Raw genomic sequence first — 71,926 nt, 5'->3', positions numbered from 1 at the left:
GAACAAAACACAAAAACTGCAGGTTTGTTACAAAAGGATTAGCATTACTAAACTCTGTATGCAAAAAGTGTAAGATGATTTTTTTTTTTGTTCTTAACCCTTTGATTGGTCAGGAATTCAGCTTTTGATTGAATCCCATTTTGGATGATTAACAAAGGTGCTGAACTCCCTTTAAAAACCTTCAAAAACCTTTTAGCCTTAAAAATCAAAAGACAGACACTGAGCTCATCTCTATAAGAAACAAATAGCTGATTGATAATCCTGTAATGTAGCTCTTTCTACTACATATCTGAGTAGTTGCATATTGTAGTTTGGGGTCTATAAACAATATATAACCATTTCTTGGCTGAGAAAATTTGGAGGAGTCTATTGCTATGACATTTTAATGAAATAAAGAAGTTGCAGTGGTGTCTGAGTTCAAAGTCAGTAATAAGGTTTTACACAGATCCTATAGAGTAAAGACTCCTAAGCACAGGTGTGTAGAGTCAGATTTCATTGCCTATTTTATTTATACAGTTTTCAATCTGTATAGAGAATTAGTCTCTTTTTTTGTGTTGTGTGATTTAGTTTGAAAATAAACGATCATTCCAGTATAAAGTGAAATGCTTGGTACTGGTCACCTGATTGTAGATGATGTAATAATTCAGTTTGAACTGACAGGTAGAGAGGTGATTAAATAAAATCAGTTTTTGTCTAATCCAAGTTACATAGTACTTATGATAGTGGACATATTGCTTGGTTTTTCAGTCTAAATTGACGTGTAATGGGGTTGTGAGAAGACTAGATGAAAGATGCTAAAAATAATTAATAATATCAAAGAAGCTTTGCAATCCGTCCATCGTGCATTACAGACAAGGCCTTCGTGCCCACGATTCTGTGGTGTAAATGAGATTTTCTACGAAATACAGAATCGAAATCCTGAAAACGCTGGAAACGAAACAGCGTCTTTAATTTCCATAATGATAAACTTAACCAGGTTCACTCGGTGAGGCAGCGCTGACGTCAACAACCTATCTTGATCCAGGAAAAAAAAAAGTGTAATGGTGTAAGAGAGCGGTTGATTGACAGCGGCGTGGGCCAATGGGAGCGTGCGTAGTAGCGGCTCTTTAAAGAGCCTGCTAATAGGCTTCGCCGGAGGGCGGGGCGAGGTGTTGGGCGTCGAGGAGAAGTTTGGTTGACAAACCGTAACCAGCAGAAGGTGACGAGTTTAAAAAATTGGATTATTTGCTTGTGTGTTTGGGCTTTACGTCGCGGGAATGCTCGCAGGGCTTGTTGGACGGGCGGGACCGCGTTTAGATTCCCGTCACTTTTAAAAGTCTTCCTCTTCCGTTTGGCTGGAGGACTCGGAGGTCGTTGGACTCCCGATGCTGGGCGACGGAGAGCCGCAGCGTGTTGCTACAGAGTTCAAGAAACCACAAGTTAACACGAGACGGGAAGAGGCTCTGTGCTGTGCTTCACTGTGCTGTGCTAGCTGGCTACATGTGCTGTGTATGAATTTATAACTGGAGCTGACAGGGACAGAGATACACCAGCCCCTGCTGTTTTTATGTTATTTATTTATTTTTAAAGCGCAGTTGTTATTATTATTATTATTATTATTATTATTATTATTATTATTATAAGTGCAAGTTGTCAGAAGAAATACAGGGCTCACTCTAGTGCGCCTGGAAAACTGTAATTTTATTTAATAAGCCATTTCAGATGTTAGATATTAATATTCATACTTATGTGGAATATCAGAGGACACACACTCACACACACACACACACACACACACACAGAGTTGTGGTTGTAATTTTACTGGGTTGCAGCAGAGTGTCAGACAGACGCGCGTGAAGTTGTAGGGAAACTTTAATCAGGTCAGTGTGGTGATGAGTGCTGATGTCTGGACTCCTTACAGTGTGATGATGGAGTTGTGTTGCTCATCTTAACACACACACGCGCACACACACGCACACACACAGCGGATGGATTTCCCTGTTGCACCCTGCGCCTGCTCACAGCCTGTGGATTAACTCCTATACCTAACTCTTATCGTATTGCCCTTATCATTACGCTGTGATCCACAGATAGTAGCTTTTAGGCTTTTACCATTTTTATTTAACACATAATGAAAAGTTTGTGAAGTGACCTTTTGGAGCATCCCTAATTTATAGGGGCTGGTCAGTTTGTTGATCGTACCCATGTTGTCTTGCTTGTATGCGCACAGACTGTATAAACACGTCTAGCACTAGTTTGGGTTAGAAAAAGAAAAGCGAGCTGAAGCAGGAAGCCGGCGGAAATGGCCGGAGAGTGCACGTACAGCGCGCGCGCCGCCGCCGCCGCTGATGACACTTTGTGTCCTAGGGAGCGACAGGAGCAGTTCCGCGGCTACCTCAGTGGCGCCTCCTCCTCATCCTCCTCTTCCTCAACCGCCTCTTCATCGACCTTGTTCGAGACCATCGGCGGTTTTCTGTACCGTAAAAAGTTGGAGAAAGGCTTTGTGCACTACCGCGAGGTGCTGGCTGAAGACAAGCGGCTCCACTCCATCCAGGCTTTCCACGCGAGGACGCCCGGGAGCCCTCACCACACCCTGGAGGACACGTACCGGCTAGTGGCAGAGCACTACTGGTGGGAAGGTATATTATTCCGGATTATTCACTCCTAATCTTTTTGATCATGACCTTCCTGGAATGCATGTGATAAATTAGGGCGTAGAAAAAGCGCACATATTTATAGCAGTGGTGGCTCAACCCTTAAGACTCTGGGTTACTGATCAGGAGGTCGGGGTTCAAGACTCAGCAACACCAAGCTGCCACTGTTGGGCCCTTGAGCAAGGCCCTTAACCCTCTCTGCTCCAGGGGCACCATATCATGGCTGACCCTGCGCTCTGACCCCAGCTTCCTAACAAGCTGGGATATGCGAAGAAAAGAATTTCACTGTGCTGTAATGTATATGGAACGAAAAAAAGCTACTTCTTCTTCTTCACATTAGCAGTGCTCTTTATGGATCTTCACTCAGCCTCATGCATCCTGCGTGTCGCTGGACTGATGTGTTTATCTTACTAAACGCTTCACACTCCAACGAAAACATCCATGAGTTCACCGTGCCGGTGACGTGTGAAAGTCTGATTTCTGTCCGAGTTATCTTGGTCGACAGATGCGCACGCCTTAAAGGCTGGGCTATGACCTATTTGTCTCTGAAGAAACAAGCTGGTCCACCCTGAAAACCCCATATACACATACCCCAACTGTTAACTGTTCAAACCTGTTAACTGTGAAGAAATAGCTAAGATAGGCTTTCCACTTCCTTGTAACTTTTAAATGTTGTTTCAGCTCCTTTCAATCCAAAAGCTACCGCCTCTGCTCTCTCGCTCCTTTGCAGCAATACTGAGGAGAAAAAAAAAGGAGGTATCAGGGCATCGTCAGAGTCAGAACAACCTTCATATTAGTGTGCTACAAAGATTCATTTTAATAAGACCTTCTCCAGTTAAGCAATGTATACCTGCTTGATGTAGTTTTTATGTAGTTTTTGTTTGTTTGTTTGTTTGTTTTTTGTTTAATGAGTTCCTGTGTTTACGGTTGATGGGAAGTAAATATCCACAAGTAACAGTTGTGATTACTCAGCAACAGTATGGAAAAACTGCTTTATTGTGAATGCAGCCAAGTGCAAAAGTTTGCATAGTCCTAGGATAGAACAAGGAAGACAAACAAATATAATTTCTACCAACACATTTAGTCAGGTTTGATGTATCTTCCTGCATTATCACAAGAAATGCTCAAATAAAGATGATTAATATAATAATAGTAATTAACTGTTTAAAATTATTTAAAATTAATAATAATATAATCAAAATTATATCAAATAAAAAGTTTATAACTTTTTAAGCCTTTATAACTATCTGAAACTTTTTTGTTAGATAATTTGTAACAAAGGGGAACAAATTTTTGCACTTAGTTCTGTTGCTACATATTACCACTGTGATATGGCTTGCAGTATTTCATGTGACAAGGTTTAATAATTGTTCCATATCATTTTATGATGTGAATTATGTGAATGAGAATAAAAAAATGTATTAGATAAATGAAGCTCCAGTATGGCTGACATGGCAAACATTTGACAGGTTTAATTCTGTCACAAAAAACTAAGTATAAATGTTGAAATCAGTGTCCTACCTTTAACATTTATTGGTACTTTGGTAAAGTTCTGTTGAGATATGTGCTGCCATGTTTTGTGATTTGTTTGTTAATCCACCATGTGTGCCCTTTTCAGGAATGTACTTTCAGGTCAGAGACTTTGTTCTGGGTTGTGAGGAATGTCGTCTAAGGCAGGCTGAAAAAGCAAAGGTAAGATATTGTTTTTATTGTTTTTTTTTTTTTTTTTTTTTTTTTTTGACGTGATATTGTTTTTGATATCGGTTTTGATATTCATTTGTCTGCCTTCCTCTTTTCTGTGCCTTTAGTGCTCAAACATGGGGAACCTGTCTAAGATAGTGAAATCACATAGTCAAGAAGTTCTGAGCAAGCTGAATAGCCAACGAGAGGCTGGGCTGTTCTGTGACATTACACTGAAAACTGGTAGTGGCCACTCGTTTGTTGCCCACAAGGCAGTGTTGGCAGCTGTGAGCGAGTATTTCCAAGAACTATTTACTGAAATGGACTTCACCACTGAACCTCAGCCACATATTGACCTCACGGGTAAGCTGTTTTAAACAATTTTTTAAAATTTCATCCTATGGTGTGTCCCATCTTAATAAGTAGAACCATGGTTAGTTCCCCAAGATGTATGATTCTAGCAAAATTTTGACCTGGAATTGAGTGTAGAAAGCCTGATTTTGTGCAACACATGTGAAGGAAGAATGCAGTGTTCCTAAGTTTTGCTAATTGCCAATCATGTTTGTGTATGCTGTTTAGGTTTCAGTGAGGAGAGCTTGCTTGCTTTGCTTGAGTTTTCCTATACATCCACCCTGACTCTGAACTTGGGCACACTGACAGAGGTAGCAGCAATGGCTCGCCACCTCCGCATGTGGCCTGCTCTGGAGGCTTGTTCTGCTCTACAGAGTGAGCAAGAGGCTGGCCAGCAATCCTCCAAACTGCTAAATCCCACAGGAATGCCCTCTGTAATGCCTGGGTTTTCCTCTATGAACACCTTGAGAAACCAAAGCTCCCCCTCAGGAAGGACAGCAGGGTTTAAAAGAAAAAGGGAGAAGGAACAAGAGGGAGCCTCAGGGCCTTCCTGGAACAGCACATTGCAGAGCAGAGTACACATAGTAGATGGGACTGATGAATCTGACAGAGAAGACAATGATCAAACATTATCTGCCCAGTGCCAAAGCCAGGCTCTTTCCAGTCTCCAGACCGAGGATAATGGCTTTCCTTGCAGCCCAACTCGCAGAATGAAACTTATGGACTTCAAATCTCCATCCAGCAAGAGGAAATTGTCCCCTCACCCCTTATCATCAGTCATCCAAACATCTCCCTCTACTTCCACTCGATCCTCCTCTCCTTCCCGCCGGCTGCTTCGTTCCACACCAGGAGCTGCACTAGCCCTGCGTAGGCTCCTACCCAAAATTGACCTCTCTTCCAAGAGGAAGAGGAAGTCCTCCTCTTATCAGCGGATATATCAGGTAAAGAGTGATTTCTCTGTGGAACCGTCTCGATCTCAGCCAAATCCAGTAATCCCAGTGAAAGTGAAGCAGGAGGCAGAGGAGAAAGAAGTGTGCAGTGCAATCCCACAGGATGAAGTGCACAGTCCTCGTGCTCAGGAGAAATATCGACTACTTAGTTTCCTTGGCTTGCAGAGGAAGTCCCTCATGCCTGGCCCAGAAGAGCTCTCTGGCTGGGGACAAAAAAAGAGACTTAGGAAGTTGAAAGTGAGTGACTACTCTCTTACAGCACGACGCAAACCCCGTACACAAAGTCTAGGGGGAATTGCTTCTGGCCTGGGAGGTTTAGTGGGAGTCAACTCCTCGATGTCCCTCTGTGACATGACCAGAATGGATCTTCTGAAGAAAGTGATAAAAGTAGAACCCCATGTTACCGTGGACAAGAAATTCAAAAGGAAAAACAACACAGCTGGTCAAATGGAGCATTTGAGTGTTAGGACCACACGCAGCCAATCAATGAAGGTAGACTCAAGGGGGACTCATAATGATCGTCCGTTAAGAAACCGTTCTAGCAGCCCAAACAAACCATTACCTCGACCTCCAGGTAGAGAAAGGGTCACAGTGCAAGGAGCCCATGTCCCTCCAAAGAAGGTTACAACAAGGACAAAACAGGAACCCCGAGAGTATGCCATCTCACAGACAGCCCCCTCCCACATTGGTACTCGGCGCAGTCAGGGACCCACAGTAACTCCTCCTAAAGCCAGAGTATCAGCCCCTAAGAGCGGACCACCAGTAGATCGCTCACTAAGAATCACTACCACAGAATCAAAGCGTATGTTGCGCTACAACATTGGACGATCGACCACAGACAAGCGCAAAGGTACAAGACAAAACAAGTCAGGCCAAGAAAAGACCAAACAGAGAAGAGGAGTGTGTAAAGCAAACAATGTCAGAGAGGACAAAAAGAACATGGCACCTAGAAAGAGAACAGAAGATGAGGTGGCAGATCTTAAGGGTACAAGAGGTTGGGATTTTTCCAATACCAACCACCAGCACTACAATAATCCTCTGTATAGGGTTATAAAAGAAGAGCCAGCAGACCCTCTACCCCTGACCCAGCCCTTCCTAAATAGTGATGCTTCTGACCTGGGTAAACGTCAGAGCAAACCACCTGTGAAACTCTTAGACCAAGGTTTTCTCTTTGGGCTTTGCCGATCAGGTGGAATCAAGAGGGAGGAGGAGAGTGTGGACATCTGCTTGACTCGCTCTGTCTCTCACAGTAGTGCTTCCCATAGCAACACATCACCTGGCATTGTCAGAAGAGATCGGATTAGAGCAAGGATCACGTCAGAGGGATCTGGGCTAAATGGACCTCACTGGGCTGGGCTTGGCAACAGGTCAACTTCCTCTTCTCAACGGGTGCTTGTCCGAGTGAAGAAGGAAGAGGAAAAGATAGATGTATCCCAGCAGTCAAAAGCTAACAGAAGTTTTATACACCTCAAAGACAACAAAGGGAGCTGTAAGGTTAAAAGAGAGCCACCAAAGACAAAGGTAAAGCTGATACTGTCTACATTCAAACTTCTCTTATAACTAACATATTCATTTATTCACAGCTTTGCTTAACCTTTTTTTTTTTCCAAGACTTTGCAAAGCTGCAAATTTGGATAGAAAGCCTTGCTGAGTGAATAAATCTCATCAATAAAAAGTGCATCATATCTTTTTCTTTTCAAAGAATGTAAACAAGTTGTATCCTGTGAGCAGTCGGCGCACTGTTATGCTGGAGTCCATCCGACGTGCTCGCTTTAACCAGCAAAAGGGTCCCCGTGGTCAGTCCTCTGGTGGAGCTCATGCGTGCCTGCAGTGTAGAGCATCTTACAGAGACTGTGATGGCCTCATCATGCACCGAATCAGGCACATTGAAGGCAAACACTGGCCATGTCCTGTAAGTTCTTTAAGACAATATTGCTGTCATCTCTCTGTTAGCAGTTCTCTATATAATGCAATACCTTACTCAGCCTTTTAGCATTACTGCACTATACAATGCGGTACTGATTTGTTAATAGCTAGTTCTCACCTCAGGAGTTTACTATCAAAGGGATGTTGAGAGATCAAGACAGTTTTAATGAAAAGTAACAAGACAAATTGCATGCAGTATCAACCTGATACCAAGTTAATGCTCTCCCTTCGGCTTTGTTTTCTCTTCTTCTCTGCCCTCATGCCCCTGTTTTTTGATTATCAAGTTTCTTTCCATTCTTTTCTTGCAGTTGTGCAGTAAGACATTCTTCAGACAGAAAAATGTGAGAAACCACATAAGGACACATAATCCCAAACTCTACAAATGCCGTCAGTGCATTGCTTCTTCTTAAGGTAACATGCATACGTATAAATAACCAATATCCCTTTGGTACATTTTCCTATAAGTACTGATGCTGTAATTATATATATATAAAATCTAAAGTTTATGCTGTCTTAAATTCCTTAGGTGGAGAACACTGGGACAAAAAAGAATAAGGCTGGCTTTTTTTTTTTGTTTTTTTTAATTATTTAATTTTTTTGGAAATATGAAACTGTAAATACCTGAATGTCATGTAATGTGTTACATGAGATGAAGTTCAGTCTATAGATGTAATTATGGTTATTGGTATTCTGTGATTTTTTTTTTTTTTTTTTTTTTCCCCGTACAATAATAGTAATTGTTATTTAAATAATCAAACTGAAGATGTTCTGCAGTTTAGATAGATGGGGAACTTGAACCATTGATGTTTCTCTCAGGGGATGGAGCCTGGTGGTAATGGCGATATTTGTAAATGAGGATTGTGTAGAATGCTTTAAGAAGATTACTACTATTGTAATTACTGCAATTATAATATTATTGTTATTACAGTTATTTTTATAAATAGTATAATCTTGAGTGCACTTAAAAAGGTAGCTTTGTTTTGAAACCTAAGAATACTTGTCAAGTGGTCAGGTGAGAGTTCTGGGATCTACTTGAATGGTGGCTGAGGTGGAGCTTTTGATCTGCCTGTTGTTCATGGTAATTTGATGATAAATTAGAAATTAAACAAGACAGAGGTTATCGTCACTGAATCATTTTCTAAAGGGATGGTTGGAGGAATTAAAATTTATTGCCTTTGACTGTAGATGGAAATGCCTGTCTTTGCTTATATTTGCCATTTTGATCTTTGTTGACGGGCAGATTTCGTATCTCTGTTTTAAAATAAGGGAATCCCAACAGGTCTAAATGTGACTTTTTACAATATGTTTTCCGTATATTGCTGTTTTGGAAATTTGTTTTTAATGAGGCAATTGAATACCTTCTCAGATTGAGAGCTTTTTTTTTAAGATCCAAAGCTTCCACAGGATTTAATGCAGTGAAGTTGTATGAAGTTTTAAATGTAGTGACTTTAGTCTGAAACCACATCTGTTTCCAAACTGTAAAAAGACCAATATCAATATAAATAAATTTCGAATTTTACTCTGCAATTGTGTGGCAATATTGTCATACCACAGAATATAGTGATGATGTCTTTGGAATAATTAAGATACAAAGAGCATAAGAAAATTGGGTCTCGCTATTTTTTGTGATTATTGAAATATTTTGTATTTCTACTAGTCTGTGGCATCTTAAATATTTGTAACCTTTAAAACTTTTGCATTGATGGCATAATTTCAGGATGTTACAGTAAGCTGTAAGCCCTGAGGAAGTGTATCAGCACAGCCCACTGTCAGCATTTCTTTAACAATTCTGTTTTTTTAAATATGCATGACAGGCTTATTGTGGCAAGCATGAAATACATGAAAGTCCACTGTAGTTCTTTGTGTACTATCGTGCATTTAAAAAAATTCTGATGTGGGCTGCAAAATAGTCAATCCTTTTATCTTCTGCAATAAAATGGCTACAGAAATATCACTTGTTCCGTGTAAGCCCAAATTTAAATGATATTTAAAGAGGGATGCTTGGTATATTACAGGTTTCTAGGTGCATTTAACTAATAAGCACTTTTATGCTTATTTTTTACTTTGAACTTCATGTATATTAAATGGACATTGACCTTTTTTTATTTGCACTATAGCAGGTTAATTGTAATTGATTAAAATTATCTGATGTGAGACTGCAGAATGTTAGCATTAATTAGAACTTCTAGGTTTTTTTTTTTTTTGCAGCCACTTTAGTAGTGAGATGCCACTCTTGGCTGTTGTCATCTTTCAGATATTTTCTTCTTTCATGTTTATAAACATAAAAATTAAATATCTCAAGATAATAGGGAAAAACAAATGATATCTCACTAATATCAAAATAATAACGCTTGCATTTCCCTTTTTAAGTGTAACATAATTATACTTTAATTTCATGTAGATCAACACTTTGCATTTTTTACCTGTGCCCAACCTCTTTCATGCCATCTGAAGGAAAAAAAAAAAAAAAACATTTAAAACATGAAGACAAGCTGTACCAGTGTGAACATTTATGTGATGTACTGAAAAGGGCTGTATCAGTTAGAAATGTAATTTAAAAAAAAAAAAAAAAGAAAAGAAAGAAAATTAAGTATTTTAGTATTTTACAGTGTTTTGTATGTCTAGAACAGTTTCCATTTGCCTCTGAGATGAGGGTGACAGTGTAGTTAAAGTAATGACTATACACTCAAGTAAAACATTTTAAAAGTATAATAATTAATATCCAGACCTGTTCACGTAATGAAAAAACAGCATGTAAAACTGTAATTTAAACAGGATTCTGACAGGAGTGTAATGTCCTGCAGGTCTTTGCCTTTAGCAGTCCTAGAAGTGCTAAACTATGAACACATGCAGGTTAAAAAACAAGAATTTTGAATTTTGGTGTTTCTTTTGGAATTTCTGCAGTACAGTAATCCCTAAACTTCCTGCAGGTTATGTTAGCTTTAGGGCCTAAACCATCATCCTACTGGATGAATGGCCAGTAAATTCCTGCAGGATACAAGACTTTTCCTAAAGGACACTGCATTTAATTGTCATGGACCAAATATACTACAAGATACTTTTAATTTGTAATTTCTTTTTTCTTTTTTTTTTTTTAAACTCTTTTCATGCATATACATAACTACTTTAATGTCATTAAAAAGAAATACTAATTCCTGCTCAGTTTCAAATCCAAACAATTCATGACCTGATATTACCATATTACCACATACACAAATTATGTAACATATAACTATTTATTAGTCTTCATTATAGACAATCCCTGATATGACGTTTGACAACAGACATTCTGCCTTATCAGACTAAGCAAAAATTTTAGCGATAGCTATAAAGGCAAAACAGCAAAATAACCACAATATTGGAAATAACTACCTTTTAACAAGGGAAATTACCTCCATACACAATGTGCCAAATACAGAGTGCTTTCTTATATCCCTCCCATTAAAAGTAAATTAAAATAGCTGTTGTTGAACTCCCCACTTTCTCAAATATCTAGTGGTTATTATTCACAAAGGCTGATACAAAACATACAAAATATATATTTCTGTATATATGGTATATTGTTTTTGCCTGTGTGTCTGTATTACAATATAATCAACAAAGTTACACAAGAACCATAACTGGAACAGACAACCCATCCAGAACAGTTATTATTATACATTGCATTAATCATGCTATGCACAGAATCATTAAACCCATCAAAGCACACAGCATACAGTGCATTCACATTTCCCTCATTTGATTGTTACAGGCTTTCTATAAAACTGATTGAATTATTTCTGAATAAAAATTTCTCATCAATCTCAAAAAATTTAAATTAATTTTAATTGTGATGTAGTTTTCGCATATTGATGAAAAACATTAATTGAATCTATTTTAAGGCTGTAATGTAATCTATGGGATTTAGATTTCTGATGACCATTTAAAAATGTTGAAGACTGAAGTCAAATAAAACTGAAGCACCTGATTACTCTGAAACTACAGTACAACTACATAACTGTTTAATCTACTGCCTATTGGTTGAGCTGAAGGAAAAATAATCCATCAACATTTGGGCTGGGTTTCAAATATACACATTGTTTTAATGATGAGCACTTAATGATTTGCACATTGTGGAAAAATGGCATCCTTAAGCAAACCAGATGCAGTCATTCCTGCTTCTCCATCCTTTACAGTGTGACAAGCACCACAGTTCATTCACAGGATCAGTAAAAGCATAGCCCAATCTATGGTTTTGTCGTTCTTTTGACAAATGCACAAGCGTTAAATGCACATTCCTGCTTAGATCTTCTACATTTTCCAGGATTTTCCAGTGTGAGCAATCTAACCACATTGTAACCAAGAAAAATAAATGTTACACGTCTTTGCAAATGTGTAACGTATGAGAATGTAGTGAACAAAACTTTAACTTAGAGGGCAGTAATCACTATTGTAGAACTTAACAATACACATTTGGGTAAAGGCAGAACAATCTAATGTCCAGCAGCTTGGGTATGAAGATAAAACGTTTGTAGCTTCATATTGTGCATCAACATGCAAACACTTTCCTTACAGAGACTGCAGAATGAAACAACATGAATACTTGACATCAGCACTTCTGTTGTGTTTACATCGTACACTGTGTGACTACCATTACACTACAGCAGGAGGTGTGTGGCTTATCTAAAAGCAACATATTCAAGGTAGATGTGTGCATTAGGACTGGTTTTTACATTATTGCAGGCAAACTGACCTGGAGTTTGCTGGAAAAAGAACATAGGAGCGTATTGCTCATAGGGTGTTGCATGGGATGTTTATCATGTTAATTCGAATTAAATGAATTAAATTAAATTTAAATTAAATGTGTTACTTTTTTGGAGAAATACAACTAAGTTCATTAGAAGATAAGTTCCTGTGCTATCCAGTAGTAGTCCTGTGTACACCTCTAGTTAAAAGTACAGTTGTGATAAACACCACTTAAGCACTGAAGACTTTAAAAAAGTGAATGAGGCTTTCCAATACTTTTGAATGCTGATGGAGCATGATGATCTTTTTATAATGACTTGAATAACAAAAGAAAGTTTACTTAAGTTCTCTCCACAAACACCAGGACTCTTGGTTTTTGAGTTTAACCATAGTATCAGAAGTTGTCACATAACGTCCTGTAGAGTACCGTGCATAATCATAAGCAAATGAAGCAATTATGTTAAATAAAGTCAATGGGGATGGTCCTTTGAATCAGGTACCTAGTAACCAAGTTCAAAGTGCTTTGCATGATCACGTGGTTCTGCATTCGGTGTTGACGTATGCACACCTGTTGCCCTTCACAACATCTTCTATTTTTGCATAACAATTGGGTCCATACTCCCCATTGAAACGTTCTGAACATCCCCCACACTGGACTTAGATGCCTTTGCTCTCAAGGTCAAAATATTCATCAACAAATAGCTTCATTAATCAATTCATTGCAGGCCCTTTTTGTGCTCTGCATACCCCCAGGCTTTACGTCAGCAGCCAGCACGCTGCTGCAATGCCACATACACTACAAAATGATTACAGCAAGCAAAGGCAATCATCATTCAGAACTATGGACAATAGCTGCAGGTGTTTTTCCCGCCTTTGCTCTAATGTGATATGTGGAAGGTAGGGCAATACAACCAGCACTACTATTCCAACACTGAAATGTTGAAACGTCTTCTTGTGTATAAAAAATGAAAAAGTGTGCAATTTCTACAGCGAAAATTTATATCAACATTGATAAGAATTGATAACAAGAATTATATATAAGGAAAATACACTATGTCCAAAAGTATGTGGACAGCTGACCACCGCACCCATATGTGGTACTTCCCCAAACTTTTCCCACAAAGTTGGAAGCACACAATTTTACAGAATGTCTTTGTATACTGTAGTTTTACAATTTCCCTTCACTGGAACTAAAGGGCAACATGCAAACATGTTCCAGCATGACAATGCTTCTGTGCACAATGCGAGCTCCATGAAGACATGGTTTGCCAAGGTTGGTTTGGAAGAATTCGAGTGCTCTGCACAGAGCCCTGACCTCAACCCCACTGAACACCTTTGGGATGAACTGGAATGCTGACTGTGCACCAGACCTCCTCACCCGACATCAATACCCAACTTCGCTAATAGTCTTGTAACAAAAACGGCAAAAATCCCCACAACCATGTTCCAAAATATAGCACAAAGCCTTCCCAGAAGACTGAAGTGTTATAACAGCAATGAGGGAACAAACTCTGGAACAGGATGTTCAATAAGCAGATATGATTGTGATGTTCAGGTGTCCAAAAACATTTGGCCATAGGACTGTCTGAATTTGGGTCCTATACCTTTATTATTACCTATACTAATACCTATATTATTGGTGCCACACAGGAGGGTTTGAGTATTTTAGAAACTGCTGATCATCTGCAATTTTCACATGCAACAGCCTAAACAGAGTTTACATAGAATGGTGCAAATATATATATATATATCCAGTGAGGTTGCAGTTCTGCAGGTGGAAATGCTTTGTTGAGAGAGGTCTGAGGAGAATGCCCTGATTGTTCTGTTTCAAGCTTACAGGAAGGCTATGGTGACTCAAATAACTACTCTTTACAGCTGTGATCATCAGAAAAGCATCTCAGAATGCATAGCTTGTCAAAGCTTGCCAGATGGGAAGAAGACCACATAGAGTTCCAATCCTGTCAGCCAAGAACTGGAATCTGAGGCTAAAGAGGGCACAGACAAAACAAACAAAAAAACAAAAAAACATTGCCTATTCTTTCCTCCTCAACCATATAGAGGCAAAACTACAAAACTCTCTATATTCTTATGGACTATAGCTTGTGCATGTTTTAAGTGTATTAAGAATCTTTTTCTTTTTTTCCTATTTTAATGTTTTTTTCATAACGCCTACCTTTTCAGATCTGAAAAGAACAGTTTAACTTATTTGAGTGAGCTCTATGTTTTGTTGTTATGTTCAAAAAGTGCCATGATCTGAGGCCTTTTCTGTGCATGCTTTGAGTAAAATATTTAGACAAAAATATTTGACTACTCATTAATTTATTAAAAAATTTAACACCATGACTGTATATACTTTTTATATTTACTAAAAGAACACATAATTATGACAGAAGTAAAGCTGAATTAAATCCACAAAAACTGATATTTACTTAAGGTGAAACCACCTACGTTATCTTTCACATCGCAGATATGCTAACAGTGCAGTAAAACACCCCACAGAGGGGGGAATAAGCACACACATGAAGAACGTAAATCCACAAATGCAAAGTGGCCCCTAAGTGGCAAATCGTTGATTACTTTATAACAAATAAATAAGTTCACTTTTCAGGGCTATTTCTCTTTCTGTCTTGTAAGGAGTACCTCACTTTAATAAAGCCTCATTTTGAATTTGATTTTACTATGCTTACATAATATCTTACATACTGCATTTTGTGTGTTATGGTGACTGATGATACGATTAGAACCAAGTCTTCTTCGACATAACTTCATAAATTATGTCTAGGATATAAACAAAGATATAAATAAATAAGTACAGGCTGCAATTTTTATTTGTTGACCATGCGATGTGTAAATGCTGAGCTTCATGATCAAGACTGTCCTAAACTAAAATGTAAATCTGCTGATACTACTCAAAAAAACTAAAAAACAATTTAAAACAATTAATCAATAGCAGACTAAAATTCTTCCACCAGTGTGTGTAAACTTGAACTGAGCAGAACTGGCTTGTGTTGAGCCTTAGAAGACTTGTGTGCGTGTTTTCAAAGGCGTGAGGTAGTGTGAGCTCAGTGGGTGGGGATGTCTGCTCTGCGGTTGCAAAGGGTGTGGTAGCTCTCCTCAGGCAGGGCGTACATGGACATAGCCTGCTGAAACTCTGTGAGAGGACAGTAGACATCGCTACAGCCGGGGATCTTCTGATCCTTCGAGGCACAGAAGAACAGATTTAGAATTATAAGCAATGCATTATATCACTGAGGGCCTATAGTGTGTGTCGCAGGTCGTACCTGATCGATGTAGGATATTTTAACGTAGTGCTGCTTGTTGTGCCGGTGTTGGTACAGCTCAAGCGTGATGTCAGCAGCATATGGAGGCCATCTCATATCAAACACACCCAGTGCCATCAAGCACGGCATCAGAGTAGTGTCGTGCACCGAGTACAGAAACAGCTTCCTTGTACCACAAACACAGATACACATTCTCATAAAAACAATTTAGGTCTCAACGCTAGGGGGCTAAAGCATCTCACAGAATGTTTATGAGTAAGTAGAAAAAGGACTAGGAAGGATTTACTGCAAACCCACTTTTATAATCTTGCTTTTAAATACATCTTAGCAGTAGTTTTAGTGTTTAAGATAACTGTACCTGTTCTACATATACACATTTGTTTCATGTATTGTATTTTTCATAAATCTGAAGGACTTATGAAGGACTGTTGTTTATTAAGTACTGTGAAGCACTTAAAAATCTGCTAAACAAATAAAGATTACTTACTAAGTAGTGTGCTCCTAGGATTCATAAATCCAAATAGCTAGGTCCCCCTGTCTCTCATTTTGGTGTCAGATTATTGAGAAATAATTGTTGGTGTAGATGTGACTACTTTTTATAAATCCTACAATGTGTATGCTTTCAAGTATTCAAACCACTCACCTGTCTGAATCTGAGGTATTACCCTGAACTTTGGTCTGCATATTAGTGAGAAGATTGTGAAGGACAGGACCCACACACAGCTGTAGATTCTCCCTGAATACAAACAAAACCACACAACTGTAGTCCATAATGCTTTCATTTTCTCAATATGTAGCTCCCTGCTAACTCCTGCTATTTAGCAGCAATGACTTATAGTGTACATATACAGGGAGTCCAAAAAGTCAGGTACCAATGAGAGTACCAAGTAGAAATACGGTATCTCAACCCTTTCATTGAATGCCATTTTTACCTATAAGGGAAAAAAATAAATAAGCAAATAAATAATAAATACAAAATCACATTTATGCAGTTTAACTCCCATTGGTTCCTGACTTTTCAGACACCCTGTACTGTATATACAGAATATAGAGGAACAGGTTCATTTTTTAACACTATGGTCAGAGCTCAAAAAGCCTTTTTAAATCTACTTTTATAGTGTTAAACCTGCAAAATGTGCAAAAAGCCATAAGCCACATGCTAAAGTTTCTTGGCTGAAAGATGCCCTCTAGAGTGGCTCACCTGTTACTAGGCTCATAGATGTGCCAGATCATATCCACAGCTCTCTGCTCTACTTTAGCTCTCCAGCTATCCAGTGCTGCAGGGGACGGCAGCCTGTGAGTCTAAAAGGAGAAACAAATTAAAATTTCTGGTCTGATACTGATAGTAATTCTAAGCTTAGTCATGCCAGGAAAGCTTTGATATGGGCAAAACTATCAAATACTGGCTCTGTTACATGTACACAAACAATAAGTGCAGATGAGAACAGATTTAGAGTGTGTTTGCTGTGTTACCATATTAGCACTAGATACAAATATTGGAATGACACTGTTACGATGATTTTAAGAAACAACATCTGCCAGTGCTACTATGATATGGCTATGTGGCTCCTGGAGTGTGCAAGTGTACAAAACGTTGCTCCAACCTCTCTGGCCACCATGTCATCTCTAATGAGGATGAAGTCGAGATGCTGATGAGGCCTGACACCCAACACGCTCTGAATGCTCTGTAGATCAGAAGCAATGTCGGGCAGTGTGGATGATTCTGCCCAACGAGAACTGCAGGCCAGAAAACACCGCAAACAATCACATCATTACAAAATAGCATACTGCAACTAATTTCAGTTTGATATATACCTTATATATATATATATATATATATATATATATATATATATATATATATATATATATATATAATACACCATATCCAGGACAAAAATAACCTCATTTTGATTTGGCTTGTACAACCCCTGGCAAAAATTATGGAATCACCACACTAAGTGTGGTGATTCCATAATTTTTGCCAGGGGTTGTAGACTTAATTTGATACACCTACAGTATTCTGAGCTCACAGTCATTCAGACTCTGCTGAGGCACAGATTGGAATACGTAACTATTTAATGGAACCATTGTGCTTGTGGATGAACATCTGTAGATGTGTGTATTGCAGCATGTAGCAATGCTGGCATCAAAGTTGGTATGTTTGTGTTTGTAGCGTCAGTGTCTGGTTTTGTATGTACTTGATGCATGACAAATAGATCCTATGGATTATTATTTATTTTAATGGTATTCGATTCTCAGGTTGATATCTTTAATAAAAAAAATTACAGAGCTCTTTTAATGATAAAAGCAGGTTCAGAACCTGGATGTTTGTTTCCCACATGCCGATATAATCAATGGATTATTATTATTTATTATTAGTTTTATTTATTTATTTATTTATTTTTTTTTACAAAACTACTATCAAAAACTACCGTGACATTATGGCATATGCAAATATTAAACGAGGTTCTATATCAGCTGTCAACATAACCAATTTAATCAGCCTGTGGGGATTGCTCTGTATTGTGACTGACTTTCTTTTTCCTTCTAATGGGCTCACAGTGGTGACAGTATTCTGATGTGTTGCATAGCAACTTTGTCAAAATCAGTAATTAAAACAGGAAATCAAAATTACTTGTAAGGGAATAACATTACAACAGTTAATGGCCTCTGAATAATAATTGTAATAATCTTCCACAAAGATTTCAGTGACTATCTTAGTTCACCGACTGGGTCCCTGGAGGACTAGTGGTTAGGCCACAGCGATCTCACCGCTGCGGCCTGGGTTCGATTCCTGGCCAGGGAACCGACCCCAGCCACTGGGATTGCGTACAACAGTGTGCTCTCAGTGCTGGTCCCAAGCCCGGATAAAATTGGGGAGGGTTGCATGAGGAAGGGCATCCGGCGTACAAACTGTGCCAAATCAAATACGTGGATCAATGATCTGCTGTGGCGACCCCCCTAACAGGAGCAGCTGAAAAAGGAACAGCAACATCTTATCTCACCCACTGAGCAGCTTGAGAAGTCTGCATCCATGGTAGTTTGGGTAGAGGATCTCTTTTTCTGCTTCTTCTGTGAGGATGGGCACAGTGTCTGAAAAAAGAACATAAGAGGGGTATAATACACTCTCTGATTTATCCCCAACACGTCCACACACATACAGTTGTGCTCATAAGTTTACATACCCTAGCAGAATTTCCTGGCCATTTTTCAGAGAATATGAATAATAACACAAAAACTTTACTTTCACTCATGGTTAGTGGTTGGCTGAAGCCATTTCATGTCAATCAACTGTGTTTACTCTTTTTAAATCATGATGACAACAGAAACTACCCAAATGACCCTGATCAAAGGTTTACATACCCTGGTGATTTTGTCCTGATAACATGCAAACAAGTTGCCACAAATGGGTTTGAATGGCTATTAAAGGTAGCCATCCTCACATGTGACCTGTTTGCTTGTAATTAGTGTGTGTGTATAAAAGGTCAGTGAGTTTCTGGACTCCTGACAGACCCTTGCATCTTTCATCCAATGCTGCACTGATGTTTCTGAATTCTGAGTCATGGGGAAAGCAAAAGAATTGTCAAAGGATCTGCGGGAAAAGGTAGTTGAACTGTATAAAACAGGAAAGGGATATAAAAAGATATCCAAGGAATTGAGAATGCCAATCAGCAGTGTTCAAACTCTAATTGAGAAGTGGAAAATTAGGGGTTCTGTTGAAACCAAACCACGGTCAGGTAGACCAACTAAAATTTCGGCCACAACTGCCAGGAAAATTGTTCGGGATGCAAAGAAAAACCCACAAATTACTTCAGGTGAAATACAGGACTCTATCAAAAAATGTGGTGTGGCTGTTTCAAGGTGCACAATAAGGAGGCACTTGAAGAAAGATGGGCTGCCTGGTCGAGTCGCCAGAAGAAAGCCATTACTACGCAAATGCCACAAAGTATCCCGCTTACAATACGCCAAACAGCACAGAGACAAGCCTCAAACCTTCTGGCACAAAGTCATTTGGAGTGATGAGACCAAAATTGAACTTTTTGGCCACAACCATAAACGCTACATTTGGAGAGGAGTCAACAAGGCCTATGACGAAAGGTACACCATTCCTACTGTGAAACACGGAGGTGGATCACTGATGTTTTGGGGATGTGTGAGCTACAAAGGCACAGGAAATTTGGACAAAATTGATGGCAAGATGAATGCAGTATGTTATCAAAAAATACTGGAGGAAAATTTGCACCCATCAGCCCGGAAGCTGCGCATGGGACGTACTTGGACATTCCAACATGACAATGAACCGAAACACAAGGCCAATTCGACCTGTCATTGGCTACAGCAGAATAAAGTGAAGGTTCTGGAGCGGCCATCTCAGTCTCCTGACCTCAATATCATTGAGCCACTCTGGGGAGATCTCAAACGTGCAGTTCATGCAAGACAGCCCAAGAATTTACAGGAACTGGAGGCTTTTTGCCAAGAAGAATGGGCAGCTTTACCATCGGAGAAGATAAAGAGCTTCATCCACAACTACCACAAAAGACTTCAAGCTGTCATTGATGTTAAAGGGGGCAATACACGATATTAAGAACTGGGGTATGTAAACTTTTGAGGGTCATTTGGGTAGTTTCTGTGGTCATTATGATTTAAAAAGAGTAAACACAGTTGATTGATAATAAATGGCTTCAGCCAAACACTAACCATGAGTGAAAGAAAAGTTTTTGTGTTATCATTCATATTCTCTGAAAAATGGCCAAGAAACCATAAATTCTGCCAGGGTATGTAAACTTATGAGCACAATTGTAGATGGTGCGTTTGTCTTTACCTGCCTGCTGCTGCTGGAACAACCCTGCTACCAGACATTTGGCTGATTCGATGGTGCGGACGATGTTGGTTGAACGAATACTGCAGATGAACAGACTCAAGCTCAAAACTCATAACAGCAGCGAGCAGTGCTGATCATACAGAATGGTTGTATACCAGTGGAAGGGAATTAAAGATTAACTCACTAAACTTCTTTATTGTTGAAGTATGGGCTAAGGAAGGCCATGTCCTGAATGTACCTCCTCCTCAGCCTTAGTCCTAGATCATACAGCTGTTGCATGCCCAGTGTGGTCAGCTGACCCGGATATGTGCCACCCTAAGGAACAGGAAATCTGAAGTCAATGTCATGGACTGACTGGATGACATGAATAACACACCCAAAACTCTGGGTCAGAGTACACAGTGTAAGAGGATAAATGAAGACATGTGGACAGTACTTTGGGAGTGATATATTCAGTTTCATTTTAAATCCCACAATCTTGCTTGTCGTTGTCAGTGGAAAAGCCCTTACCATGCTTGGGTATAAATAAGAAAGTAATGGAACAACACTAACTTCACTTTTTAATCTCTCTTAATATAAGCATGATTAAAAAAAAATTATGTAGAGTAATGCACTCAAGCAACTGAGAAAAAAAAAAGAACATGTCCACACAGGATCTTAGCTGGAACATTATCTGTAAATCTTTGTCCTTCAAATATTCTCTGCTTTGTTGACTGTGGCATACATGTTAGCAAAATTGCTCTCTTCTCTGCATGTGCAAATCATGAAAAAGACCACATGTTAGCTGCCATATTCGACACCCCTGTTCTTTTCTGCCTTGCATACACACAACATGCACACATGCACTGACCGCCAGTGGTCTGGCTCTGTAGCTGTCCTCCACAGGAGAGGGGGGTCTTGGGCCTCCCTGTAGGTCTGTAACTACATAGTCGATCTTGGTATGATCTGGAACCTCCAGGAGGTCAGGAATCCAGTGCGCCTGGAAAGACCAACAAGCTAACATATATGCAGACTACAAAGCGTCAATGCGCAGCACTTTTGGGTAATGCTTTAAACAGACTCTATATCTTCTATCTATCTAGATCTATATCTTCGCTCCAGTAATTCAGTAAGATTTTATTTTTTTTTTTCTTCTTTACAGTGAAGCTCACCTCCAAAACATCCGGTATAGACTTCAGTGGAGTTCTCGCCCCATGTCTAAACAGTACCTGAACAAGTCTCAGCTCATATTCAGATGAGGGCTGGTCAGAACTAGGAGTATTGGTCAAATCCAAGTTTGCCTGTACAGGCTCAGTGTTTTTCTGCTGTGCCCAGAACACTGCAGAGCCGAGAACTGCTGTAGTTATAGCACCCACGCGGGCCAACATGGTGTCGTCCCTGGAGAGAGAGAGAGAGAGAGTGTAAAAGAGAGAGACAGGGAGAGGGAGAGAGAGAGGATCTCTGTCACTCTGTCTTTCCGTAGGATCCGGTCCACTGTAACACATTTAGAAATTCAATGAGATGTACTATTAATAAAACAGATGATACACGAAAAGCAGAGAAATATGAAAAGTGAATTGCAGGAAACTTTTCCCTTCAGAAATGGAAATTAGCCATCAGAACTTTGATCACACCTGACATCAGATCAGTCTCTATCATACGCTCCCAGAATTCTTCAAAGTGATTTTCAGTTCCAGGGTTTTTGTGTGAGGAGAGAAATATTAACAGACAGGATACAGATACAAATAGTGTGTGATAATCCAACTATTATATCTAATACTACCTCACTGACTTTACCAATTATTTAAAATTATTAGAAACATTACAGAACATTTTGTTGTGCTGTAGGATTAATGCTAACAATATTGGAAAGTTAAACTAGTCAGAATAATGTGCGTACAAGCTGGCAGAAAAGGGTCACTTTAAATAAAGCAAAACATGGATATTCATATAATCTTGATGGATAATTTTAATCTCTTTAACAAATCCCTTTTTTCTGTATTGTAAAAAAATGTAGTGATATGATATATTGGTCATATCACCCAGTCCAAAGATGGATAGGTTAACATACACTCACTGAGCACTTTGCTCTCAAAACAGCCTCAATTCTTCGTGGCATGAATTCCACAAGATGTTGGAAAATTCCTTCGAAATTCGGGCCCATGTTGACATGATTGCATCACGCAATTCCCGCAGACTTTTAAGGTGCTGCAAATCATGCTGCAAATCTCCAGCTCATGCTGTGAATCTCCTGCTGTACCACATCCCAAAGGTGTTCCACTGGATTCAGATCCCGTGACTGGGAAGGCCACTGAAGAACACTGAACTCATTTTCATGCTCATGAAACTATTTTGAGACGACTTTTGTTTTGTGACATGGTGCATTATCATGCTGGAATTAGCCACTAGAAGATGGGTAAATTTTGGGCAAGAAGGGATGCAGATGGTCAGCAACAAGACTTAAATAGGTTGTGGTATTCAAGCACTTGATTGATTGATTGATTGATTGGTTGATTGGTATTAACAGGCCCAAAGTGTGCCAAGAAAACATTCCCCACACCATTACACCACCTCCACTAGCCTGGACTGTTGACTTCAGGCAGGTTGGGTCCATGGATTCATGCTGCTGGTGCCAAATTCTGACCCTAACATCTGTGTGCCTCAGCAGAAATTGAGATTCATCAGACCAAGCTACATTTTTCCTGTCTACAACTGTCCAGTTTTGGTGAGCCTGTGCCCACTGCAGCCTCAGCTTTCTGTTCTTGGCTGACAGAAGTGGAACCTGACGTGGTCTTCTGCTGTTGTGGCCCATCTGCCTCAAGGTTTCACGTGTTGTGCATTCTGAGATGCTTTTCTGATCACCACAATTGTACAGAGTGGTTATCTGAGCTACTGTAGCCTTTCTGTCAGCTTGAACCAGACTGGCCATTCTCCATTGACCTCTCTCATCAACAAGGTGTTTCTGTCCACAGAACTGCCACTCACTGGATGTTTTATTGCCCCGTTCCGACAAAACTCTAAAGACTGTTTTGACTGTGTGTGAAAATCCCAGGAGGTCAGTACTTAATCAAATACTCAGACCAGCCTGTCTGGCACCAACAATCATGCCATGGTCAAAATCACTGAGATCACATTTTTCACCATTCTGATGGTTAATGAACATTACCCAAAGGTTCTGGCCCCCGTATCGGCATGATTTTATGCATTGCACTGCTGCCACACAATTGTACAGGTGTTCCTAATAAAGTGCATTTGTTGAGATGCAGAAGCTGACTGATGGGCCAGAATTATTCAAGATGCCAAAACAAGGTGAAACATCACCTAAGATATACTGCGGTATCTGTATGCAATAAGCCAGTAGGTACTGCTCTGGCCAACCTGAATACTGATACTGATACCTTCTAAGATACATAGATGTCAGGAAAAAGAATATTATCTTCAAAATAATCCTACCTAGATGACTTGCGAGTCACCCATACAATTTGGTAGGCACAGTGATTTTAACATTCAATTCATAGAAAACAATAATGCAGAACAATATTTGTAACTGTTGTGTGTGTTAAGCGTGAAACTGATTAAGAAGCCACAACTCCAGATTCAATGCATTCAAATCCATCTGGGCGTTGCTGCAGCCAATATTCAAACCTCTGAAGTCCAGCAATACAAACTACATCAAGAATGCTGAGGGACGCCTCACATTACGATTGGGTTTCCCTAAGGCAGTCAGACACAGACACCACACACAGTATTAGGGGTGCTCCGATCAGGATTTTTGGGGCCGATCTCCGATCGCTGAAAGCTGAATCGTCCGATAGCGATACCGATACCAATCACCGATTACAGGGTCTATTAGAAGCCTTCTATTTATCAAGTAGCATTATTTATTAAACTATATTTAACAATAATGTGTATTAAGTGTTAAAATTAAGAGAAGAGATAGTATCATGATTTGACAACTGTGTATTTATTGGCCTACAACATGTGCAACATATCAACAAAACATTGCAGCCTGTGCTTGGTTAGTAACTGGGAACAGCTTAGAGCTTGACAAATACAATATATAAAAAATAAATAAAATTAGATCACATCTCTCGGGATGTCAAGAAGAAATGCAGTTGACACTAACAGAACCACAGCTGCATTATCACGATGGCTTTTGCATCATGAATCAATGATAAATTCTGGAGTAGTTGTTTTTTCTTCTGGGAAGCTCAGTCAGATTTTGTGGGCTTTTAGAGAGGTAGAGAGAGGGAGAGTGAGGTAGAGAAAGAGAGAGGGTGGGTACAAAGTAGTAGACTAATATCGCCCAAAGCTTACTTCTTAAGCATCAATGGCAGATTTTTCTTTATAAATATAAGCATCTCCGCATTTTTGGCTGACAGCTTGTTCCTCTTCTCATCTATAATATTTCCTGCTGTGCTAAAAAGTCGCTCGCTATCAACACTTGTGCACGGGGCACAGAGGTAGGTTTGTGCTGCTTGTACAAGAGCTAGAAAGCGGCTTTTATTGCTCTGCCAAAAAACAAGTGGCTGTCCACTTCGTGGGATAACTGGCTCTGATAGGTAGAGGTACAACTGCAACGATACTGAGCTGCTGATGTCACTGCCACCATGTTCCCGATCTCCATCCAACAACTCAGCATACATAGCATGCAAGGAGCCAGTTCGTGGTACTTTGTCTGGGGGTTCGGACTCACTTGCAGCCAAACTCTCCTCACCATCCTGCTGCTCCAGTCCAGTGGCCAGGACATCACAAAGCAGCCCATGTATCTGGGGCTTGAGTGCGTCAGGGAAATATCTGTCTTTATACCTTTTTATTAACAAGAAAACAAAACATTGATTAATTTATTTGCACTGAATATGAATTTATCAAAAATCATAATCAGAAATACTTTAGTGATTGGGTTACAGTTGCTCCATTTTAGACAAGAAATATGTGACAACACAGAGAAATAAGAAAAAAAAGAAAATATAAAATAAGAAATGTTCTATCATTTAATGCATTTTGAGGTTATGCTTGGCTCTTGTTTTGATTTGTCAGCCTAGCATACTCCAAAAAATATGCTTTTTATCTGTAGTCTTATTATTAATTCTTCCAAGTGCTTATTTTTACAGCAAATTTAGCCAAATTTGAAGGAAATGCCAGCCTACACAAAGGAATAACACAATAACACAGTGTTCATTTCAGTAATAGCTCCTTCTATTAATTTTTTCGAGCAAAGATGAATTCTTGCAAGATTCTTGCAATATGAATTAAGGAGCCTACTAGAATGGTCAAAAATATATATGTTCCAGTTTATATAAATTCTGAATTGAAACATTTTCAATACATTTTCAAATTTGCCTGCTCGTTAATTCGCTTTGACAGCGACACGGCTACACACACGAATGTGAAGAATTTGTAAATGAAGTTCTCTCACCTCGGATCGAGGATTGTAGCGATGCTATACAGGCGCTCATATTCAATGTCACAGAATCTTTTATGGATCGCTTCCAACAACGTGGCTTTCGAAGTTTTTACACCATGGTCAGTCTCTGCAGTCTTCTCAAGAAGACGAGTTAAAGCTCTGATGGATGGTATAACATCTGCAGCCGATGCAGTTGATGAGCTGATCTGTTGCATGAGCTCTTCAAATGGGGCGAGTAACGAAATCATATTTTCCACTAATTTCCACTGGCTTTCGGTGAACATGGAGGGTAAGTCATAGTCAGCTCCATAAGCACATAGGGCACGTTTCTGTTCCAGCAGACTCTGCAGCATGTATACAGTACTGTTCCACCTGGTAGGTACATCTTGCTGTAGTCTCTTGATAGGCTGACCCAGCTGTTTCTGAATACTTTGAAGTCGGGAGTTGGCAAGGAGGGAATGTTTGAAATGACCGATGATGCGTCTTTCCGAGGCAATTATATCAGCGATGCTGCGTTGTGACATAACTCCCATAACTCAGCACGGCAGGCTGGGTAGATTGGCGTCCCTCATGGCCTTTTCCATGTTCTTTGCATTATCCCTTAGAATAACATGCACTTTTTCTTTTGGGATTCCCCATGCACGAAACATGTCGCTGAATGCAGCAGCAAGCGCCTCCGCGGTGTGTGACGCTGAAAACTCTTGAGAATGAAGAACAACTTTTTGTAGTTCGAAGTTTTGATTAATAAACTGTGCAGTGAGGCTCAACATGGACATGGGACATACACTCGCACTCCAAATGTCACTCGTGAAACTAATTGATGTTATGTTGTCCTTCATAAGGCTGTCGACATGTGTAAACACTGTTTGGTATAACTGCGGCAGGCACACATCAGTGAAATATTTACGCCCTGGCATAGTGTAACGTGAATCCAAGTAGGACATGAGTCGCCGGAACCCTTCGTCTTCCACAATAGACAGTGGCTGATGATCAAGGCATATGAATTCCATTATTTTGTGTGATATTTCTTTATGCTTCTTACTGTCCTTGCAGTAGGGTTTCTGTCATTGAAATGTCTCTGTTACCGACAGCTGAGTGAGTGGCGCCTGAGTTGCTGAACTGTCCCGCTCTCTCTTAGCGCTAGTCAACTTTGAAAACTGCTCATATTCTTTTACGTGAATAACCTTCAAATGTGTGATAAGGTTGGTGGTGTTGAAATGTTTTGGGTGCTTCCCGCCTCGTGGGATTTGCACGTTACAGATCGCTAATGTATTGTCTTTTTTACACACCTTGTAGAATTGCCAGGCCAGTGAAGCCATATTAGCAGCGCGTAAAAATTTGTCTCGCGAGTTTTGCGTCATCTGATCGGCCATTCTGGATCGGCTTTTATAGAGACCGCCGATCAAACTTCCCAAAGCGATTATCGGAGCACCCTTACACAGTATGTTCACTGGCACTTGTGACTGCAGTTGATATGTACCACAGATTTAAAGCAATGTGAATAAAAGCATCTGCTGTATAAGTGACTGCAACAGTCATTCAGTCATAGCCATCAACATCATCAACATTATGATGGAAATTTCTTGACTGCCCTCAAAACCTGTGGAACCTTCTTCCTCTCCAATCCCATGCTTCCATATTGTAAAAAATAACAATAAACCCACATTTTCCACCATCCCAATGACTCATTTGCATCCTGTCTCATTGCGCCTTCTACATTTTAGTTTGCTGTGTGTTTTGTCTCATAGAAAAGCATGCGTTTACTTTGTATTCTTTTCTCTTTTAGTTTTATTATTGCTTTATTCATTTAGCCTTTTCCTTTATTTAATTTTAAATATAAATATGGTGTGCATGGTTTTATATCCTTGATGTAACAACACAGTGTCCTGGGAACCCTGATAACTGCTTCTAAATAAAATGATATGAATGTTATTATGCAGTGGGTAGTGCTGCTGCCTCACAGCTCCAGGGTCCCGGGTTCAATCCTGAGCTCAGGGCTGTGACTGTCTGTGCAGCGTTTCTGAACACGTTCTGTCCGCATGGGATTCCTCCCAGCTCCTAAAAAAACATGCCAGTGGGTGGATTGCTTAAGATCAATTGCCTCTAGGTGTGAATGAGTGTAAGAATGTGTGTGTGCATGGTGTCCAGGAATAGACTGGTATGCCATACAGGGTGTATTTCCGCCTCACGCCCAATGTTCCTGGATCCACCGCAACCCAAGATCAGGATGAAGCAGTTAATGAAAGTGAGCGAATGATTGTTATTATTATGAAGTAAGTCAGAGGAATCGGCTCAGCTCACCAACAGGAGCCGACTCTTTCGACTCCCAAGTGACTCCTTGCCAGGTTTATCAAACTTGATAAAGCTCTTTGCCTATCTATAGCTTAAACTGCTCAGTAATATATTACTCTACACTTTGACAAAAGAACAATATAAAAAAAAATCTAAATAAACAAAAACAATTTTGTGAGTCATCTCAAAGAGTCGACTCGTTTACGAACGAGTCATCACATAGCCCAGCACTGTGCGGTTTGCGACACCGGATGTCAGTAAATGATACGAAATCCGGCAGGTTGTTAGCTAACTAGCATTAGACTCTTCATAGTAAAGACTCAAAAAAAAAAAAAAAAAAAAAAAGATACAGCATTACAGTTATTGTGAATTGTTTCACTTGTCTGTAAATTTGTTAGAGAGAGAGATACAAAACTTTACTGGCATTATATTTAATTTAGAAGCTAAAAAGCTATAAATAAGCGGTCAACCGAGCTGCAGTTATTCCCCAGAGAGTTATCATATCCCTGCATTATTGTGGTCATGACAGCACACACTACGTAACCGTGGTCAAACAAATACATGTTTGCTAACACAAGGTTGATTAAAACGATCAGATTAGTCATTTTTACTCACTAGTTCACTGGTCTCCAGTTAGCCAACTAACGTTGCATTCATTCCTGTTGCCAAACTTTGGGTATTTTGAAAACGCGAGAGCCGGCAGAGAGAGAGAGAGAAGTGTCTGCTGGACCTTGTAGTTTCATGTGCCATGGTATTCTCGTGTGGCGCGAGTAAAAGACTACAATTCCCAATATAACAGTATATAAAAGCCCCACCGTGTATTTATTGAATTATTTTTTATGTTACCGTATAGATCACCGTATGGGAGCAACAAAATACAGGTGCATGGTTTAACACTAAAATCCCAGCATGCACTAGCGGCCAGGTGAGGTGGTCTCCTCTCCCATCCCCTGAGTGAAACAACTGTTTAGAAAAAGTGTGTTTATAATGACTTACTACTTAATTAAATTTTACTGTATGATTCTACTTTTAAATGTTGCAATAACGGTCATGATGTTGCAATAACAATCTTGCTAAGCTTAGTATTTGGTATTACACACACACACACACACAGGGGCAGTATGGTGGCACAGTCCTGGGTTTCATCATGAGATTGGGCTACTTCCTGTGTGGAGTTTTGCACATTCTCCCCATGTTTGCATGGGTTTCCTCTGCATGCATTTTATGTATTTTATGCAAAATACATATGTATAATACATTTATGTCAAGGGGTGGGATATATCAGGCAGCAAGTGAACAGTCAGTTCTCGAAGTTGATGTGTTTGAATCAGGAAAAATGGACAAGTGAAAGGATCTGAGCGACTTGGACAAGGGCCAAATTTACCTGGCTAGATGACTGGGTCAGAGCATCTCCAAAATGGCAGATCTCGTGGGGTGTTCTCTATTTTGTAACACAGACATGGCAACCCTGACTGTAGCCCACACAGGCACGCCCTGCTGAGTCGACCTGAGCTGAACAGTACATCTCCAATTAGTTAATGAACGGTTAACTCCAAAAATCTTTAGCTTTTTTTTGGAAATGATTGCTTATTTCTAGAGTTTTATTCATACCACAGGACATCAACACATAAAAGAATTCTGTATTTAGAAATCATCTTTGAATAAAAATTGCACTGTGTGTTTTATTATAGTGCATTTTAATTATTTTAAGTGTAGGACACTTAAAATAATTAGTAAAGTCTCTTATATTCCAATGCAGTAAAGGCAAAACTTGTCAAAGTGCATTCTTTAATGTGAATAACTGATACTTTAAGTGACTTAATATATGAAATTGAGAAAAGGATATCATACATAAATGTTGCTAGAACTATAACAATAAGTAAGAAATAACAATGGGGTGGTGTGAAGGGTTAACTATTTTCTTCTAAAGTCCTAAAGTGTTTTATTCCTCTTATACCACAGCTATATACTAACAATTACTATTTATTTATAAAAGAACAACACATACTTTTTGTCCATTTATAGTTACATCTAATCCTGTGTAATATCTGTGAAAAACAAGTTAGTGATGTTATCACTTAAGTTTTAACAACTATAAACAGTCATTTATTCACCAGCCTCTCTGTTTTATTTCTCTTGAAGTTGTTAAGTTGTTTTAAAAAAAAAAAACCCTCTAGGCTGTTGTTGAAAAACTGCAAAGTGCAACGCCCTCTCTCCTGAAGACTTTCCCTTGTTGGAAAACTTAAAGGAACAGCTAAACCTCTGATTCCTACACAGCTCTGACATTTTTCCTACACATTTTCCTACACAGCTCTGACATAAAGACATAAATGTCTCCTTAGAGAAAACGTATTTCTTACCGTATCAACAATTACATGTTTTTTTAATCACACTGTAATCATTTTAATATTAATACAAGTCTTGGGGGTTTGGGGGGGGGGGGGGGGGTCTCCCCCGTGACTCTGTGTAGGGTAAGTTGTACAGAAAATGGGTGGATGGATAGACAAGTCTTTGTAACTTGTTACTATAGAAATGATAATGTATTTGATCCAGTGCATTAATATAACCCTGTGAATTGCAGTGGCACTAAGATGAATCAACACCTTCTCATCAATCAGAAAAAAATTCAACAGCACTGTGGTATAAAGAAAAGTATGCAATAACAAGCAAGAACAATGTAAGCTGAACTCATTGCTTGGTCCTGGGGTTAAATTACATCATAAATTTGTATTTTACTCATATTTACAAATCTATACTGTCTATATTATTCTTTTTGGTCTTCTATGCTAACAAGGCATCTAGATATTTGTAATTTTAGTTGTAATTGCCACCATGTTTACCTTTCTGTAAAAACAAATCCACATGACAAAGAATCCAAGTGACAGAATTGTTTTATTGTAGATTGAAACACAACCTTTATTTAAGTAGCATTTATTTAAAGAGAATAGAAGAAGATCACAGTGAGTGAGGAAATGTGTTAAATGACTAAATAATTTGAAATATTGTGCCATCTGAAAAGCAAAGTAATGAAGATATAGATTTATGTACATAATATGCCAGTAAGCTGCCACTCACACCATATTTCAAATGAATTAACATAAAAAAAACACAATAACAACAATGTTATCTTCTGGATTACATTACAATAGTGTTCACTGCGGCATATTACATGGTCATTCCCAATCTGGGTTTACATAAGGCTGTTGAAATCCTCTCATTTTATGTACACAGTCACATTTGTGTATGCATAAATTTAGCCTTTTACACATGTATATGAAATGTGTTTAAAATGATCTTGAACCCTGGTTTCCGATAGCATTTCTAATCAACTAAAATGCAGAGAGAAGCTGTAGCCTTTTTCAATTGAGCCTTGGATGTAATGCTTCCAGAATTAGTATAAAGTGTAGAAACTGATTAACTATTTGTCAGACTGATGAACATGTTATTATTTTTGATCTGTAATTGTCACTTGGTCAATCACAATGAAAGCTATTTAGTAAGACAGGCTTGAGTATAGCATTTCATCTGTCAAACCTCTTGTGATGCATATGAAGCTTGATTCAAATGTGCTTTCTTTAACATCTTGAATATTGCACACTTTGGATCTAATATCTAATATTTGCCCTAGATTATTAATTGTTTGATTGTACTGTTCAGTTCAGGCACAAGTATTCTTCCAGGAAATTAATGGTTGAGAGTTGAAGGAGCAAAAACCTGTGACCAAGCATGTGTCCTTGATATGGTATGAGTTGCTTGTTGCACCTGTCAGCTTGCCCAAGTTTGTCATGCCAAACACACTGTGTGCATCTCCACAGGTAGTGTAACCTTCACCTGAGCTAGGCAAACATCATCTCCTTGAAAAGTGCATTCTTAATCGTGTGTCTCTTTGACATTCACAGTAACACAGCACTTCATTACCCTATATGAGTACTTGAGACTCATACACAAGGTTTTGAGGTCCTTTTTCACAGTCTTGACCTGATTGAACTGTTGTTTTGGCTTATTGGGTTCATAAATTTGCACATTGCTTAACTTATGTGCAATATAAAACAGTGGTTTTAGCTTCGTGATAAGAATGATAACGATGCAGTTATTCTCTTGGTTTACATTTTCACAGAAGATGATGTATTCTGAAAAAAATTTCATCTACTGTATTTTAAAATAATTATTTTCATTCTTAATCTCAGTGCTATTTCACCCATGTGCAAATTACAAATCCAAATCCCCTACAAATCGTCTGTAACTTAAATTATTCTGTCATATTCCCACTTCTAATACTATACAGCAGTTTCAGTGAAACCAAATAAGGTGCTCTGATACAGATTCTCTCTCTTTCCTGATTTCTATCTTTCTTATTATTGTCTACTCCTAATGGCCTTTTATGGCACTCCCTATATAAAGAACTATCTAAAAATCTCAAGTCATTGCTAGTACTAACAAAGAATCTCAAACACATACACTCTAAAAAATGCTGGGTTATTTTTCCATTTTTTTTTGGGTCAGGTAGTTGGGTTGACAGTGGATTGATGATGGGCAAACTAGCATAGTAGGTTGAGGATGAGGACCTGAAAGAGAACAGGTGCATGCATCAAGATTCATTTTCTAGAATTTTCAGTTGCGCCTGTTGAGAACAGCAACCAGAAAATTTTTAAAGTAAAAGAAATCAGTCGCAGCTGCAAGAAATGTAAGCTTTTTTTCACATTTAACATCAGTTCTAATTTAGTTGGACCTTTTAAAATGATTATTTGTATAATTTGTATATAATTTGATGTTCATCACTCAGGATTTCAAAATGACCATGGACATGAGTTGACAGTTCTTTATTTCAGTTAAATATGAATTTTTCATTTGAAATTAATATTTAACTGAAATAAAATTTACCCAAAGACATCAAATGTCCCAGAAATCTGGTTTCAATGTTTAAGCAACTACATTGTCTACAGCACAGCAATGTAGTTATTTTTACCCTAATTTCCCACCAGGATGAATAAAAGCTTATCTTATCTTAAGTATCATTAAATAGACATGCTGGGTCAACATCCTAACCCATCCTTGCTGGGTTAGGCCATATTGCATCCAGCACTGGGTTTTCAAATTGACCCAAATTGGGGTTATTTTTAGCCCAGCAATTTTTAGAATGTACACTCACTTACGCTATATGGCCAAAAGTATGTGGACACCTGACTGTCACACCTATATGTGCTTGTTGAACATTCCATTCCAGATGTAGTTCCTCTTTGCTGTTATAATAACCTCTACTCTTCTGGAAAGACTTTCCACTAGATTTTAGAAAGTGGCTGTGGGGATTTGTGCTCATTCAGCCACAAGAACATCAGTGAGTTCAGGAACTGATGCTGGGCGAGGAGGCCTGTGGTGCAGTCAGCATTCCAACTCGTCTAAAAGGTGTTCAGTGGAGTTGAGGTCAGGGCTCTGTGCAGGTCACTTGAGATCTTACATTCCAACATTGGCAAACCATATCTTCATGGACCTCACTTTGTGCACAGGAGCTTTGTCATGCTGGAACTGGTTTAGGCTGTAGTTCCAGTGAATGTAAATCGTACAACGTCATACAAAGGCATTCTAGACAAATGTGTGCATCCAAGTTAGCAGCAATTTAGGGAGGGCCCACGTATGGGTCTGATGATCAGGTGTACACATACTTTTGGCCATATAGTGTACATATACCCAGACTGTTCATTGCCACTATATACAGGGATTTGATCACACTGCTAGATCAGGCCGTGTTTTGCTGCTACTGGAGCCGCTGGTCTTACTGAAGCGGCGTTTGTCTCTGATGAAGCTGCCATTGGATGTTGGTGTGGAAGGAGCACTGGGTAGCACTTCAGCAGGGCTGTTTCCACAAGCCACAATGGCTGGTTGGTGGTCATAGCTCATCCTCAAGAAATCCTCCCCTGCCTCCAGGTCATCCTGGCTGCGCCTGCAGTGCCGCTCAGTGGCAAGGTTGGCCGAGTTCTGCTGGTGGGCCAAGTGGTTGGTGAAGGGCTGGTAGCCTGAGTGGATGGAATGAACATGGTGATGAACATGTCCAGGTGAGGGTGGTCCTCTTCCTGATGCTAAGCACTGGTTAAAATCTGGAGGTGGGGTGCAGTTCTTGGCAGGATGTGACTGGGAGCTGTCTGAAAAGTTAGGTTGCAGGGCCTCAGAAACAGCTTTGCCGCTTTTGCTGTTGGTTTTGCTGTTGCTGTTAGTGGCACGGCTCTCAACATACTTACGGAAGCAGCTCTTACACTGCTTCCAGCCAAGGTGATAAAGCTCCAAAACACTGAGGAATAGGGACACAGCTGCCACCACCAGCATGAACACAATGAAGACGTTCTTCTCTGTAGGCCGTGACATGTAGCAGTTGACTGGGTTGGGACATGGTAAAGTATTGCAGTGGTACAACGCCTTCAAAAAGATACCATATATCATATACTGGATCACAATGAAGACCACTTCCATGACCAAGCGGATCAGGATGCTCAATACGTAAGTCTGCAGCAGCGCACCTTTTAGGCGAATCTTGGCTGGTGTTTCAGAAGCCTTCTCCTTCTGCTCCAGGTACTCCTTCTCACCACTTCCTGGTTCCCCTCTTCCCTCATCTGCCTCACGCTGCTCCTGCTCTTGCCGCCGGCGTTTCTCCTCCATGCGCACAGTGTGCATGGCATGGCCCATGTAGATAAGTGAGGGTGTCGAGACAAAGACGATTTGCAGCACCCAATAGCGGATGTGGGCAATGGGGAAGGCGCGGTCATAGCAGACATTGGTGCAACCGGGTTGCTGGGTGTCACACATGAAGTCGGACTGCTCATCACCCCAAGAGGACTCAGCTGCTGTACCCAGGACCAGGATGCGGAAGATGAAAAGGATGGTGAGCCACACCTTCCCCACTGAGGTGGAGTGCTCCTGCACCTCCTCCAGGAAGTTTCCAAGGAGACTCCAGTCTCCCATGGTTCCTCACTGTCAACACTTCTGCTCCCTCAGACTGCCTCTGGGAGAAAATGAGAAAAGCATAGCTCTGTTTAGTATCTTTAATGAACATTTACTTTATGGAGACAGGGAAGCAGTACTAGAGCTAGATGTGACTTGGCAAGTGTTATTTGTTCAATTCTTCTTATTATATTTAATTCATTCTGCAGGTGGCACTAATACTCCATGGTTCTGCTATTTATCTTTGGATTCTGTACACTGTCAGAAAAAAAGATACATTTGTACAGATAACATCTGTACAGATATTGTACAGATACATTTTTTTGTTTTGCAAGGTACAGATAATGAAAATGGAAGCTCAAAGGTACAACAAAGGCCCTTAAGGTCTAACACCTTGTTATTTATGCTTGTAGTGCACATATACATATCGATATATGCATATATCACTAAACCTAATCATTATGGACAATAAACTTTGGCCAACTTTTTTCTCACACATAGCACATTTCCAAGATTTTTTCTCACACATCAACAATCCCAGATCCTTTGCATTAGCTTTTTAATCCCCTGCAACATTTGTATAACTTCACCTGGCTCCGTTTGTCAGATCCTGTAAGACCATACTGTAGATATGTTGTGCATGTATGTTAAGTGTGTGTTGGTAAGAGTGTGGACAGCCCACAGTAAAGGCACAGTGGGATGAATGTTTCTAATCCTGGCATGCCTCTCCCTAGTTTCATGGTCAACTGGGGTAGGGGCTGGCTTCTGTGGCCTTGGTAGGACAGGGCACCCTAGGATGATGCCAAAGGCATGGGAATTGGCCCTCTGCATAAGTGATCCACCCCCAGAGAGGATGACCCTTTTAGACAACAGTGCAGCTGTCCCCTTACCATCTGACCTTTTGGTATTTTTCTTTTTCATTGTGTATATATAAGAGTGAGCTGCAATTGAGATAGCACGGACCAGATCTATAATTAGTAGTTTACCACAAAAATGAAAAAAGTGTTCCATGGTTCCGTGGAAATATTCATGTCAACTGAATGAGCACATGAAAACAAAATCTTTCTCTAAATCTTTCTATCTGTAATACCTGGGAAACTGGGTAGAATCACACATCTGTTGAGACAGATATGTGGCGTATAAATTCTTTAGGTCATTGTTTTTTCTTGTAATTACATTTATTGAGACGTCAAATAAAAATTAAACAAAAAAACTACTAAATAATGACTACTTTAAAGATTTTACACAAAGATTGCCATTAAGAGAGCAATTAAAGTAATTTTGGGCCCTTCAGCAAGGCCCTTAACTGCTCCAGGAAAGCCGTATCAGGGCTGACCATGCACTCTGACTCCAGCCATCTCAACAGGGCTCACGTGAAGAAACGAATTTCACTATATAATGAGCACATGTAAAATTTATATGTAACATTATAGGATTTTTTCTCTCTCTCTCTTCTGCCTGTGAGACAAATCACAATTACAATCAAAACACTGGCAAGCCCTTTGGTCTCCTTAAACTGACCTCACCCCTGAAATGCATTTTGAGTTGCCTTTTAAGATAAAAGGGCAGAGTTCCTCAACTCTGTTTTTCCTCGAGGCAGAAAAATGTTAATTGAAATGAGGGAAAAAGTAAGATCCATTGAACGGCCATGCTGTGTTGTATTGTCTTTCTGTGGTATCTTTGAAATTCTATGATTATTATGGACTTATAATAATCTCAAATATTTTACTGTCCCATTTGGAAATACAAGTGCTCATGCTGCATACTGTATGTGCATGCATTCCTATCTGCATATGTGTGTTTCAGTGTCCATGCATGCTTTAAACTGGCACCTCACATACATCCTATACTAAACCTTTACCTTGCTTTAGCTAAGCCCAAATATGGAGTCAGCTTTCAGAAGCACTTTCTTACATTTGTACTGCAGTCATATCTCAAAACAGTCCGATTCATTAAGATGCTTAACCTGATCAATGACCAACATAAAGCGCAGCTGAGTAATCTTACAAGTATGTTGTTTGTACTTACACAAGATTTCTTATCTTGAACCTGATAACAATGACCTAAGAAGACTGTGAAAGTGTGGTTGAAGGTGTTTCTGAAAATCTGATAAATGTTTAGTTAAAATTAAATGTTTAGATGTGCAAAGCACCCCAAATCACAAATAAAATATAATTATTGAATAAGAAATTACAGTTGTATGTGTCTTATATGCCCTCTGTAATAGGGCAGTATGCATAATTGGGACTGAAATTTACCACATACACAGATCTAGCTGGCTCTATGAGATCAATCCTTCAACCTCAATTAAGTTGTTGTGGCAATGCCATATAAAACAGAGGGTGCAAAACAGAAGGATCTGTAGAACAATCGTATCTGATATGTTTCTGAGGCATAAATCACCAATTTATGACAGAAGGAATTTCCTTAATACCAGAACTAATGTCCAATGTTGACGTACTTAAACAGGTTTTAATGGCACAGGGCCCAGCAGTAAAATAATGGCAGATGGCACACTAAAATACTACTAAAAGCACACTACATTTTAAAATGCATCACTTTATGGCAAGTCAGGTTTAATGATTGAAACTATATGTGAAAAAAGGCCTTTTCAACTACACAGGGTTAATTCATCTTAAGCATAGTTTCCTTATCATTAATAATAGAAACAATGCCAGGGGACTTTAACAATTACTCTTGATCATGTTATTTCACTACTAGATGGACAAAAGCAGGTTAAAATGTTTAAGAGTTGGATACATCATTAAATCAGCACAGGTTATTTAGCATTATTTAATTATTCATAATCACTATTTATTGTTTAAAGTCATTAAAGTGATAGCTCTGTTAAAGATGAAAATTTTCCATTTACCTCACATAATATTGATCAGCCATGGTATGTTTATTGTGTTAGTTTTTTTTTTCCTTTTTTCTTCAGTAGATTTGCGCTGGATCTTTGAAACGTATAGCTTCCTATTTCAAACTGAAATCGTAAATAGACTTCGGATACTGATTTCTGAGACTGTATGATACATTGCTATCTTTAAAAATAGAATACTGGACAAAAGTTCACTGCAGAGCTAAAAACAGTAGCAGCCATCTTGAAGCCTAAATCACACATTTTTTGTTTCTCAGAGCATAGTTTGCCATCACTTCTTGTAAACAAAATCTGTCAGGCCTAGAATTTGCAGGTGGGTATCATAATATAGTTTCAATATATGTACATATATATATATATATATATATATATATATATATATATATATATATATATATATATATATATATATAGTGCAAAACTAAAGATGCCGTATTCCGATGAATGGTTGCTTTGATTTTATCCATATCAAGGCATTCTTTTTTTTTGTACTGGAGTTCTCTCTAAAACTCTCTATGTGAAACTCAGTAGGACAAACTCTGATTGATTACCCAAGAGTCTCTAACAACAAACTAGTGGACTTCCTCTTAATGCACCTCCAACTGAATGAATCATGAAGGCCACTATAATGGCACAGGGTTTGGTGGAGTTTAACAAAGTCAAGTGTGTGTGTGTGTGTGTGTGTGTGTGTATGTGCGTGCTGGCAGTGTTCGTTTGGAGTGGCCTTGGTGGGAACAGACTGTTAGGCACTTAGAAAACTGCAGTGGGACGGAAATACCCATCTGATTCATTGGCATTACAGTGTCCGTCTTACCCTCTCCCTTCTGTCTCCTTTTTCCTTTTCTTCTTCTCTTAGGAAGCAATTTCAAACAATATGATTTCCTCCAGACTAGCTCTCACAGGAGTCACAGTGTGAAAGGATAACCAGCTCTTTTTCCTTTTTTCCCATAGAGTGTGTGTATGAGAGAGAGAGAGAGAGAGAGAGAGAGAGAGAGAGAATGAGAAAGAGAGAGGTTATTGAGGGGACATAGAGGGTCGCTTGGTCTAGTAATATTTTATCAAGCCAAGACAATGCACCTGACATTCCACCAGACAACTGAACCTTATCACCAGACATTTATGAAGTTTTGTAGGCAAGGGTCACCAAATATGCTGTTTTCTTCAAAACATGAACAATAGGAGGGCAAGACATACACACACACACACACACACACACACACACACACACACTGCTAGATGAACAATGAAAACAGCAAACACACACATTTTTGTACAATGACCTAAGGGGAAGGGAAGATTGTTTACATCTTCTAATTAGACGCTTTAATGATCATTTGATAAAATCAGGCTCTGTCTGTAGAATGTAAAGCTAAAAAGGAAGAGAGATAATCAGGACTGTTTGTGTGGATATTAGATGAGGGCTGAATAGATGTTCCTGTGTTATGATCTTTCTGATCAGTAAGGAATTCTCCAGTTTTTTTTTTGTTTGTTTTGTTTTTTTGCTTAGCAGAATGTAATGAAGATGTAGTGGAAACGAATGTTTCTATTCATAGTCATGATAAAATATGATGATGAACTTTGTTAGCTAACATTAAAGAGTGAGTGAATGAGTGCATGTGTTTTTTTTATATAACTGTAAGTGACGTTGTTAGGTTTAGCCTGATGGTAAATGATGATGAAAATATTTTGAGCCTTTTATGGATATGGGCACTACCATTAGATGTGTAATGCCCTGTATATGCGCATAAGTGAAGCAGGAGAATGCACTGAACAGGAAGTCATGTACAGTATGTGATGTATAAAGAAGCTGTGCTGGAAAAATTTGTAAAGCCATATTTTAAATCACAGACTCTTGGCTTTGGAAATCTTGAGCCCACCACAGAAGTAAAGATTTTATCTACTGTATATTATAAAAAGCACTGTATATGTGCTTCTAGTTAACCTCATGATGTTTTTAATGCTTGACCATAATATTAGGCTTTAAACTTTTTAGAGTATGAAGGAGAAAGAAAAGCGGTGTCTATCAAAAATTTTCAGAGAAGCAGGCTTGTCTTGTCATATCAACTATTAGGCTTTCTTTCTGTATTTTACAAAGGCACAAGGAGATTTCCGCAATATTGAAGTGCTGAGTCTCCTAACTTATATCTATTGACATTTATGACTGAGTGTCGGCCTTAACCTGGATGAATCTCTGAACATGCTGTGCTCTCTATGAATATGTCACTGTCAAGTGATAGTAATAACAAAAATAAACTTAAGAATAACATACCACCCCATACCCTCCCCCACTTAAGCGAACTGGGAATATTCCGGTAATGCTCTCTGAAGGTGCCAGGCTGTATTGGCATGTGCTGCCTTGCTGGTTTTCCTCAAAGTACTGATGTTGCCGTGGGCACACTGATGCTGACACCATAAGAGGCTCTGTTGCGTCCACACATGGCCCCTACCTCTACCAGCTAAGGATAAATATTTACATAAGCCCATTCCCTCAAACCAGAGACCAGCGACGGCCAGTATTGCACCATCGACTGCCATCACATTTACTTATCATGATGCAGTTTGAATTGTATCAAGGTGAAGGTCTGACTGATCTGGCTGATTTTATATGCCTAAGGTACTGAGCTGGACTGGTAATTGGATATCCCACATCTATTGCTTAAGCAGTCACACTCCTATAGTTTTGAGCTGCTCAGGTTGAGGATGATTTCAAACAGCTTGACGTAACAGAGAATCAGTTACTTGAACTTTGACAGCTGTAGGAAGGCATTGTGCTTATTCTCTATCCATAAATAACTCTCTCTTACTGGATACTGCACACCATCATCACTTCTAGCTAGAGCGTAAACCTGTGAGTAACGATGGTTTCAAACTTGAACCTGCACGTGGTGCTGACAGATACTGAAAAAAGACAGCAGTTGTTTAAGTCAGAATGATTAATTCTACTCTGTTTTTTTTTTATTCAGTGTCTAGGACGAGGATGAAAAGCTAAGCTTCATCTGTGAGACTGAGATAGACCACCACCACCCCATACACGTAAAAAAAATCAAATTAAATAAACAGACATCATCCTTGCTTGTCACACAGATAGCCTAGCTTTTCTCACAACATTTAAAGGACAATCCATTTCTGTTTGTCAGGTTACTAAGTGAATAATGTGTTACCTTAAAAGGCGGTACAGCCATGCTCTCTACTGACACTGAACACAGATCTACAGTACAGTTAAAGGTACTCCCTCCAACTACTACATACCAGTGAACCTGTACAGTATTCACAATTACTGTAAAAGAGACATAGCTTTGATAGTTTACTAATCTGCTTATAATCTGCATTAAAATCAAATCTGATGTTAAAGTCATAGATTAAACTTGTGATTTGTATTAACGAAAAAAATCTCAAGCTACTGTTATGATTGAATATATGTATATAACTTTGAATTAAAAGATTCTATCTGACAAATCTTTAATTTTAAGATAGGTGAAAGCAGATACAACTTTTCAGAGTTTCTTTTCATGTATATAGCATATTTTTAACATGAACTAATTTTTGCAAAAACAACAGATAGAACCTTATCATTCCAAGATCTTGCTCTAATAAATAAAATATAAATAAAATAGAATAACAAACACTGACTAATATTCATTTGTGCCCCCAAAATGTATGTTTTGAGCAATCATTTATATATTATTAAATTGTGGATGACTTTAGCACTTATACAGCATCAGCTTTTCTGCGTGAACACGTTTACACACAGATTTTGTACTGCTTTTAGAGGAAGAGTCTTTCAATTGTTCCAGAGTCTCCCACAATGACTGACCATGCCTAAGACACCTGTGATGTTGCCATTAGAGACAATTTAAAAAATGAATGGATTAAAGCTACATAAACTAAGAGGACAGACTGTGAATATTACCACTAGAGTGTGATAGGAAGTGGTTTACACTCTTTGTACACAAAACGCAAACTTTGGTAATCCACCATGTATACTCTCGTGATGGATTGCCATGCACAAAAAAAATAGCGAGACAGGAGACGTGTGCTGACTTACTGCAACTAATGCTCAGCTCCAGCTATTGTCCTGGTTCATTCAGAAACTCACACACACACTTTTCGGTAATGCATATAAATGACAGAGCAAAGGTGTTGGTTAGGACTCATTTGGCCATTAATATAGTTAATGTTAACTATAATTAATAATGTTCTATGTAACACCTCATAAATGTAAATTTAAAGCGGCTTGTAGTATTTATTAACTTGACTTTTCACTTGAATCTGTTAGTATACACTATTTTCTTTCACACTTTTTTTTCACCCTTTAGCTCACATATGCATCTTCAAGTTTTGTATCTTCATATTTTAGGATCATGTGTCATTATCTTTCTTTGATGATAATTTTAGATTGTTAAACATGTTAAAGCCAAATACTTTCATAAATTTGAGTGGTGCTTTACCAGCAGGTAATGCTGTTGATTTTTCAAAAGGTGCCATAAAACAATTCAAGATGTCATGGAAATGGCTAAAATATACAGCTAAGTATAGTACAAAAGTAAGAAACACTTAGTAAACCAAATTCTAATTTCCGCAAAGCAGAAATGACAGTTACATACTGAGAAACACATACGGTTTTATATTGTTTTAGAGGACAAGCCTTTAAACTCTGATCTTTGTCCAGCCACTCTGACACTTCCCATCTATTCTCTTCTCTTTGAAGCAGCTCAATGTGTGTTCGAGAAACAGCAGGGACCATTTGACATACGCAACCCCTAAGACTATAGAAGAGGAGCTCATCATTACCTGTCCCACTGCTGTCTCAATAAAACAGATGAGTGTGTATGAGAGCAGCTCAGCGTTCCTGCTCTCGTTTCCTGAGGATGAGGAAGAAAGTCCTTATCCTGCTGCTCCGGGGTACTTGGGGTTGTGGCCCGATGGTGCCTTCTAGGTGGTGGGTAGGGTGGACAATGATGCACTCTGTAAAGATCTGCAGATATGTGTGTGAGTCTGTGGTGATGATATGTTGATCCTGCTGCTCTGAAGCTGGTGACACGCTCTCCTAGAGCTGTGGGAATGAGGGCACGAGCGTGGGGCAAACAGAAAAATACTGGGCCATCTCTGGGAGTGTTTCCTATCGCCCGCCACCCCCCCCATGCACACACACATCCTCCTCCCTCTTCTCTTCCTCCCTCTCTTGCCCCACTCTTCACTTGCTGGCACTTTATTTTGGTGAGAAGAATACCACAGTGTAAGAAAAGGAAGTGAGATTGTATTGGAACACAATGGGTGTTTGACTCAGGCTGCTTATAAAGTTTTAGTGCGTCTGGTCTGCACTGGTGTACGTGTGCCTTAGTGCGATTACGTGTGTGTGTGTGTAATCTGTTACTGGTTCAATCATTATCTCCTATTATGTACTTATTTAAATATGCATACCAACATACGTATATTGTATGTAAAATATTTAATTTTGTGTGTGTGTGCGTCTGTGTATATATATATATATATATATATATATATATATATATATATATATATATATATATATATATATATATATACATATATATACATACACATAAAATATAGAATGAATGCAACATACATCATTTTATACTAGTTCAACTTAAATATGAAATGCTTTTAGTAATTTCACTATGACATTTCAGTAATTTCAGTATGAAGTTGAAGTGTAAATTAAGTTTCAGTCATCTACACCCCATCTCTTGTTTCTATTATCTTCTCTTTTCCCTGTTCCCCCCAGTGACAGGCAGCTGATAAGTGCCAGTCTTATATAATGGAAATGATTTTGGTTCATTTCCACCTTGCTGTAGGGTGGGAGTATTCATGTTTTTACTATAGACTGTGCGCGCGCGTGTGTGTGCGTGTGTGTTGTGTGTGTATGTGTGTGATGACATGCATTTATATTTGTAATGTTAATCTTTTTGTTTTGATTCCACCTTGCTGTAGGGTGTCTGCTGTGTGTGCATATGGGTGTGAGATAGGACCCTTTTACATTTAAGTCCTCCTTCCTGTAGGGTTTGTGTGTGTTTGTGTGCGGGCATGTTTTTATATCTTGGCAGGAATTAAATGTCCCCAAAAGGATAGGAATATCTGACAGTCTCCACAAGGAATTTTTTTAAAAAAACTAAATCAAAAAGAGACAAAATCTTCCCTTTTGGTTACTGGAGTTAAGTTTAGGGTTAGATTTAGGTTTAGGCATAACATTAATTAGCTGCATTAATTATTATGTCAATGGAAGGTCCTCACAAGTGTGTGTGCATGCGCGTGCACGTGTGTGTGAGTATGTGTGTGTGTGCGTGTGTGTATGTGTGTGTATGTGTGGTTCTTTCTTGCTTTGCGCACAGAATACCAGAGATACATGAGGACAGTGGTGGTGACATATCATTATTATCCTTGCCCACACAATATGCCATCTAAAACTTCACAACAGATGGACAGATGGAGAGGTGAAGAGAAAAACCATCACTGTTCAGCTGGAACCCTCACATAAATGCTAGTAAAACCACAAATCAATTAAAGCAGTGTTCTTCTACATAACCCACACTATCCAAATGTCCCTGGCTATGTTCTTCAGCTTTCTAAATTGCATAAATGGTAAAAATAAAGAAAACAGTTCCATGAGTAGATGTGTCTAAGTGTATTAAATGGCACTGTACATGATGATAAAGTGTTTCCATAAACCATTATAGCAAATGTGCATGTTATTAGCTCTATATGCAGTGTTAATGCAGTGTATATGTGGTATAAAGACTGTGAATATAGACATTGAGGTGTTTTTAAATGCATGGCAGATTCACATTAAGCTTAATCTGAACTATTATGTTTGTTTTTTGTGGTAAGAAATCATTTAACTTGTTGGTGCCAGTAATCCTTGACAACTTCTAAAAAAACATGTGACCCAAGCCAGAGCATGCAAATGCACATCCGTTAGAGCAATGATGACAATACAGTGTTTTAACTGACAGTCATACAGTGGCTTCTAGGAAAGGATGATTTTAGAATGAAAATTTTGGTTTCTATTTCTTGTTGGACTTTTGTATAATACTAATGTATGGGTCTCATCTATTGCTGCAAGCTGTTCATTTAGCTGGACTCTTTTAGTACACCCATTAATCTCTTTCACTATGCAATTTTATTTGTGTATGTGTTCATCTGTGTGCATCTGTGTCAGGTCCTAAGTGTGGGCAGGTCCTAACATCTCAAGACATGACACAATACACACAAACATGCTCCAAGGCCAGTGCTTAACTATGCAAACAGATTATAGCTCGAATTGTAGAAATGTCAAGCCTCCTTTCCAAATCACTTCACAGTTTTGCTGCATAAATAAACTCACTAATCCTCCCATGCCCGCTACACACATTAAGAGAGCAGAAAGGACTAATCACTCACTTAACGATTATAAGCAATTCAAGCTCGCTGTTTTCCTCCCTCTCTCCTTTCCCTTCTATCACAGTCTCCTTACAGACCACTGTTAATGAGCGCTTGGTTTAAGTTAGACCACAGAGCTTCAAAATTACATCATATGTACTGAAACAAATTCACAAACACTGACTTTTTCTTATAATATGGAATGCAGTATTTATGTAATAATGAAATAAGACCTATGGAGTTTTTGACCAAGAAGGGCAAACAAATCAAACCTATTTTAGATGGTTTTAAAAATATTTGTTAAATGTACATTTTTTTGGAAGAAATTCAATTCAATTCAATTTAATTTTATTTGTATAGCTCTTTTAACAATGGACATTGTCACCAAGCAGCTTTACAGAAATAAATGGATTCACAAAAATATATTGTAAACATGTGAATTTATCCCTAATGAGCAAGCCACAGGTGACAGTGGCAATGAAAAACTCCCTGAGACAATATGAGGAAGAAACCTTGAGAGGAACCAGGCTCAAAAGGGAACCCATCCTCATCTGGGTGCAACGGATAGTGCAATTATAAATAAATCCCTTATATTATTGTGTACTATATGGACAAATAGTGCAATTGTGCAACCAGTAAATTCATCACAGTTTTCGCAAGAAGTCCGGTTGGTTAAAATCTATCCACCGTCCACTGATGGAGTCCTGAGTACGAAGATGCTCGTGGCAACTGCAGCCCCAAAGCCACAACAGCAATCGCAGTCCCAAGCCATTACAGTACAGCTCCCCATATGTGATCCCGAAGCCATCTCCACAGCCCCCAGGTGGCACCATCCCCAGCAATCCAAACGGTTCTTCAGGCCGTCCATATGGGGCCACCCCCAGCAGCAGCAAGTGAACTCAACCGATGAGAACTCCAACCAGAAGCAGGGCATCGGGATGGGTCAGGCAGGTCCAGGGAGCAGTAGGGGTCAGGATCGCTGCATCTCAGAAGTAGCATATGTAGCTCGACAGAGAGTGAGGGAGAGAGAAAGATGGAGAGAGGGAGAGAGAGGGAGAGATTGTTAGGTAAGCTTTTGTCCTCTAATGGTTAAGGACAATGTACTTTGCATGCAGAGTGCAAGCAGGGACTCCGGCAAGACTAGCTATGACAGCATAACTAAAAGGGAGAGCCAGAAGCTAACACAGACATGAGGGCACCCTGGGACATAAGGCAGCCAGCCACTCCACCGTCAACAAACCTGAGTGAACGTGTGAGAGTGGGGGGGTGACAGCATCCAAACATCCCAGTTCACCACAACACTCTATGCCTGTGAACCCTCCAGACCTTCCCCTGTACCTAAGAAAACTATTCACAAAAGGCTTGACTAAACAAATATGTTTTCAGCCTAGACTTAAACACTGAGACTGTGTCTGAGCACCGAACACTAAGTGGAAGGCTGTTCCATAACTGTGAGGCTTTGTAAAAAAGCTCTACCCCCAGCTGTAGCCCGCACTATTCGAGGTACCAAAAAATAGCCTGCACCTTTTGATCTAAGTAGGCCTGGCGGATCATAAAAGACCAAAAGTTCGCTCAGGTACTGTGGCGCGAGACCATTTAGTGCTTTATAGGTCAACAGTAGTATTTTATAATCAATACGAAATTTGATTGGGAGCCAATGCAGTGTGGATAAGATGTGAAATAAATTTACAAACAGACATCAACTTCACTGTTAATGTTTGTCACAGAAACAAACCACAAACGTAATTATTTTATTAAATGTAATTATTTTAAAATATCTATAAGCTCATGGCATTGAGTACATGTGTTCAGTTTGTTCTTGACCTACTTGTAAATAAATATCTAACACAATATCTAACAGTGAATATTAAAGTAGAAGTACATAACTTGTTACCTCACACCTCCAGGGTTGGGGGTTCGATTCCTGCCTCTACCCTATGTGCATGGAGTTTGAATGTTCTCCCTGTGCTTCAGAGGTTTCCTCCGGGTACTCTGGTTTCCTCCCCAGTTCAAAGACATGTGGAGTAGGCTGTTTGGCATCTCTAAATTGTCCGTAGTGTGTGAATGAGTGTGTGAGGGTGTGTGCGATAGTGCTCTGCGATGGACTGGCACCCTATCCAGGGGGTCCCCTGCCTTGTGCCCCGAGTTCCCTGGGATAGGCTCCAGGCTCCCTGCAACCCGTGTAGGATAAGCGGTACAGAAAATGCATGGATTGATGGAAGTATGTAACTTGAAAATTTGGGGATTTGTAGACCTTTCTAGTAGAATCATGCAATTGCAACTAATTCACATAAAAGAGGATTTCTTAATGTGAGTTGTACAGTGGGACCCTCATTTACATTTTCATTTACATTTATGACATTTAGCAGATGTCCTCATTCAGCGAGACTTACAGAAGTGCTTGGCAGTCTCTACCAAAAACACATCCTCATACTAGTTCACTAAGTCTGGGACTACCAACTGTTGGGGAGGTAGTATAGTATGAAAAAAAAACCAAAACAAGGATATTTTTAACATAGTGCTAATTCAAGTGCTTGGTGAAGAGGTAGGTCTTTGGTCTTCGCTGTTCAGATATCTAGTAGAAGAATGCCACAACCTGATTGCCAAGACAGAGGAGAGCCTTGATGCATGTCTTCCTTGTACCCTGAGAGATGATGGGTCCAGTCAAGCAGTGCCAGAGGCTCAGAGAGATCAGGGTGCACAGCGGGGTGTGATAAGTTCTTTAAGGAAGCACAGGGAGAACATTCAAACTCCACGCACATAGGGCAGAGGCAGGAACTGACACTGTATTGTTTTTCACTTTGTAGGCAGGCATCAGTGTTTGAAATCTGATGTGGGTAGCTACAGGAAGCCAGTGGAGAGAACGTAGCTGGGGTGGTGTGGGAGAACTTGGGGAGGTTGAAAACAAGTTGTCCACCTATATTCTGGATCAGTTGCAGGGGTTGGATGGTGCTTAGGAGCAGACCTGCCAGGATCAGGTTTTCCAGTCTCTAAAAGACAAGGTATGGTACAAGCACCTGATTGGCCTCTTTGGATAGAAATGGTTGGATCCTCCTGATGTTGTAAAGGAAAAACCTACATAACCGCATCAGGTCAGCAATATGAGGCAAGACAGTTGGTTGGTTGTCCAACCACAAATGCTGAAATTTCGGAGCTGTCCAGGGAGATCACAAGATCTTGACATGGGGATTCAGGGTTGTACAGCAGTTCAGTCTTGATGGGATTTAGTTATAGCTGATGAGCTGCCATGACAAAATCCATGGAGAAACATGAGTGTCTGAGGGAGGAATGGAGAGAATGAGTTGAGTGTCATGAGCATAGCAGTGGTATGGAAACCCATGTGAGCATATGGTCTCACCAAGAGATCGAGTATAGAGGGAGAACAGAAGCACTGAGCCTTGTGGGACAGCAATGGAGAGTCTGCATGGAGCAGATGTGAATCCCCTCCATGTCACCTGATATGACTGTTCCTCTAGGCAACAAGCACACCACTCCCATGATGTGTCATGAATTCCAAGACTCATGAGGATAGAGGGTCTTATGATTGACTATGTTGAAGGCTGCTGAAAGGTCAAGGAGGTTGAGTACTGATGACACTTTGGCTGATCTTGTGGCATGAAACTTCTCAGTACCTTTAAAGCCAGACTCGTTAGGATCTTGGAGGCCATTCTGGGTAAGATATAGACACAGTTGAGCGCATTCGAGAATTTTAGAAATAAAAGAGAGAAGTGATATCAGTCAGTAGTTGCTGATGTCAGGTATCCAAAGGGCTTTTTTCAGAAAGGGAATAACCTTTGTTGTTTTGAATGCAGTTGGTAAATGACCAACTCTTATGGAGTCATTAATGGAACAAGAGAGGAAAGGGTGGGAGTAAGATGGTCTGGAGCATTGTGGAAGGGGATCCAGTGGACAGTACCCTCCACCCTACTGAATAATTTTATTTAACACATTTAAATAAATATATTCAAATTGTTTTGTTTAAAATGTTTTTGAGGCTTTATTTATCTAAGAAGTGTACTGAAGAAAGAAGTGTACTGTAAAAATCTGTCCATGAATTACACAGTACACATTGAGAAACATGGTCGAACAACCTATCAGTAAACTGAAAGAGGATTAGCAAGGAACTTTGCTAAGTTGAGAAAACAAAACAGAGTAAACCACCTGTGTCTCAACAGTGAGTGTGAGGCAGAAATACACCCTGAATGGGAGGCCTGTCCATCACAGCGCACCATGCACACACACATTCACACACTCATTCAGACCTATGGGCAATTTAGAATAGCCATCTGCATGCATGCTTTTGGGAGGGGGGAGGAAACCTGGGAACTGGTGTAACATCCAGCCCAGACATTTCTCCATCAGACTGCCAGAGGGTGCCCTTCCTCAAATTTTAAACATCTTTTCTGTCATTTCCTGTAAGATCACTATAAAACAAGCACTGGCCTTGAAACTGATGCAAAACCTTACAGTTCACCTTGTCTGCTAGTAGGTACTGAGCCATGTGTTCTCGATAGTTTTCTCATGTATGAGCTTTCTTGTCTTGCCTTTCTTGTCTTGTCTTGCCTTGGCCTAGCCCTTTGAATTCAATGATATTTCAGATATTCCTTGTTTTGTTATTAAATTTTTTTGGATTGTGTTTTGGACTGGAAATACCCTGAACTTTATCTGTGTTTGACCCAGAACTTTTTGACTCTTCCATTTATATGAATTTATCTCAAGCGAATGGGTCCATATAACATATCTTTGTTGCACCTAGCAGTTACAACACAGTTCTACAAAAAACCCAACAGTTTAACCACCAGTGATACCAGTGGATAACAGTGGTTGGTCTTCCATGGTCAGCCTCCTCTTATGATCTCACAGACCTGCTTTGGTGTTCATGGTCACATGTTCTAATATGTTCATGGTGGTATGATGACGTATTACCTCCCTGTCATGACAGGTGGCTGAAGAACTCACACTGTAGATTGTACAAGTCAAGGATTAAGGATTTCCAGGGTTATTATTAGAATACTCAATAAAGCTATATTTTATTTATTTTGAAGTTATGCAAAATAGTGCAACGATAGGTTATTTCACAGTGTATTCATTCTATGATTCTGATCTTATGCCTTATTCAACACATTATCAGTGTTTGTGGGTTTTTTCCACAGCTGTCATAGCTGTTATTTTTACTCAATGTACTAAGTTTCCTCTTTGTGGGTTTTCAACACCCTGCAATGTAATAAAGCACAGACTAATTAGATGTATAGTAAAAACAATACAAGCACACAATCAGACTCCAGTTAAGAGCACAATGCCACCCCTCCAAAATGCAGTAATCAGCACTACTAAAACATGGGAAAAAAGACAGTATCCTGCTTTTTAAAGAGAAGAGAGAAAATCAAAGGGAGAGATGCTGGCTTCTCCTGCACATTAGTGTCTCTCTGAGCAGACACAGTCACACAGACAAACACAGGAAGAGGTGTGTGGGCGCCACAAAGAGTCAGCTCAAGACAGCCACCTCTGAAGACATGTTTGTGTGTCTCCCTGCACTGCATTTCTTTCTTTCTTATTCCTTTATTTTCCTTGCCCTCATCATGCTAACTTGTTCACTAATGCAGAGGCCTGCTGGATGAAGAGAGCCCTAATCTATCTGAGAGAGAGAGAGAGACAGAGAGAGATGGAGAGACAGAGGGGTTGAGAAAGGCATGGCCTATTATTAAAGGGTACCAGTTAAGGAAATGTTGTGGTGGTAAGTAAACATGAGAGCATGCTATCCTTCACAAACATACCTCCCACATTCTTTGCTTTTCATATATAAACTAATTCAATTCGAATTATGTTTCATGAATTTATTTTGCCTCCATTTTTGGAATGGCTGAAGCTGTGTAAATGTATACATGTCTATAATGTATTATAGAGCACATATTCTACAGAGCAGATTCTATGAGTGTAAAACAAATGCCTGCTGGCCTTAGTTTGTACCCACAAAGCAGCTATTGCTTTACAAAGCTTTACTTTGTACATCACTTTGTCTGTAAATTTAATTTTATTAAACAGTTTGCTCAGTAAATTGTGGTGGTTTTTCATAATTAATGTCTGCTGCTCAGAATGTTGGAGTTTGTAAACAGAGGTTAAAATCAAATTCAGCTTCTGCTATTTATGCATATGTGAGTTAAGCATTACAGCTAATTCTGGATTTATTTTTAAAAGGCTATACAAAGATTGTATCTGCTGAGGAAGGTATATAATTTATTCTCTAAGTAAAGATACATTAGAGCTGGTATACAAAAGTCAAAATAAGTTAAAATGACACCATTTTAACTTATTGACTTGCCATGGCTTTATTGGGGTAAAGAATAGGAAAAACTTGTCAAAATGAATGTTTAATTCAAATATTTATAAGAACTTTTTTATTCCATAAACTGTTGCAATTTAAATGTCCCTTTGCAGTGTTTTTAAACCATGTAGTAGGTCTGTAGTAGACCTGTGTAGGTCACATGATGTATCTCTTGGGTTTTCCTTTATATCTCTGAGCAACAGTCTGAACTTGGACTGAATTTGCTGGGACACCCAATCCTGGGAAGATTGGCAACTATCTTGAAGGCTCTCCATTTGTGAACAATCCTTCTCACCGTAGAATGGTTAATTTCAAATTGTATGGAGATGGCCTTATAACCCTTCCCAGATTGAAGAGCAGGGACAATTGCTGATGTCCTTCTTGGCATGATGTAGACACACACTTGAGAGCTCCAGAACACCAAACTGTCAAAAATTCTGCTTTTATAGAGGTAATCACACTTCTTGATGATTTCCTAACCTTGCGCATTTCATTAGTAACACCTGGCTGCTAATTACTCTCTTAATGATTGTGGAAGTAGGAAGGATGTACTTATTTTTCCCACCTGGTTTCTGAATGTTGGCTTACATTTTGGGAAAAGAATGACTAGATATTGAAATTTGTTGTTTATTTTTTGTTGTCACCTGAGGTTATTTGTTTGTTTATAGATGTTGGCAATGACACCAAAATTGTTATTTAGGCCCTGATAAATTAAAAAAAAGAAAAAAAAAAAGAAAATGAAATGTACCTTTTACTTTGTCTGCACTTACTTATATATGCTGCGTGACTTTTGGCTGTGTGACATCATGTCAAGGAGGCACAGCAGATGTAAGAAAGTGGGCTTCCCATGGGCATATTTGAAATCCTGACTCACTTGCTCACAGGCTTGATAAGTTGCTGTTTACTGTCAGTGGTGTAAAATTTTAATCCCACATCCTGTGTGATGCAGGGCAGGCTACTGATGCCTTTGTGTCACTGTCTGTCACAAGAAGTTGGAATGACCATTAGACGTTTCATATTTCAATATGAGGAAAGGGTGGAAAGGAAAGCTTGCATGTGGTGAGTCTATAAGGCTGACTCTGATCAGATTCCTGCCCTCCAGAAGACCAAGAGTCTGTATAAATAACATTACACTCTCAGCTCCAGATAGAGTTTCTTTCAGCTCAAGCACTTCTGTGAGACACTCACCTTTTCCAATAGGAGCTGGAAAAGTATATGCAAAACAAGAACCTTGGTGTCCACCTATCACTGGTAAAAAAAAAAAAAAAAAAAAAAAAACAGCTAAAAAGCTAAAGTTTTTCACTTTTAACTAGCTTTTAGTATTTGTTTTACTTATATTATATATACGGAGTGTCCCAAAAATCTCCAGACATAGGGGAGTAGTAGTAGTATTTGTTTTAATTAAATGCATATTTAATCTTATAATGGTAGTGTTCACCATTTTGTCCCCAATTTAGTCACCTGCCAATTCCCAGCTCTCCTCTAAGACATGACAGCTATCAACCAGGGAGAAGGCTAACTCATGCTTTCTTCAAGACACATGAAGCCAGCCAAAGAATCTTTTCGATCTGCTACTTAGGCTTAGTACTTTACTTTAAGTTGGTGCTTCTCACAGTAGAACCTCAGGGATCTTTAAAGCATACCCGGGGTCCATGATTTTTTTATTTTATTACTGTGGTCAAAGTTATTATATTTATTATTTGGTTCTTATAGTTATTATCCATTTAACCAATGACTTCAATTCAAAGGGTTTAATTCAAACCTCAATAAATAAATAAATAAATAAATAAATAAAGTAAAGATTGATCTAATGTTTTCTTTTGGTGGAAATTTCAGGAATTAAAACCTCTGTGACTCCAGTAAATAGTCAAATCATTATTTGATATATTTGAGTAGTGGGATTATAATTCTGTGCTGAGGGAGTCTGTGGAATTTATTTTACAGTTAAAGGGGTAAGTGGCTGAGAAACCCTGTTTTAAGAGTGTCATAACTGATTTGTGTTGTGTCCAAGAACAATGCCTTTTATAGGACTGTCAAGGCAGGTCAGGACTGAGGGTGGGTCAGGTCTGTCTGGAGGCCACAGGAAGCTGTAGAAGGCCAGGTCTTTCACCATCATCCAAAACCAATATTTTCATTCCACTTATACACAATGCCAAGTGGGATGTGTCAGGCTTCAAGCTGATCAAGACGTGCTTTACGACTTCAATCGGCCAGCTGGCACAACAGCACAGGGCATGGCTACCTACTCCCTGCCCTTCAAGAACTCAATGTCCTCCGTGGTCAAAGAAAAACGTAAGACTCAGGAGTTTACGTTGGCCAGGCAGTTCACTCTCAGAGCCTGAAAATGTGTGTGAGTATAAACTTCCGACATCTGTTTGCTCAGTGTGAATTGTGCATGTGTGTAGGGAAGTAGACAGAATGCTTTTGTATATTCTGTTTAAATCATTAAACAATCATTGGAAAGGGGCAGAATTTGGGTTCCCAGAGGAAGTGAGGTACATTTTGGCAGGAGACTGAATAATTATGTGAGACATAGGTGTGAACAGTAAAAAAGAATATAATAAAAAAAAAAGTTCACATTTTACTTTACACTTGGGGAAACTATGTGAAAAATCAAGAAACTGAGATTTGTCCCTTTGTGTTCTTGTTCATCACAGCACTATTCACACTCGAAGGACACCTCAGGAGACCTTGCAAGGTGCAGCTGTCAAAAAATGTTTTTGACTCAAGACTGTATACAAACAAACACAAGATAAGGATCAATATAAAAGTGCAGATTTGCTAAAGTTTACATCCCCCTTTCAGAATCTGCAAAATGTTTATTATTTTACCAAAATAAGAGGGATCATACAAAATGCATGTTATTGTTTATTTAGTGCTGACCTGAATAAGATATTTCACATAAAAGAAGTTTACATATAGTCCACAAGAGAAAATAATAGTTGAATTTATAAAAATGACCCCCTTCAAAAGTTTACATCCCCTTGATTCTTAATACTGTGTTGTTACCTGAATGATCCACAGCTGTGTTTTTTTGTTTACTGATAGTTGTTCATGAGTCCCTTGTTTGTCCTGAACAGTTAAACTGCCTGCTGTTCTTCAGAAAAATCCTTCAGGTCCCACAAATTCTTTGGTTTTCCAGCATTTTTGTGTATTTGAACCCTTTCCAACAATGACTGTATGATTTTGAGATCCATCTTTTCACAATGAGGACAACTGAGGGACCATGCATTAAGAGCCGGGGGGGTGAAAACTTTTGAACAGATCGGAGATGTGTACATTTTTCTTATTTTGCCTAAATATACTGCCCTTCAGAGGCTACAGAAGATAGTTACATGTTTCCCAGAAGACAAAATAAGTTAAATTTACCCTGATCTTCAAATTCAAAAGTCCCCCCCCCCCCCTCCCCCGGCTCATAATGCATGGTTTTTCCTTCTGGAGCATCAGTGAGCGTTTGAACCTTCTCTAATAGTTGCATATGAGTCCCTCAGTTGTCCTCTGGTAAAATAATTAACATTTTGCAGATTCTGAAAGGAGGATGTAAACTTTTGACCTCAACTTTAAGTGGTGTATGGAGTCTTTTTTTCACATTCGCATGTCACTGATATACTACATTTTAAAATGTATATTTTCATTAATTTCTTTCATCTAAGTATGACTTTCTTATGAATACCACTGATGTCTAATTAATATTTCTCAAAATCTCTCCTCATTCCTTATCATTTATCTGACTGAGATGAACATGGTCTTTAGAGGGAGAAATCTCACTGACTGACTTTCACATCTTCTACACAAATACTCTGGCAGAGATTGCAGTTTAGAAATCTTCAAACCTACAGACTTGTTTTATGTGGATAGAATTACTGATGATAGCAGAAGCCAAGTGAGATTTAAAGGACTTAATTATTATGCCCAAATGTTCTAACTAAGTTCTTTGATGAGTTCTTAAGGATCTGGCAAGACTCATAACCTGTGAAGTGTGTACAGGCCTACTGTTTTAAGAGTTTTTACATTTCTGATCTTTGTATTTCAATGACACTTGAAAAATTTGAACTGTAAAATCTCTACGCTTACTGTGTTAAATAGAAACACTCCAGTGTGTCATGTTCTTAGGTGTTCTAAAGAAAATATGAAAAAACAAATATATGACCTACATGTAGAACATCTACTGCACTTATAATGGCAGGAGAAGGAAGTTTGAGATGTGGTAATACTTCATGCAGCTTAGTTTTTAATAAGTGTGTTATGCTTGCAGTGGGAATGAGTTAGGTTCATGCTTCATTGATAAAACCAGATCCTATGGCCCAGTGCACACTCTCAATAGGCCCACCACACTCGAGAATGACATCATCTATTTGTGTGGCATACTCCCACTATTCAGTTACAGCTCTATGTGGCTTAGCATGCTTGGACCCTCCGTATCAATGCCCAGCTCTTTTTAATTCATGACCTGCTAGGGGTTGATTGCACATATACAGTCTCCTCCGAAAGTATTGGAACGACAAGGCCAATTCTTTTGTTTTTGCTATACACTGAAGACTTTAAGATCTAAAGATAATTATGAGAAAATAGATCAGAATTTCAAGCTTTTATTTCCTGATATTTATAACTAGATGTGTTAAATGACTTTTGTTTGAACCCATCCATTTTTCAAGTGATCAAAAATATTGGAACTTGTGACTGACAGTTTCTTGTTGCCCAGGTGTGCCCTGTTAGATTGATTGTTTAAACAATTAATAACTTTGAATGTCTACTCTTGATTTGAGCCCCGAGTTTCACTTGTGAAAACTGCATTTGTTGCCAAATAGGATAAACCAACATGAAGACCAGAGAGCTGCCTTCGGGAGAAAAGCAAGCTGTTTTAAAACTGAGAAAAGAGGGAAAATCAATCAGATCCATTACAGAGAAATGCATAAAATCTTATTTTGATAGGAACTTAATCATGCAGCAAGACAAAGACCCAAAACACAATGCCAACACAACAAATGAGTTCATCAGGGGAAAAGTGGAAGGTTTAGACTGGCCAAGTTAATCACCAGACCTTAACCCAATTGAGCATGCATTTCACCTCAAAACAAACAACAACTGAAAGAAGCAGGAGTACAAGCCTGGAACACCATCACAGAAGAAGAATGCAACAGTTTGGTGATGTCAGTGGGTAACTGGCTTGATGAAGTTATTGCAAGCAAGGGATATGCAACCAAATATTAATATCAAAGTTATTTACTTTGATTTACTTTAAGACTATCTGTTCCTACAATGTTGCTCACCTAAAACCAAAGGTGCATGTTCTAAGTTGTTAGATGTCAGATGTAACAGTTAGATGTAAATATTAGAAAATAAAAGCTGAAATTCTGATCTATCATCTTATAATCACCATCAGAATGTCAAACTTCAGTGCTTTATAGCCACAATGTTGCACGATGAATTAGGCAGCTGCCAATTAATTGTTAAACTGTTACCACTGAGTAAGTAGTGTGCATTTCCTATAAGAGGTTAGAGTAGTTTTCCTTGAAATAGCATATTTAAACAAGATTTTTGGTTAATCTGCTAATAAACAACAGGAAATAAATAGACTAAGAAGATTAAGAAGACTAAATATCCTAAAGACCAAATATGTTCACCTTGAAATTATGTTAGACTTGTTAATCTGTATGAGTGATAAAAGTTCACATATTAAACAAAAACATATTTAGCAATATAACATAGAGGATTCAGGAGATGCTTGAGGATCCATATGTAGGGTGGTTTATTTACAAAGCCAAAACACAATCTGAAATCCAAGTTGGAATAGGAGCACTGGTCAAATACAGAGGAACATGATTTCCAAATCAGATGGTAAATCTAAAGACCAAACAGTTGGCAAAAACACAGTAATAAACAACAAATGCTGGGTACTAACCTAGTATTGTGGAAGTATCCTGGAAGTAACCTGGAAGTGGTAACCTAGAACTCAGGTGAGGAAGATTTCTACTCGCAAGGAGATGTACTGTCCCAAGCTGGTGACAACAAATTTTGTTTAAATTGTATTTTTAATTCTCCACTGCATGATACACATAATCAAAAGAATATGGTCATGATTCAATAATATAAATAAATTAGAAACTAAATTATCAAGAGTCAGACCATTATCAGGATACAGTTGTATGTCCGAGAAGAATTTTTTTGATTTTGTGTGAACATAGTCAGAGAAAAGGTGACCTGTGAACATGATTCATTATTCAAGTTGGCACACTTAAAGTATTATGAATATGCGACTGTGAGACTGTTGCAAGAAATTATGATCTTAGTAAAAGATTGCACAATGTTAAAACTGTGTCTGTGCAAGCTTTTTCCTTCACTGTCTTCATATGCTTGTTTGTGCCGTGTTGTACTGAGATGGCTCCAATCTGCTGTGCCATTGCTTGGATCTTAAGACTTGGTCTTGATATATAGTGTGGGCTCTCAGTTTGTGTTTGGAGGGGAAATGAATTGTGTAACTTGGTATAAACGTTCTGTCTGTAATGCAAAAACATTGTCCCTTGGCTGTGAGTGTATTTTCCCTCCTCACCTAAAATCAGGGTGCAAACTGTTTTTCTAAACAACAATATTTCACAAGTAGTTTAGCCATTTGAGTTTAGATAATAGCTAAACAATCCCTTACTTCAAATAAACCCCATGTCTGAGAGGCAGATGCCAGTAGCAGTAACAGACAGAACTGGCCTTGCTGGAGAAAAGCTTAATGCCAAGGGAAAAAATATTTATAAAGAAGAGTCACAACAGCAGCAAGCGCGTGTGTGTGCCTGGGGATTATTATTATTTTTTTAAATAAAGGTTAATGTTAATCTGAAAGCAAGTATGTTTAATGTTAGTCTTAAAGAAAGTATTTTTAAAGCAAAGTTATATACAGTGGATATAAAAAGTCTACATACCATGTATGTAGACACACATTGCAACATATATAAATTAAGTGAAAAACAATCAGAAACATTTTAGGGAAAAATAGGAAAAATAAAAAACAATAATCTGGTTGCATACAATAATCTGGTGCACACCCTTTCATAATTGAGAATGTGGCTGTGTTCAGAATGAACCAATCACATTCAATCTCATGTTCAAAAGTAATTATCATACAGCTGTTATCAATGAAATTATTCTGATTAACCGCAAATAAAGACCAGCTGCTTCTATAGGATTTTCTTGACATCTTCTTGGTTTCTTCTGACTACCGTAGTGACTCAACCATGGTCTGCAAAGAGCTGACAAAGCATGTACAGGGTCCCAATGTCGAAAGGAATCAATCGGGTGAGGGGTACAAAAAATTTTCCAAACCATTAGATGTACCATGGAACACAGTGAAGGCCATCATCAACAAGTGGAGAAAATGGAGCACCACAGAGACATCACCAAGAATAGGATGACCCTCCAAAATTTACAAAAGAACAAGACAAAAACTTACCAGGGAGGCTGCCAAGCAATCACCAGCAAAATTATAGGATCTGCAGGAATATCTGACAAGTACTGATTACTCTCTACATGTGACAACAATCTCTCATATTCTTCATGTATGTGGGCTATTGGGTAGGGTGGCTAGACGGAAGCCCTTTCTCACAAAAAACATACAAGCCCAACCAAATCACCCCAAACCATGTGGCTAAATGTGTTATGGTCTGAAGAGAACCATTCCAAAAGGTATAATAATTCTATAATTCAAAATTTTTGTTTGGCACAAAAAAGCACATCACCAAAAGATCACCAAACCCACGGTGAAGCATGGTGGTGGCAGCATCATGCTTTAGGGCTGCTTTTCTTCAGCCAGAACTGGGGCTTATATCAAGGTGGAGGGAATCATGAATAGCTACAAATACCAGTCTATTTTTTATGCAAAACATTCTGGTGTCTGCTAGTAAGCTGACGATGAAAAGGGAATTTCACCTTTCAGCACAACAGTGACCCAAAGCATACATCCAAATCAACAAAGGAATGGCTTAACCAAAAGAAAATCAATGTTTTTGAATGAACTAGCCAGAACCCAGACCTGCTTCCAACTAAAAATCTGTGGGGTGACCTGAAGCAGGCTTTGCATGGAAGATGACCTTAAAATTGACAGATCTAGACAGATAGACAGTTCTTGTTCTTGGCTGACAGGAGTGGAACCCAATGTGGTCTTCAGCTGTTGTAGCTCATGCACCTCAAAGTTTGATGCTTTGTGCTCACCACGGTTGTAAAAAGTGATTATGTGAGTTACTATATCCTTCCTGGCAGCTCGAATCAATCTGGCCATTTTTCTTTGACCTCTCTTATCAACCAGGCGTTTCCACCCACAGAACTGTTGCTCACTCAATGAGACTGTTGAATGTGAAAATCCCAGGATATCAGCAGTTTCTGACATACTCAAACTAGCCCATCTGGCACCAGCAACCATGCCATGGTTAAAGTCACAGAGATCACACTTTTTTCATTCTGATGATTGATATGAGCATTAACTGAAGGCCTTGACTTGTATCTGCATGATTTTATGCATTATGCATGTAAATTGTACACCTAGAATCTAGGGATTTTGCTGTATAGATTTACAGTTGTTATTTTGGAGCAAAACCTTGTTTAGTGCAGGCTTCTGAGTGGCACAACAGAAAAGCATTCTCCCTACTGTCAGGAGATCTTTGGTAATACCAGGAGAGCTTAATTGGCCCTGCTTTCTGGGTTGGAGTCTCACCTGTCTATTAGAACAATGCTAGCTGATTGTGGGTGTCTGTGAGCTCACATATATGGAAAATTGTAATTAGTGTCTTCTTTAAGTGTATTGGGCTGCTCTGTAATGTTAAAAAAATTGTAGCCACAGGAATCATGGTTTAGGCCTCAACCCATGTGATAGTAGCTAGTTGGTTGAAATCGCCAATGATCAAATTTTAAGAAAATTGGATAGGAACTTGTTTAGTGCATTCAGGCATTTATTTTGTACTTCATGTACAGTATGTCACTTTTGGTGTGTATACCTTTATTGTGAACTCTAGTGCATGCCTGCCTAAAAGATTTATTACATGTTTTTTAGCAGGCTACTGTTGGAATCTCTCTCTCTCTCTCTGTCTCTGTATGTGTGTATATTGTTATGCGTGAACTTCCTCTAAAATATCATAAATTTTCCTTTATCACAAGACCATTGACCTCACCCTCAACACCCCGCTTTCCTGTGGGTAAGTGCTAAGTTTGATTATTACTGCAATTTCCCCAGTTTTTTTCACCACAAGACCTTTGCTCTCAGATGCAGATGTGGCTTAAGATAAGATTAACTGAGTTAATGTATTTCAATGCTTGTTTTCGTACATAATTATTGCTATAGTGGTGTTTATTTTTCTATACATTTACTGTTAATGTTACAGTACAATTGTCTTTTTCTGATTAGCACATATACAGTAAGGGGTTCATTATGGAACTCATACTCCAGTTCTTTATATGATTCCTGGGTTTGGGCTGTATGCAGTGAGGGGTCCTGTCCCTCTGAGCGCAGATCTGTTGATCCTATTGTCTCCTGCAGTTCCACACGTGGTCCAATGCATAAAGGGCGTCTGGCTGGAAGCTTAGACTTGAAAAGCAGCCATCACAGCCCATCCATTCACATCTGCTCATTGAGGCGACAAGGACTCATGGTGAGGCTGGGTGAACAGGACATGAGCAGTTCACTTTGTCCCAGCGGCAGGGAGGAGCAACCAACTGAGTGACTGACCAGAACTCCATTGGAGCCACCACTTTACCAAGATTTCCATTTAGTCTCAATTCACCTCGGTGTTGACCTCTTATACTTCTGGGTAGGTTTTGGGTTATTAAGTTGCTGTGTAATACTGACATTATGATGCATACTTTTTGAATGATACATTTTACTGACAAATTGCTCAGAAATGACGTTTAATGTATGCTGCATATTTTTAAATACTTTTAGTGTTTTTTTATTCTGGTCTTTACCTCAGCTCCATAACCTTAACCTTCCTGTGTTTCCTATGCAGAGTTAAGAGTCCACCATGGGAGACTGGAGCTTCTTAGGTAATATTTTAGAAGAAGTGAATAAACATTCAACTGTAATTGGCCGTATTTGGCTTACGGTCCTCTTCATCTTCCGCATTCTTATTCTGGGCACGGCAGCAGAGTTTGTCTGGGGAGACGAGCAGTCCGATTATGTGTGTAACACAAAGCAGCCTGGATGTGAGAATGTATGTTATGATGAGGCATTCCCTATCTCCCATATCCGCCTATGGGTGCTGCAGATTATTTTTGTGTCTACGCCGTCGTTGGTTTATATCGGTCATGCTGTCCACCATGTCCACATGAAGGAAAAATGCAAAAAGCGTGAGAATGCGGCGCTTCACCACCAGCAAGAAATGAACAACAAACAACTTCATGTTGTAGCAGACCAGGGAAGTGTTCACATGACCAAGGACACTAGCACTGATGGGAGTAAAATGTTTCGTCTTGAAGGCACTCTACTCTGCACATACGTATGCCATATCATCTTCAAAACACTATTTGAGGTAGGATTTATTGTGGGGCAGTACTTTTTGTATGGCTTCCACCTCCTTCCACTGTATAGGTGTAGTCGCTGGCCCTGCCCTAATACAGTGGACTGTTTCATCTCACGGCCAACTGAGAAAACCATCTTCATCATCTTTATGCTAGCCGTTGCTTGTGTCTCACTTCTGCTGAACTTTGTGGAGATTATCTATCTATGTTTGAAAAATATTCAATTTGGGTTCTGTCAGACAGCTCCAGCCCAGGTTGAGACCTTTGTCTCTCCTGAGAGAAGCTTGCAGTTCCTCCTTAGTCCTCCCTTTCATAAGCCAAAAGGCTACAGGACACTTGAAGAAGATAGAAAGGAGGGTGAGGTTGCACACATCTACCCGCTAACTGAAGCGGGTATGGAGGAAGACCAGCTTCCTTCTCTATCTCAGGAGGTGGAGCAGAAAAGAACAAATGATGCAATAATACCTACAGTGCCCCCTGTGGAGGAGACAATAATTTATGATGAGACAATCCCAGTCTTTACTGAGCTCACTAAGACTTTTCTTGAGCTGCCACCAACCATAGAGGAGGAGATATCTAGAGAAGGGGATGAAGTGGACAGTTCCCTACTCGTGATTCCCTTGGAAGCGGTACTGGGAAAGAGATCACAGAAAGAATGCATGGAGGAGACACAGACAATTGTTGATGTGACACAAGGGGGTGTAAAGCAAACTGTAGGAGACCTAGTTAGAAAAGACACACTCATAGATCAACAACTGGATGTGGAGATTGAGTCAGGACAGGGTGGATCAGAAGTTGTAGTAGTTCCAGAAACTGTTGAGGAGGTGATAGATGTACCAGAAAATATTGAGGAGGTTCTAGATGTACCAGAAAAGGTTGAAGAGGTTGTAGAAGTTTCAGAAAATATTGAGAAGGTTGTAGAAATACCAAAAAATATTGTAACATTTGTAGAAGTACCAGAAAATATTAAAGAGGTTGAAGTTCCAGAAAATGTTGAGGAGGTTGTAGAAGTACCAGAAAATGTTGAAGAGGTGATAGAAGTACCAGAAAATGTTGAAGAGGTTGTAGAAGTTCCAGAAAATATTGAGGAGATTGTAGAAGTTCCAGAAAATGTTGACGAGGTGATAGATGTACCAGAAAAAATTGAGGAGGTTGTAGAAGTACCAGAAAATTTTGTAGCATTTGTAGAAGTACCAGAAAATATTGAGGAGGTTGTAGAAGTTCCAGAAAATGTTGAAGAGGTAATAGAAGTACCAGAAAATGTTGAAGAGGTTGTAGAAGTTCCAGAAAATATTGAGGAGATTGTAGAAGTTCCAGAAAACGTTGAGGAGGTTGTAGAAGTTCCAGAAAATGTTGAAGTAGATGTAGAAGTACCAGAAAATGTTGTAGAGGTTGTAGAAGTTCCAGAAAATATTGAGGAGGTTGTAGGAGTACCAGAAAATGTTGAAGTAGATGTAGAAGTACCAGAAAATGTTAAAGAGGTTGTAGAAGTTCCAGAAAATATTGAGGAGGTGATAGATGTACCAGAAAATGTTGAAGTAGATGTAGAAGTACCAGAAAATGTAGAAGAGAATGTAGAAGTACCAGAAAATGTTGAAGTAGATGTAGAAGTTCCAGAAAATGTTAAAGAGGTTGTAGAAGTACCAGAAAATATTGAGGAGGTTGTAGAAGTACCAGAAAATATTGAGGAGGTTGTAGAAGTACCAGAAATTATTGAGGAGGTTGTAGAAGTTCCAGAAAATGTTGACAACGTGATAGATGTACCAGAAAAAATTGAGGAGGTTGTAGAAGTACCAGAAATTATTGAGGAGGTAATAGAAGTACTAGAAAAAATTGAAGAGGTTGTAGAAGTTCCAGAAAACATTGAGGAGGTAATAGAAATGCCAGAAAATGCTGTAGAGGTTGTAGAAGTTTCAGAAAATATTAGGGAAGTTGTAGAAGTTCCAGAAAATGTTGTAGAGGTTGTAGAAGTTCCAGAAAATATTAATGAAGTTGTAGAATGCCCAGAAAATGTTGAGGAGGATGTAGATGTTCAAGAAAAAATTAAGGAGCTTGTAAAACTACCAGAAAAAAATGAACTGGTAGTAGAAGTTGCAGAAATGTCTGACAGGGTTGCAGAAGTCCCAGTACATGTTGAAGAGGTTGTACAAGTTCCAGAAAAGTTTGAGGAGATTGTTGATGATTATGTAGAAGAGCTTGTAGAAGTTCCAGAAAATCATGAAAAGGTTGTAGATGCTCCAGAAAAGGTTGGAGAGCTTATAGAATTTCCAGGAGAATATCCTGTGAGTAAAGAACTGACCAAGTCAGAGGAGCTTACAATAGAAGCTAAGAGCTTCTCTTTAGAAGATGAGAAAGCTGTAGACCCTTTATGGGAAGAGAAACCTTTAGAGGCGATTAAATCTGTAGGGGAGGAGAATGTATCTAGGGAAATCACAAGGTCAGATATTCTAGAGGGTGCAGAGGAGTCACTCAATTTAGAGGTAATTGCAGAGGGACCCGAAATAGAAAATTTACCTAAGGTGGAGTCAATAGAGGATGTCATCAATACAAAGGAATCAGTAGATTTTGATGATGCTGTGGACACAGGGAAGTCATTCAGCGAGATGGGCAATCCAGAGGAGGTTAAGAGCTCTGAAGCCCAAAATAGTCAAGGGAAAACTAGAGATCCTGGAAAAGTGGAGAGTTTAGAATTAAAGGTTAGGTTACCAGAGATGCAGACACTCGAAGAAACGATTTCAGTCCCTCTCATACCTCTGGAATTGCCAGCAGCAGAGACACTGGAAGAAACAAGACCGCTGAGCCGTCTTAGAAAAGCGAGCAGTAGAGCAAGGCCAGATGATCTTACAATATAATTTTTACATGAGCTAAAACGTAGATATATTTATTTTAAAACTAAAAAAGCAAAGGAACAATAACCAGTATTTTTGTTTTTACTTTTCATTTATCGTTTCATTTCACTGAAAAGTTTTGTTCATTAGAGGTATGTTTCTGATATTCTTTTTCTTTGTATGCTAACAAAACAATTGTTAGATTGTGTATAACTGGAATCAAAGCCTAGAGCAAGCATTATTTTTTTGTTCCCAGCTAATGGTCACTAATCAACTAATCATAAGTTTATTTATTTATTTATTACTACTACTACTACTAATAATAATAATAATTTATTTTCACTTTTTTGGCTTTTTTTTTAAATAACAATTTATCTATATATTGGGTTGAGTGATTTTACATGCCATCTAGTCAAAAGACCTGATTTTACAAAGAAATTACAGTTTACAGGTGAGGTACAGAAAGGTGATAAGACATTAATTGTTTTAGTAATGTATTGGGACACCATGAGCTGCCAGAACAGCTTCAGAGTGCCTTGGCATTGATTCTACAAATCTCTGGAACTGTGCTGGAGGGATGAACATCAATTTTCCAAAAGATATTCAGATACTCAGTTGCTTTTTTGATGATGGAGAGCTCTGTCTAAAACACTACTCCAAATTTCTCATGCGTATTCAGTTGAGTTAAGATTTGATGAATATGAAGTTCATAGTATATGATTTACATAATTTTCATACCATTTGTGCCTTGGTGATGGGCACCCTGGTCAGACCAAAATGTTTCATGTTCATCAGATAAAGGTGATCAGTCAATATAACTTTATAAATAACAGAATAACAGATTTGTAGTGACTCTTCTCTCTAAGGGGAAAAGTGGGCACAAAACATGGCAAATGCAGCAGAATAACAGAGACACCAGTTCTTCCTTTAATTTGTCACCTGTCTGTATGTGAAAAAAAATCTGTACATCACTTTAAATAACTTTTTCACCTTGAAAAGCAGTCAACGTTATGCACCTCTTATTGAACATATTGCTTATTGTCTAAACATTTGTTTGCTCAATGAAATTTACTTACTCAGTTTGTTTTGTTACGCCAGAAGTCATGATGCCATTACACCCATATGACAAATCCAGAAATGTAAAACTCTCTCTGATCACTAAACACACTTACTGTGTACAAGGTAAAGGTAGTCTTTTTAAGTACAGTAAGTGTATACAGAATTTTCAAGACAGTACTTGAATACAATTATCCATGAAACAAATTTCGAGGCAATGTTTCCAGCAACTGAATGATTATTAACAACTGTAGCAAATGGCAACTAAACACTGACTGAAGAACAGTGAAAGAAAGTAAAGTACATTTAATGAACACTGTAAAGACTTCAGATGAACAAATTCACTAAGTTAACTAGCAAATGCTTAAGAAATGCCTTGTAAATTCGGATCAGATAGTTAACTGGTTAGCTAGCTTAACTAGTTCACAAACTAGCTGCTAATTTGCTGCTAACTAACCAGTTTCTAAAATGCTTTTGTCTTACCAGCTAATTTAGCATTTCATTTGTAAAATATGAATTGATTGATTATTCCATTAAATTCCAGTTTTGTCTGAATGATATTCCTACATCATAAAAAATTTTATTTCATTCATAATAACAGGTCCAGTTGGATATTTGGGACCCCCGCCCCTCCAACACATTTGACATAGTATAATCTTGAAACTCTGAAATCTTGAATATTCACATCTCTGATTGATGCAAATATTACCACTAGGGGGTGCAGGACAATTTTTTTCTCAGATAGAGAACACAGTTGCTGGCATTGTTTAAAAAAAAATGGGCATAAGTGTTCCCCCCCCCCACACACACACACATACATATATATATATATTGTGTGTGTGTGTGTGTGTGTGTGTGTGTGTGTGTATATATATATATATATATATATATGTATGCTTAACAAATGTTAGATTTCTTAGCACTTAAGTAAATCTCTAACAGTTTATGAGAAGTGATCCTTACAAGTAATATCCATAACTCATAACATCACTTGATAACATTTGTATTACTCTGAAATTGCCTTTTTGTTGTTGTTATTGTTGTTGTTTTTGTTTTGTTATTTGTTTTTTGTATCTCATGCACTCAGGATGTGTATGGGACATTCCTGGTATCTTTAATGGTTACTATGGTTTGTCAAAGTTTTGGTGTAAGTGAAAGTAAAACAATACCAAACACCATCTGCCCCAGCTGCTCTAAATGGAGTCAGAAAGGCTTGTTGTAGGTACTAACCTGGAAAAATAATAATTTATATGCATTATTTATTGTTAATTTATGTATTATTCACTCTTAATTGTGTTTTTATATAGGACTATGAATAAAGTGTTTGTCCTATTTTGCTTTATAGTTTAATATCAAATGCAAATTAGCTTGGCTTGTATACTGCATATTTTCTGTGTGTGTGTGTGTGTGTGTGTGTGTGTGTGAGTGTGAGTGTGGGTGTGTTAAGTTTGATTTATGCAGCTGGTGCTACATCTAGGGCCTTTCTAAACACTAAGGTTGTGTACTTTCTGAGCCTATGCATAGCTGTAAAATAGTGAATGCAACTCTTATAAAAAATAGAAAGAAAGATGTTGCTGTAGGTGTAAAGAAAAATAAAAAACTTTATTTCATTCAAATCAGGTTACACTACAGGAAACACAAGGAGTCTCTTTTCTAAAGGCAATTTTCATAAGCATTTTTTAATCTTAACTTCTTCTCTATCTGTGGAAAAACAGTGCTTCCCTTATCTAACACAATCTACAGTATGGAGGGAAAATATCTTACTTGCAGTGCATTAGTAATAACTGGGTAGTTCCAAGGGGCACTTTTGTGAAAAAGCCCTGTAGATGTTTCTTGGCACATCGACTCACCTAAAATAGCAGTGTATTTTGCATCCCAAACATGAGGCTGCTTTAACAAGAAAGGATTTAAAAGTAAGATGATAAATCAGTTGCATTCACTGCTAATTTACTTGGTCATCCAGAAATTATATGGCTTGTGCGTATAGTAGCATTCTAAGCAGAATATATTACGTAGACAGCTTTAAGATTGGATACTGGTAGAATTAACTAAAGAACAAATGTGGGCATCATATATAACTCAGTCATGAACATTTAATGTCCATTTCAACATTCCTAAACATTTTGTCCAGAATTCATCTTCATCCAGAATTTTCTCATACAAAATATCTTCACCACTACACCCTTTACTTTATTATCTGCCCTGTACATAATGAAAGCCAATAGCCTTTTCTTACACACATATGAACTAAATAACTAACTAAAAACTAAAATGATCAATTGACTCTTTGGTCCTACATCTAATTTTTAATTGGGTTGACAGCATCCCAGCATGTCTTTGTAGACTGAAACTCACAAATGGTTTGACTGCTCTCATCACACATGCAGGAAGTGACTGAAGGTCAATAACAGCAGTAAACTCCAATAATCGTGCCTGATTTGTATTGTTCGTATCTTTGTAATTACAAGCATTGCTGTATGCTGGAGAAATAAAAAGTTTGTATGTAAGCATTTGCATTTTTTTATTTTTGGTATTCATGGAAACTCTGGCTGGAATCAAACTCTTTGGTGGTCTTTGTTCTCACAGAGCGTCCATCCACAGACAGCTTGAGAGTGGGATTCACAGTGTTCAGATCCAGAATCACTTTGGCTTAAAAAACAAAGACATGATGTGTTGGACACATGATGATGCAACATTGTTAGTGCTAGTATTTTTAGAATAAATAGAGAAACACCAAGTGGAGTCTCAACCATTTTATGCCTACATCAGTTGTCCATAAATTAAAATTCTGTCTGCCTCAATGCTTCGTGGCATGGATTCCACAAGATGTTGGAAATATTCCTTTGAGATTCAGGTCCATTGCATCACACAATTCCTGTAGATTTTTCAGGTGCACTTTCATGCTGTGAATCTCCCATTCTACCACATCCCACATCCCACTGGGAAGGCCACTTAAGAACATTGTCATGTTCATGAAAAGAGTTTGAGTCGGCTTTTGCTTTGTGACATGGTGCATTATCATGCTGGAAGTAGCCATTAGGAGACGGGTAAATTGTGGTCATGAAGGGATGCACATGGTCAGCAACAATACTGAAATAGGATATGGCATTCAAGCGATGATTGATTGGTATTAACAGGCCCAAAGTGTGCCAAGAAAACATTCTCCACACCATTACACCACCTCCACTAGCCTGGACTGTTGACACAAGGCAGGCTGGGTCCATGGATTCATGCTGTTGGTGCCAAATTCTGACTCTAACATCTGTGTGCCTCAGCAGAAATTGAGATTCATCAGACCAGAGTATGTTTTTCCAGTCTTCAACTGTCCAGTTTTGGTGAGCCTGTGCCTACTGCAGCCTCAGCTTTCTGTTCTTGGCTGACAGAAGTGAAAGCTGATGTGGTCTTCTGCTGTTGTAGCCCATCCTCAAAGTTTGACATGTTGTGCATTCTGAGATGCTTTTCTGCTAAACACAATTGTACAGAGTGATTACTGTAGCCTTCCTGTCAGCTCGAACCAGTCTAGCCATTCTCCATTGACCACTCTCATCAACAAGGTGTTTCTGTCAGAACTGCCGCTCACTGGATGTTTTTTTCTTTATTGCACCATTCTGAGTAAACTCTATAGACTGTTGTGTGTGAAAATCCCAGGAGATCAGCAGTTATAGAAATACTCAAAGCAGCCCGTCTGGCACCAACAGTCATGCCATGGTCAAAATCACTGAGATCACTTTTTTTTCCCCATTCTGATGGTTGATGTGAACATTACCTGAAGCTGCTGGCCCGTATCTGCATGATTTTATGCATTGCACTGCTGCCACACAATTGGCAGATTATTATAATTGCATGAATGGGTAGGTGTACAGGTGTTCCTAATAAAGTGCTAAATGAGTGTATGTCTATACATTTTTTGGACCCAATATACCAGCAGCTCAGTATATTTTCAGAAGAAAATAATTAACAGAAACAACCTGACTTTTTTCACATTTATTTTCTCACAAAATCTATGCAACAATTTTTAAATAAAAACGTTTTATTAAGCTTCAGATCTGTATATACTTCATAATATCACATTAAATAACATTCAATTATATAACTTAAGTTAAGTAAGTTATATTAAGTTATAGAAATGTATAAACATCTTACATCAAAATGCCTGTGTTTCCAGTTTTAATGTCAAATGACATTTTAACAAGTGTACATAATAACTGTTTTAATTCATGTCTTCAGACATTACTTTATTTTTGCGGGGAAATTGAAAAAATGCATCCTTTCTTTTTTTGTCTGTTGCTGATAAAGGTCATGCTGGTCTGATATAAAAATATAGAAATTCACCCAGACGTAATGTCAATTTAAGGTGTTTAAAGAGTCTGGAGGTGTCAGAAGTCAGACGGAAATCAGTGGGATTGAAAGAACTTGTTTATAACTTCTGTCGGGTGTATACTTTCGCTTTTGCACTTGGCAAGCACAAACTTTTTCAAATATTGTAACTGGTCTGCCAATAAACTATTTACATTTAATAATAATAATTATAACAATAATAATAATAATAAAAGTAATTACATTTCATGAAAAGTAATTGCATAGAAGTTTTGACACATAGGCAGAGTTTTTCAAGCACTTCAGCTGTTACTAAACAAACTGCAGATCAAAACAACAACGGCAGAAACTGCATGACTTGCAACCACAAAAAATGCTTTCACTTTTGACTTGCTTAGAAGTTACAATCACTTTGCAAGTGCTGCAAGATTTTGTAAATTCGTTAAACAGTTAACCTTCATCAGTTTAAGTAATTAAGTACAATAAAAAGGCCTGAGCAGGTCAGCAAGCTGGAATTATTTACAGATTTCACATTCACAGTGTTTCATATTTATATACTCAGAATAAATTGACCTTTTTTAGTAGTATCAATTCATTCATGTTTTAGGGCACATTGTAAACTAACCATGCCTTTCTAATGCAGCAGTACTAGTATCAGGTATCACTACTGCATAGTAAACTTATGCTATCAGCTTAAAGTAAACTTTATGTATTTACCTACTTTAAAAGGAATATATGCATATTATATATTGTACATTTATAATATTTACTGTATATGTACAAGGTCATAATTCCTGACTAATGAATCAGTTGAGTGTTTGCTTAATGGCAAAATCAATATATAGTATCTAGCTTTAGCCATATGTGGTTCTTTCCCAAACTGTTCCCACAAAGTTGGAAGCATAGAATTGTCTAGAATGTCTTTGTATGCTGTAGCATTAAGATTTCCCTTCACTGGAACTAAGCAGCCCAAACCTGTTCCAGCATGACAATGCCATGTCCACAACACAGACTCCATGAAGACATGGTTTACCAAGGCTGGCATGTAAGAACTTGAGTGGTTTGCACAGAGCCTTGACATCAACCCCACTGAACACCTTTGAGATGACTTGGAATGCCAACTGCGCAACAGGCCTCCTCGCCCAACATCAATGCCCGAACTAACGAATGCTCTTGCAGCTGAATGAACACAAATCCCCAAAGCTATGCTCCAAAATCTAGTAGAAAGCCTTTCCAGATGAATGGACATTATTATAACAGCAAAGGGGTACTCCATATTAATGCTCATGTATTTGGAATGGGATGTGACAGTTGTGACAGCCAGGTGTCCACATAATTTTAGCCATATTGTGTATCATTCACCTGGAAATATATCTATAGTGTACCTTTAAAATGGTTTAATGTGCATAAATGGACCATAAATAGTTTAGTGTGTATAATAGCTTGTATGTATCGTAGATGTCATGTCAGAGCCGGAATCCGCCAGAAACTTTACTTCCCAGAATACACTGCGGCCTACAACATGGCCACCACGGACTACAATCCCCAGCACCTCACTCCACCTGCTGCTCATGCCCACCTGAGTACTAATAATGCACACGTGGTTCCAGTCACCCTCGCAGCCTTTATAAACAGACTCTGAACACTGCCTCATCGTGAAGTAATGATCAGTGTA

The 71,926-nt window shown here is 38.8% G+C and overlaps 5 protein-coding genes across 6 annotated transcripts; 2 read left to right on the top strand and 3 right to left on the bottom strand.

Moving 5' to 3' along the window:
• The first annotated feature begins 1,137 nt into the window (after positions 1-1,137).
• si:dkey-229b18.3 (uncharacterized) lies at positions 1,138-9,494 on the top strand. Of its 2 annotated transcripts, none has more exons than XM_026912803.3 (7): positions 1,138-2,618; positions 4,252-4,325; positions 4,442-4,676; positions 4,893-7,135; positions 7,317-7,526; positions 7,849-7,951; positions 8,067-9,494. In XM_026912803.3, the coding sequence occupies exons 1-6, from the start codon at positions 2,282-2,284 to the stop codon at positions 7,948-7,950; spliced, it is 3,201 nt and encodes a 1,066-aa protein (XP_026768604.3). In that variant the 5' UTR covers positions 1,138-2,281; the 3' UTR covers position 7,951; positions 8,067-9,494. The 2 variants fall into 2 exon arrangements, with proteins under 2 accessions (XP_026768604.3, XP_034160621.2); XM_034304730.2 differs by having other exon boundaries at positions 1,142-1,198.
• A 5,071-nt stretch (positions 9,495-14,565) lies between these two features.
• On the bottom strand, positions 14,566-28,798 carry acp6 (acid phosphatase 6, lysophosphatidic). The gene is made up of 11 exons (XM_026913153.3): positions 28,665-28,798; positions 21,523-21,748; positions 21,222-21,350; positions 20,556-20,686; positions 20,372-20,451; positions 18,555-18,642; positions 17,151-17,283; positions 16,748-16,848; positions 16,190-16,282; positions 15,547-15,712; positions 14,566-15,462 (listed from the first exon to the last, which is right to left on the bottom strand). Exons 2-11 carry the CDS (start codon positions 21,736-21,738, stop codon positions 15,328-15,330), a joined length of 1,272 nt encoding a protein of 423 aa, XP_026768954.3. The 5' UTR covers positions 21,739-21,748; positions 28,665-28,798; the 3' UTR covers positions 14,566-15,327.
• On the bottom strand, positions 21,762-28,656 carry LOC113546457 (zinc finger BED domain-containing protein 4-like). Its single transcript, XM_026946349.3, has 2 exons — positions 25,770-28,656; positions 21,762-25,159 (listed from the first exon to the last, which is right to left on the bottom strand). The coding sequence occupies exons 1-2, from the start codon at positions 26,288-26,290 to the stop codon at positions 24,664-24,666; spliced, it is 1,017 nt and encodes a 338-aa protein (XP_026802150.2). The 5' UTR covers positions 26,291-28,656; the 3' UTR covers positions 21,762-24,663.
• Positions 28,799-30,922: 2,124 nt separating the features above from the next.
• On the bottom strand, positions 30,923-42,944 carry gja5a (gap junction protein, alpha 5a). Its single transcript, XM_026913181.3, has 2 exons — positions 42,649-42,944; positions 30,923-35,040 (listed from the first exon to the last, which is right to left on the bottom strand). The coding sequence occupies exon 2, from the start codon at positions 34,998-35,000 to the stop codon at positions 33,771-33,773; it is 1,230 nt and encodes a 409-aa protein (XP_026768982.1). The 5' UTR covers positions 35,001-35,040; positions 42,649-42,944; the 3' UTR covers positions 30,923-33,770.
• A 12,043-nt stretch (positions 42,945-54,987) lies between these two features.
• gja8a (gap junction protein alpha 8 paralog a) lies at positions 54,988-66,225 on the top strand. The gene is made up of 2 exons (XM_053234616.1): positions 54,988-61,344; positions 61,540-66,225. The coding sequence occupies exon 2, from the start codon at positions 61,555-61,557 to the stop codon at positions 64,900-64,902; it is 3,348 nt and encodes a 1,115-aa protein (XP_053090591.1). The 5' UTR covers positions 54,988-61,344; positions 61,540-61,554; the 3' UTR covers positions 64,903-66,225.
• The last annotated feature ends 5,701 nt before the right edge of the window (positions 66,226-71,926 follow it).

Source organism: Pangasianodon hypophthalmus, chromosome 5 (genome assembly GCF_027358585.1).
Source record: "Pangasianodon hypophthalmus isolate fPanHyp1 chromosome 5, fPanHyp1.pri, whole genome shotgun sequence".
In the NCBI taxonomy this organism is placed as follows: domain Eukaryota; kingdom Metazoa; phylum Chordata; class Actinopteri; order Siluriformes; family Pangasiidae; genus Pangasianodon; species Pangasianodon hypophthalmus.
The sequence above is the reverse complement of the archived record's forward strand: the minus strand, read 5'-3'. Positions and strand labels throughout refer to the sequence as shown.

Coding starts and splice junctions, on each gene's coding strand:
- si:dkey-229b18.3 (XM_026912803.3), top strand. CDS start 2,282: ATGGCCGGAGAGTGCACGTACAGCGCGCGCGCCGCCGCCGCCGCTGAT. Junction 4,326..4,441: donor GGCAGGCTGAAAAAGCAAAG/GTAAGATATTGT, acceptor CTGTGCCTTTAG/TGCTCAAACATGGGGAACCT. Junction 7,527..7,848: donor GCAAACACTGGCCATGTCCT/GTAAGTTCTTTA, acceptor CTTTTCTTGCAG/TTGTGCAGTAAGACATTCTT.
- acp6 (XM_026913153.3), bottom strand. CDS start 21,738: ATGTTGGCCCGCGTGGGTGCTATAACTACAGCAGTTCTCGGCTCTGCA. Junction 20,687..21,221: donor ACAGAGCCAGACCACTGGCG/GTCAGTGCATGT, acceptor CCTGTTCCTTAG/GGTGGCACATATCCGGGTCA. Junction 16,849..17,150: donor ATGACATGGTGGCCAGAGAG/GTTGGAGCAACG, acceptor TTCTCCTTTTAG/ACTCACAGGCTGCCGTCCCC.
- LOC113546457 (XM_026946349.3), bottom strand. CDS start 26,290: ATGGGAGTTATGTCACAACGCAGCATCGCTGATATAATTGCCTCGGAA. Junction 25,160..25,769: donor GCTACAATCCTCGATCCGAG/GTGAGAGAACTT, acceptor GTTAATAAAAAG/GTATAAAGACAGATATTTCC.
- gja5a (XM_026913181.3), bottom strand. CDS start 35,000: ATGGGAGACTGGAGTCTCCTTGGAAACTTCCTGGAGGAGGTGCAGGAG.
- gja8a (XM_053234616.1), top strand. CDS start 61,555: ATGGGAGACTGGAGCTTCTTAGGTAATATTTTAGAAGAAGTGAATAAA.